At 37.0% G+C, this 60948-nt stretch overlaps 4 protein-coding genes, 1 non-coding gene and 2 pseudogenes across 6 annotated transcripts; 3 read left to right on the top strand and 4 right to left on the bottom strand.

Moving 5' to 3' along the window:
* Nucleotides 1-778: 778 nt before the first annotated feature.
* LOC130957865 (uncharacterized) lies at nt 779-1873 on the bottom strand (annotated as a pseudogene).
* An 11072-nt stretch (nt 1874-12945) lies between these two features.
* On the bottom strand, nt 12946-13053 carry LOC130958993 (small nucleolar RNA R71). The gene has a single exon (XR_009078091.1). It is a non-coding gene; the product is annotated as a small nucleolar RNA R71 (small nucleolar RNA).
* Nucleotides 13054-21106: 8053 nt separating this feature from the next.
* On the bottom strand, nt 21107-22827 carry LOC130957864 (sugar transport protein 10-like; annotated as a pseudogene).
* Nucleotides 22828-28278: 5451 nt separating this feature from the next.
* On the bottom strand, nt 28279-31499 carry LOC130958146 (MADS-box protein FBP24-like). The gene is made up of 3 exons (XM_057885077.1): nt 31009-31499; nt 30826-30901; nt 28279-30722 (listed from the first exon to the last, which is right to left on the bottom strand). The coding sequence occupies exons 1-3, from the start codon at nt 31194-31196 to the stop codon at nt 30507-30509; spliced, it is 480 nt and encodes a 159-aa protein (XP_057741060.1). The 5' UTR covers nt 31197-31499; the 3' UTR covers nt 28279-30506.
* An 8441-nt stretch (nt 31500-39940) lies between these two features.
* On the top strand, nt 39941-41721 carry LOC130954572 (chaperone protein dnaJ C76, chloroplastic). The gene is made up of 3 exons (XM_057881332.1): nt 39941-40623; nt 40711-40891; nt 40966-41721. Exons 1-3 carry the CDS (start codon nt 40019-40021, stop codon nt 41536-41538), a joined length of 1359 nt encoding a protein of 452 aa, XP_057737315.1. The 5' UTR covers nt 39941-40018; the 3' UTR covers nt 41539-41721.
* A 769-nt stretch (nt 41722-42490) lies between these two features.
* Nucleotides 42491-50488, top strand: LOC130954399 (peptidyl-prolyl cis-trans isomerase CYP59). 2 transcript variants are annotated; one of them, XM_057881135.1, is made up of 15 exons: nt 42491-42649; nt 43171-43337; nt 43432-43536; nt 44271-44388; nt 44538-44588; nt 46589-46680; nt 46761-46860; nt 47763-47885; nt 47975-48052; nt 48171-48217; nt 48306-48334; nt 48732-48772; nt 48995-49094; nt 49231-49360; nt 49445-50488. In XM_057881135.1, exons 2-15 carry the CDS (start codon nt 43240-43242, stop codon nt 50106-50108), a joined length of 1776 nt encoding a protein of 591 aa, XP_057737118.1. In that variant the 5' UTR covers nt 42491-42649; nt 43171-43239; the 3' UTR covers nt 50109-50488. The 2 variants fall into 2 exon arrangements, with proteins under 2 accessions (XP_057737118.1, XP_057737117.1); XM_057881134.1 differs by having other exon boundaries at nt 48306-48361; nt 49445-50486.
* A 921-nt stretch (nt 50489-51409) lies between these two features.
* LOC130955001 (pentatricopeptide repeat-containing protein At3g24000, mitochondrial) lies at nt 51410-55143 on the top strand. The gene has a single exon (XM_057881783.1). The coding sequence runs from the start codon at nt 51896-51898 to the stop codon at nt 54977-54979; it is 3084 nt and encodes a 1027-aa protein (XP_057737766.1). The 5' UTR covers nt 51410-51895; the 3' UTR covers nt 54980-55143.
* The last annotated feature ends 5805 nt before the right edge of the window (nt 55144-60948 follow it).

Raw genomic sequence — 60948 nt, 5'->3', positions numbered from 1 at the left:
TATTATTAATTTTTTAGCATGCAATTAGTAGGATATGTTTGATACTCAAAAAAGTTGATGGGAATATGGGATAGTGGGAAGAGAATGGAAACGATTATCTCTCACGTTATCTCGTACTAGAGATAACTGTTTCAATTCTCTCCCCATAATTATTCTATCAATGTCTTCTAACAATTGACAAACAATTATTTTTATTTTTTAAATTTAAATCAATCCAATTGAATCATAATTTAATTATTTTTAAAATTAAATTAAACTTAATTATAACTTACTTTGTTATATAAACTAGTGTTAAACCCGTGCGATGCACGGGCTTATATTTAAATTTGATAAGTTAAATTAAAAATAATATTTTATACCTATATATTTTTTAAAGTTAGTATAACACTATTATCGTCGTTATATAATAAACGTGTTAAATATGTTGTTTTATCTTTATTCAAAGTAAAATATAAATAGAAGAGTTTGAAGTTTGTAATATTCTTGAACCATAAGGAGGGAGACATGAAAAAAATAAAAACATATATAATTGTAATAATAGCATGTTAATTTTACACTAAATTTTTTTTATCAAAAAGCTAATAAAAATTTATCGACAACCTAGTATCTTACTAACTTTATTAGAGAAGCAATTGGCATAGGATGTTGCTCCTTGTTACACATTTCATTTCAAATCTGAAAAATGAGTTATAGATAAATTATTAATATCTATAGTAAATATTTGTACAAAAGTATAAATCATAACATGCTATTAAAGTGAAAATAATATTATTCTTACCTAAATATTATTAAAAACCTCTTTGAACACGACATTTGTTGTTGATAACTTTGGATTACCGTCTTCGTCTAGAATTAAAACCCTGAGGCCACTGCGACTCTTAACTCTTGACAAAGCAACATAGAGTTGTCTATGGGTGAACACTGATTTTGGCAAATAAAGTCCTACATGTGATAATGATTGACCCTGACTCTTGTTAATGGTCATTGCAAAGCATACTGTTAATGAAAATTGTCTCTGTTGGAACTTAAATGGCAATCCTGAATATGAAGGGATCAAGTTCATTATTGGAATGTACACTTTATCTCCAATATTTATATCGGTCACTATCGTCGCTCCAATTACGTTGCTGCCAAGTTCGTTAACTATTAATCTTGTCCCGTTGCATAAACCCGAAGTCTGGTCTATGTTTCAGAGTAGCATTACAGCGACTCCTGGCTTCAAAGTCAACTTGTGATTGAGTAGTCCCGAACATTTGATGTCATTTAGGAACTCTGGTGTGAACCACTCTTGTTGTACATCTTCATTCTCATCAGCTTGACATATTGTGTTAGAGCTCAAATACTCATTTTCTATCCCTGGAAAGATTGTCAAGACAAAATCGTTTACCTTCTCGACACTCTCAAGCGTGGGTGCAAGAATTGCCCTACTCTGAAAATACCTGTAATCTGACATATTTTGTAACAAATTTGGATATGCAAAGTCTACCAAATGGTCATCAGTAGTTGTAATTAATAGATCATCTGGAATTTCAACTTCTGATTCATCACCAACAACAGAGCCAATATTTACATTTCCAACATCAAGTATCCAATTAGCAAATCTCTTCATTTCACCTTCATCTTGATCCGAAGAAGACATTAGAAGCCTCATATTCGTATGCAGTTTCAGAACCTTACAAAATGACCAGAGATGGGATGAGTTAATAGCAGATGCCAATATATCGTGTCTACTTCCTTTCGGAATCACCGGAAGTATCTGTCTGAAATCACCTCCTAGAATAACAACATTACCACCAAATGGTTTATGTGTCTTATGTTGATCGGTAACTGACATAAGATCCCTGAGCGTCCGATCAAGTGCTTCAAAGCACATTTTATTGAGAATTGGAGCTTCATCCCAAATTATTAAGCTACTTTGGATGAGCAGCTCAGCCTTCAAACTGCCATGCTTGATGTTGCAAGTAGATTCATCAGTAATTCTAATGGGTATTGAAAATCTAGAATGAGTCGTTCTGCCACCAGGTAGGAGTAAAGAAGCAATTCTACTGGATGCGACATTTAAAACAATCTTTCTTCTAGACCGAATAGTAGAAGAAAGTCCATTCCAAATAAATATCTTACCACACCCACCATGCCCATAAAGAAGTAAAAATCACCAGAGTCTGTAATAACAGCATTGAGTATCTCATCAAATACTAACCTTTGCTCATGAGTCATCTTTTGTTTAGGTTAACATACATAAATTTTTATTTTGAGCATATAACTTTGTTTGTTTAATACATACATTTCAATTTTGAGTATATATATATATTCCAGCAAATGTAATAATGTAAGAAAAAAAGTTTTATAATAGAAAAGAATAAGAGAGATTTTGACAAGAATTAAAGGTGAGAGATAATTTTTTTGAAAAAATTTTTAAGAAGAAAAGATACAATTACTAATTTTTTGATTGTCAATTACATTTCTATTAAAATTAGTAGTATCAAAAAATATTTTAAATTTAATATTATCAAGAAAAAATAAAAAAATTATATAAGGACTAATTTGATTAATTTTTAAAATTTTAGGGATGAAAATAACTTACGTCTGAACTTTCAAGGACTATTTTGATTATAAATAACTTTTTTACATGTCAAGTGCCATGTGGCATGCCACGTGTCACTGACCTGACACGTGGCATACCAGGTATCACTAATCTGACATGTCAACCAATCATCTTGTGACACGTGGCATTAGCCCTCCACGTCATCATATGCCACGTGGCACTTAACGTGACACATCATCATCCAACTAACGGAAAGACTAACGTGACCAATCTTGTATCTTTCGGGGACGATTTTGATTATCTTTATCTTTCGAGAACCAAAATGGAGATCGGGTATCTTTCAGGGATGATTTTGGCTATTTACTCGAATTTAATTTATAAATAACTTATTAAAAATTACACTAAAAGATAACAAGTCTTTTGATATTTTAAAATTACCCCATATAAAATTTGAGAACTAAACCCTGGTCACAGCTGCTTGCTGTTGGAAGACCTTCGTGACCCTAGTGCTTCTTCCTTTACGCTCTTCCGCACCTGGTACCTTCCAGTTTCAACCCAATTTCTTGATTTCATCCAAATTCTCCCGATTCTCGATGCTTTTTTCTTCTGATTCAACCGAATTTCTTTGAATTCGTTTCAGACGCAATGCCTCTTCAGTTCTTCCGAGATTCTTCTCCGCGCCATGGCTCTCCCTGCTCATCTACTCTCCACTAGCTCAGATCGAATTTTCAGATTTTAATGAGATAAAATTATTCAAATATTGTATGCATTTATGTGGTTGTTTAATATTTTTGTTATTAGTTTATAACGATTTTGTTTTTTAGATTGTGGCTCCAGTAACTCTGGCTGATGAAGAGATTGACCCTGAACAAGGTGCAAGTCAGTTGGATCGCATGTCATTATGTTCTATGCAGAACCCTGACATCCTAAGTGTTAATCAACTTTTAGAATCGGTAAAAATTTATACACTTTTATATTTCGGGCTAGCTGATTGGCTATTTGATTATTTTCTCTACTGTTAAAGATATGCTAAGAGAATTATGGTATGGGCAGGTTTTGGAAACTGTACGGCAAGTGGCAAGTCTCCCCATTTCTTCAGCTCTAGTACCTTATGACCAAATGAAGAACCAATGTAAGGCACTTGTTACAGGAAAACAACAAAAGATGTCAGTTCTTCGAAGTTTCAAACACCAGCAAGAGACTAGAGTGTTTGTTCTTTCAATTGATTATGAAATAAAAGTTCTCCCTCTGACAACTAAGGATAGGATGTTTTTACCATAATACAATGCGAAAGAACAAAGTTTTCTTTAGGATCTGTTGCTGAATGTTCTCATTAGTGTTTTAGTAGCTTTAGACTATGTGCTTCATTATCAGGATTCACACCCAATGAGAAAACTTTCTATCTATTTAGATGATGCTCTTAACTTAGTATTATTTAAAGTTTCAACTGATCCAGTTAATTAAGAGATGATTTATACAAAGTTAATTGAGGTATATGTAGAGGTCATGAATATTCTATAGACATGATTCACAATAGGATAATATGGTGTCATGTGATGGCTTTAGCCGTATCTACTTAGTGGGAAGGTTTTGGTTTTATTGTTGTATAGGTGCAGTAGCCAATAGGCAAGGCATGTAGTTAATTTATTTATCTATCGCTGTTATGTGTTGTGTTTCTAATATCAAAATAATTGTGTGTATATATTTAATTTGTAGGGCAACAATCAAACCATTGATCTTTCATTTTTAGTATTCTTTTCATTATATATGTGGTTTTTCGGATCAAATATTGAAATTTGAGAATTTATTCTGCAGAATGATTAGATTTACCATAGATAAATTTCTGCTGTATACTTAATCTATTGAAACCAATTTTTAAACAACAATGCTTGTCTTGGGGAAGCATTTCTGAAAAGAGCCACTATTCTATGTTTTCAACTTACGAGTATGACTCCATCAAAGTGTATTATGAGATTTCTCCAATGCTTAACTGACAGAATTGCTCAAACTCAAAGTATGATTCCCTATTATTGATTCTGGTACTACAAATCATATAACTTCAAATCTTTTAAATTTTGTTTCTTATACAAAAATTAAACCTATTATTGTTCATATAACTGATTTTGGTACTTGGATAATTGATTCTGGTGCTACAGATCATATAACTTCAAATCTTTCAAATTTTGTGTCTTATGCAAAAATTAAACCTATTATTTTTTATATGCCAAATGGTTCGCAAGTCATTGCACAATATAAAGGTGTTGTTAAATTTTTAACATCTTTATTTTTGAATGATTTCTTGTATTTGCCAATGTTTCACTTCAATTTAATTTTTGTTTCAAAAATTACCTCTATGCTTCATTGTGATCTTACTTTTTCTCAATATTCTTGTCTTCTATAGGAATGGAACATATTGAGGACGATTGGTTTGGGTAAATTAAGAGAAGCATTGTGCATCCTTAAAACAGCCTTTGACACTACTAATAACACCACCATACCATTACATTCAATAAATTTCACGCACCATCAACACACAACATCTTCTAAGTTATGGCATCTCTGTTTAGGACATCTTTCTAGACAAAGACTCAATTTCTTACATAGGTAATATCCTTTTATTTCATCTCATCAAAATGAAATTTGCGATGTATGTCACCTTTCTAAGCAAAGAAAACTTTCTTTTTCACTAAGTTTGAGTCATGCAAATTCTAATTTTGAATTATTGCACTCTGATATTTGGGGACCATTTAGAACTACTTCTATTCATTATCGTAAATATTTTTTAATCATTATAGATGAGTTTAGCTGATTCACTTGGGTTGTTTTATTAAAGTCTAAAAGTGAGGTCTCACAACACATTTTAAAATTTTATTGCTTTAGTAGAAACTCAACTTGATTCAAAAGTTAAAATTGTTCGTTCTAATAATGGTCCTGAATTTTTACTTACTGAACTTTATTCATCAAAAGGGATCATTCATCAATGAAGTTGTATTGAAACACCTCAACAAAATGGTAGAGTAGACAAAAATATCAAAATATTTTAAATGTTGCAAAAGCTCTCATGTTTCAATCCAATTTACCTCTTAATTTTTGGTCTTATGCTATCAATCATGCAGTTTATTTAATAAATCGGGTTCCATCATCCGTTTTAAAATTTAAAACCCTTTTGAAGTTTTATATAATAAATCACCTAATTACAATTATTTAAAGGTTTTTGGATGCTTATATTTTGTTTCTACTCTTACCAACATTCATTCAACATTTGATCCGCGGGCATACAAACCCCTTTTTCATGAATTAACTTTTCTTTTAGTCACCAAAAGCCCAAAACCTCTTCAGCCTACTACACCTATTCTTAACCCAAATTCTCTCTCCTTACCTACTGGACAACACACACCAATCCATTACTATTGATCCCCCTACCCAATATGCTACTTCCCATCATCTTCACCCTAATACCATTTTTCCAAAAAACCCTACTTCAATTCCATCTTCATCAATGTATTCAACCCCTTCTCCCTCTCTTCCCGCTTCTTTCCCGTCCTGTCATATTGAACCTCACACCACAACAACTCACTCACATACATCTTCTCCACCTACCCCCAACTCCTTTATACTAACTCCTCCTGACCAAGAATCCCTCCTTTCCTCCACTGATTTGACCGTTTCCTCTCCTTCACCTCCAACGCCACCTCGCCGGAGCCAACGACCGACTAAGCCGCCCACTTATCTTTCCGATTACTTAAGCAATACTTCTCTTACTCCACAAACTTCTTCATCCTCAATGTCAAGATATCCAATTTCTTATGTTTTCTCCCTCTCCTCTCTGTCTCTTTCTCACAGATCATATATCTCATCCTTGCATTCTGAGCATGAACCAAAGACGTTTCGGGAAGCCAATGGAGTTTTTCATTGGCGTCTAGCCATGTAGAAAGAACTTGCTACATTAAAATCAAATCAGACCTGGCTCATTGTAGATTGTCCTCAGCAAGTAAAACCAATTGGTTGTCGTTGGGTATACAAAATCAAACGCCAATCAGATGGATCAATCGAGCGTTACAAAGCCTGTTTAGTTGCCAAGGGTTTCACCCAAACAGAGGGTGTGGATTTTTTCGAAATATTCTCCCCGGTTGTCAAACCTGCGATTATCCGGATTGTTCTCGCTCTAGCTTCCATTCGACGATGGCCTATACAGCAGCTAGACGTAAACAATGCCTTTTTACATGGTGATTTGTCTGAAGTTGTATATATGGAACTCCCTCCTAGTCTCTCTGGTCAGTCCAAACAATGTTGCCGGCTTCTCAAGTCTCTGTATGGTCTACGACAATCAAGCCGTATGTGGTATGAGAAGCTTTCTGTTCTACTTATTTCTTGTGGGTATCAACAATCCATTTTTTATTATAGCTTGTTTATGAAGTTAAAGGCAGCAAAGTTTGTATCTTGTTGATTTATGTGGAAAACATTGTACTTACTGGTAATTCAGTTTCTGAAATGGCAGCAATAAAAAAAATTTTGAATGATCATTTTAAAATTAAGGATTTGGGAACTTTGAAGTATTTTTTGGGTATTGAAGTTGTTCATTCCAATTCAGGAATTTCCTTATCCCAGCATAAATATTGTTTAGACTTGTTATCTAATTGTGGTCTTTTGGGAGCCAAACCTGCTGGGGTTCCAATGGATACTACTACTAAGCTTTCACAAGATGATAGTTCCTTGCTGCAAGATCCTTTTATTTATCAACGGTTGGTTGGCCGACTCATCTATTTAACCACCACTCGGCCAGATATTACTTATGCTACCCAACAATTGAGTCAGTTCATGGCCACCCCAACTTAGAACCACTATAACGCAGTCTTGCATGTTCTTCAATATCTCAAGAACAGCCCAGGGAGAGGGCTTTTCTTTCCCAGGAGTTAATCCCTTCAGATTTTTTGTTTTAGTGATTCTGATTGGGCCGGGTGTCCAGATATGTATCGATCTTTGACTGGCTACTACTTTTTTCTAGGAGAGTCCCTTATTTCCTAGAAAACAAAGAAACAGGCCACTATTGCATGCTCATTAACTGAAGCAGAGTATTGTGCTCTTGCTAATACCACCTGTGAACTCTTATGGATATTGAATTTGTTGGGTTTCCTTCATGTTTCTTGTGATAGACCACCTGTTTTATTCTACGATAATCAGAGTGCTCTTCATATAGCTGTCAAACCCATTTTTCACGAGCGTACCAAGTATTTGGAAGTTGATTGTCATCTGGTACCTCAAAAGGCATAGGCTGGGGTAATAAAGTTGCTGCCAGTCCCTTTCTCTGGTCAACTTGCAGATATTTTTACTAAGCCTTTCTACACCAACTTATCCAAGAAGGGGATTCTTGACGTAAACCATCCTCCATCTTGCGGGGGCATATTAAACAAATCTCCATCAACCTAACATATTAACAACACAAAAGATATTTAACAAGTAGTAGAGAGTTAGTAGTTAGTAGATGAATATTTATGAAGTTAGTTGGTAATATCATTATAAATAGCATGACTCTTGTATCATGTAAAACATAACTTCAATACATATTTATCATTTTCTTTAATACTATTCTCTACTTTTTTTCTTGTTCTTTTTATCTTATTTACTGAATTGTTGGATTTGGCTTTTATTTGGTGATTAGTTGTTTGTGAGTTGTGAGGATGTGGTATGAGATATTTAGAAGTGAATGATTGTATGAGAAGGTGATACGAGCTTGGTGATTGAGAACGATGAATTGATGAATTGTTGATTGATCGTTTATGATTTATAAATTTATGAATGTATAAACTAATGAAATTTAGGCCGGAGACCGTGAATTTCGAGCTTGAGGCCGAGAAAGGTGAATTTGGTAAGTGTGATGAATTGAATTGATGAGATTTTGATGTGGTTGTGTTTGGGTTAGTATTGGTTGAAATCGATTATTGATAAGATGAGAGTTGATAAATTATGAATGAAGATTGTTAATTTGAATAGATAGAAAGGTAGAGGATGAAGAAAATGTATGTTGAGATTAATTTGGGGTGAATTGGTATGGTTTTGAATTGGTTTGGATTGTGAACCTCTTGGAAATGAGTAATTTTGGTTTTTGGGTAGAAACTCATTTTTCGCCAATTTTAGCGGGGCGTAACTCGGTTCTCAGAGTTGGAAATTCAATGAAAATAGATTCTTATAAAAATTGGTTTAATAATCTTTCCAATGGTTTAAGAATGGTTGAAAAATGAATTTCGAGTAAAAAGTTATAAATGTTTAAAGTTTGGGTGAAAAAACTGAATTCTACAGCATATCAGCTTTTTGAAAACCTGGTATGCATGCATATGCGAAAACATGCATGTGTACGCGAGCATTTGATTCGGCCAATTGCATTTGCGTACGTGAGATGGGTGATGAGCGGATAATTTGTATACTTTTTGGCATTGTTTTTAGTATGTTTTTGATATGATATAGTTAGTTTTTAGTATATTTTTATTAGTTTTTAATTAAAATTCACTTTTCTGGACTTTACTATGAGTTTGTGTGTTTTTCTGTGATTTCAGGTATTTTCTGGCAGAAATTGAGGGACCTAAGCAAAAATCTGATTCTGAGACCAAAAAGGACTGCAGATGCTGTTGGATTCTGACCTCCCTGCATTCGAAGTGGATTTTCTGGAGCTACAGAAGCCCAATTGGCGCGCTCTCAACGGCGTTGGAAAGTAGACATCCTGGGCTTTCCAGCAATATATAATAGTCCATACTTTGCCCAAGATTTGATGGCCCAAACCGGCGTTCAAAGTCACCTCAAGGAATTCCAGCGTTAAACGCTGGAACTGGCACCCAAATGGGAGTTAAACGCCCAAACTGGCACCAAAGCTGGCGTTTAACTCCAAGAAGAGTCTCTACACGAAATTTCTTCATTGCTCAGCCCAAGCACACACCAAGTGGGCCCGGAAGAGGATTTTTATGTCATTTACTCATTTCTGTACACCCTAGGCTACTAGTTTCTTATAAGTAGGACCTTTTACTATTGTATAGAAATCTTTGGATCACTTTTAGATCTCTAGATCATCTTTGGACATTTTAGTTCTTAGATCATTGGGAGGCTGGCCATTCGGCCATGCCTAGACCTTATGCTTATGTATTTTCAACGGTGGAGTTTCTACACACCATAGATTAAGGTGTGGAGCTCTGCTGTACCTCGAGTATTAATGCAATTACTATTGTTCTTTCATTCAAATTCCGCTTGTTCTTTATCCAAGATATCACTTGTTCTTCAACATGATGAAGGTGATGATTGACGCCCATCACCATTCTCACTCATGAACAAAGTGACTGACAACCACTCTTGTTCTACAAGCATTTGAGGCTTGGTGAATATCTCTTGGATTCCTGATTGCACGATGCATGGTTGATCGCCTGACAACCGAGTGCTCGCCTGACAAACGAGCCAACCATTTCGTGAGATTAGAGTCTTCGTGGTATAGGCAAGAACTGATGGCAGCATTCAAGAGAATCCGGAAGGTCTAACCTTGTCTGTGGTATTCTGAGTAGGATTCAATGATTGAATGACTGTGACGTGCTTCAAACCTGTAACCTACTGGGCGTTAGTGACAGACGCAAAAGAGTTATTCTATTCCGGTAGGGGAGGGAACCACACCGGTGATTGGCAGCACTGTGACAGAGTGTGTGCATTAGCTTTCACTGCGAGGATGGGAGGTAGCTGCTGACAACAGTGAGACCCTATACGAGCTTGCCATGGAAAGGAGTAAGAAGGGATGGATGAAGACAGTAGGAAAGCAGAGAGACGGAAGGGAAGGCATCTTCATGCGCTTATCTGAAGTTCCTACCAATGAATTACATAAGTATCACTATCTTTATCTTTTATGTTATTTTCGTTCATCACCATATATATCTGAGTTTGCCTGACTAAGATTTACAAGATGACCATAGCTTGCTTCAATACTAACAATCTCCGTGGGATCGACCCTTACTCACGTAAGGTTTATTACTTGGACGACCCAGTGCACTTGCTGGTTAGTTGTGCGAAGTTGTGTAATGCCATGGTATTGGGCTACCACGTTTTTGGAGCTATTACCAGGGATTATGAGAGTTGTGAAAAAGTATAGTTCACAATTTCACGCACCAAGTTTTTGGCGCCGTTGCCGGGGATTGTTCTAGTTTTGAGCAAGCCTTTGGTAACATCAGTGCCAAGATCCGGCAACAACATCAATTTTTTTTTGGTGTTATTGCCCGGGATTGTTCAGGCTGGACAACTGACGGTTCATCTTGTTGCTTAGATTAGGTATTTTTTTTTTCGAAATTCTTGAAGATGAATTCTAGAGTTTCATGATGATTTGTTGAAATCTGGCTGGCTGAGAAGCCATGTCTAATCTGATTGGACCGAGGTTTCAACTTATCACCACAAGAGCTTGTTGATTTCGTATCAATCTTGCTTTTGGAGCAGTGATTTGCTAAGGCTTGGCTGACCTTTGGTCATGTCTAGTGTTTTGGACCGAAGCTTTCTTTGAAAGCTTGGCTGGCTGTGAAGCCATGTCTAATTCCTGGACCGGAGTCTTAGACTAGCATTGCACTGATTCCTGGAATTCTCATTAAGGATTTTGATACCTTTTCCCACTTAATTTTCGAAAAAATACAAAAAAAAATTTTACAAAATAATAAAATTCAAAAATATTTCTTGTTTGAGTCTAGTGTCTCATCCTAAGTTTGGTGTCAATTGCATGCATTCATATGTCTTAGTGATCTTCAAGATGTTCTTGATGATTCACTTGCTCTGATCTTTGAATTCTATTGACTTGAGTATTTTGTGTGTCTCATATGCATTTTCAGTTCATTAGTGTCAGTAGTATACAAACTGCTAAGTTTGGTGTCTTGCATGCATTGTTATTTGATTCTTGTTGCATTTTAATTATTAAAAATCCAAAAATATTTTTAATTTGTGTCTTTTCAAGTCAATGATACAAGGGATTGAAGATTCAGAACACACTGCAGAGGAATTATACAGAAAAAGCTGAGCATTCAAAAATGCCCAGTGAAGAAGGCAGACTGGCGTTTAAACGCCAGCCAGGGCACCTGGTTGGGCGTTTAACGCCCAAAGAGGTAGCATTTTGGGCGTTAAACGCCAGAATGTATACCATTCTGGGCGTTTAACGCCAGGATGGTGCTAGGGGGAAGATTTTGTTTTCAAATCAATTTTTTTTTCAAGTTTTCAAAGTTTTTCAAAATCAAATCTTTTTCAAATCATATCTTTTCAATCAAATGTTTTCAAAATCAATTTCTTTCCTTTTTCAAAGATACTTACTAACAATTAATGATTTGATTGAACATTTTTTTTTTGCCTTTTCTGTTGAGGAAGGTTTTATGTTTGAATCATATCTTTTCTTGTTAGGCAAGTCATTAATTTTTAAAATCATATCTTTTCAAATTGTTTTCAAATCATATCTTCTCAATCACATCTTTTTAAAACCATAACTTTTCAATTAAATCTTTTTAACTACATCTTTTTCAAAATAGTTTTCAATCAAATCTTTTTAATTTCTAATTTCAAAATCTTTTTCAAAAATCACTTGATTTCTTTTTCACTTTGAATTTTCGAAAATTATCAATCAAATTTTCAAAATGTTTTCAAAATCTTTTAAATGAATTTTCGAAAATTCTCTTCCCTCCTTCCCACATCCTTCTGTTTATGAAGTACCACTCCTTCTAAATGCACAATTCGAACCTTATCTAATTAAAGTTCGAATTCTTCTTCTCCTTCTTCTTTCTATTTCTCTTTTCCTCTGACATTTCAAGGAATCTCTATACTGTGACATAGAGGATTCCACATTTTCTTTTTCTCTTCTCTTTCATATGAGCAGGAGCAGAGACAAAGGCATTCTTGTTGAAGCTGATCCTGAACCCGAAAGGACCTTGAAGAGAAAGCTAAGAGAAGCCAAAGCACAACTCTCTTTAGAGGACCTGACCGAATTCTTCAAAGAAGAAGAACCCATGGCAGCCGAAAACAACAACAATGCCAACAATGCAAGGAAGGTGCTGGGTGACTTTACTGCACCTACTCCCGACTTCTATGGGAGAAGCATCTCTATCCCTGCCATTGGAGCAAACAACTTTGAGCTTAAGCCTCAATTAGTTTCTCTAATGCAACAGAATTGCAAGTTCCATGGACTTCCAATGGAAGATCCTCATCAGTTTTTAGCTGAATTCTTGCAAATCTGTGACACAGTCAAGACTAATGGGGTTAACCCTGAGGTCTATAGACTGATGCTATTCCCTTTTGCTGTAAGAGACAGAGCTAGAATATGGTTGGATTCTCAACCTAAAGAAAGCCTGGACTCTTGGGAAAAGCTAGTCAATGCCTTCTTGGCAAAGTTCTTTCCACCACAAAGATGGAGTAAGCTTAGAGTGGAAGTCCAAACCTTCAGACAGAAGGATGGAGAATCCCTCTATGAAGCTTGGGAAAGATACAAACAATTAATCAGAAGATGTCCTTCAGACATGCTTTCTGAATGGAGCATCATAGGTATTTTCTATGATGGTCTCTCTGAACTATCTAAGATGTCCTTGGATAGCACTGCTGGAGGATCTCTTCATCTGAAGAAGACGCCTGCAGAAGCTCAAGAATTGATTGAAATGGTGGCAAATAACCAATTCATGTACACTTCTGAAAGGAATCCTGTGAACAATGGGACTAGTCAGAAGAAAGGAGTTCTTGAGATTGACACTCTGAATGCCATATTGGCTCAGAACAAGATATTGACTCAACAAGTCAATTTGATTTCTCAAAGTCTGTCTGGAATGCAAAATGCACCAAACAGTACTAAGGATGCTTCATCTGAGGAAGAAGCTTATGATCCTGAGAACCCTTCCATGGAAGAGGTGAATTACCTAGGAGAACCCTATGGAAATACCTACAATTCTTCATGGAGAAATCACCCAAATCTCTCATGGAAGAATCAAGAGAGACCTCAACAAGGTTTCAATAACAATAATGGTGGAAGAAACAGGTTTAGCAATGGCAAGCCTTTTCCATCATCTTCTCAGCAACAGACAGAGAGTTCTAAGCAGAATACTTCTGACTTAGCAACAATGGTCTCTGATCTAATAAAGACCACTCAAAGTTTCATGAATGAAACAAGGTCCTCCATCAGAAATTTGGAAGGACAAGTGGGTCAGCTGAGCAAGAAAGTTACTGAACTCCCTCCTAGTACTCTCCCAAGTAATACAGAAGAAAATCCAAAAGGAGAGTGCAAGGCCATCAACATGGCCGAATATGGAGAGGAAAGAGAGGAAGAAGACGCCACTGAGAAAGACCTCAGTGGGCGTGCACCACTCTCCTCTGAGTTCCTCAATGAGGAACCTTGGGAATCTGAGGCTCAAAATGAGACCATAGAGATTCCATTGGACTTACTTCTGCCATTCATGAGCTCTGATGAGTATTCTTCCTCTGAAGAGGATGAGTATGTTACTAAAGAGCAAGTTGCTAAATACCTTGGAGCAATCATGAAACTAAATGACAAGTTATTTGGAAATGAGACTTGGGAGGATGAACCTCCCTTGCTCACCAAAGAACTGGATGACTTGTCTAGGCAGAAACTGCCTCAAAAGAGGCAGGATCCTGGGAAGTTTTCTATACCTTGTACCATAGGCACCATGACCTTCAAGAAGGCCTTGTGTGACTTAGGGTCAAGTGTAAACCTCATGCCCCTCTCTGTAATGGAGAAATTAGGGATCTTTGAGGTGCAAGCTGCAAGAATCTCATTAGAGATGGCAGACAATTCAAGAAAACAAGCTCATGGACTTGTAGAGGATGTTCTGGTTAAAGTTGAAGACCAGTACATTCCTACTGATTTCATAGTCCTAGAGACTGGGAAGTGCATGGATGAATCCATCATCCTTGGCAGACCCTTCCTAGCCACAGCAAAGGCTGTGATTGATGTTGACAGAGGAGAGTTAATCATTCAAGTGAATGAAAAATCCTTGGTGTTTAAGGCCCAAGGATATCCCTCTGTCATCATGGAGAGGAAGCATGAAGAGCTCCTCTCAAAACAGAGCCAAACAGAGCCCCCACAGTCAAACTCTAAGTTTGGTGTTGGGAGGCTACAACCAAACTCTAAGTTTGGTGTTGAAACCCCACATTCAAACTCTAAGTTTGGTGTTGGGAGGTTTCAACACGGTTCTGAGCATTTCTGAGGCTCCATGAGAGCCCTATGTCAAGCTAATGACATTAAAGAAGCGCTTGTTGGGAGGCAACCCAATGTTTTATAATTAATTATTTTCTTTTGTTATTTTATCTTTTTTTGTAGGTTGATGATCATAAGAAGTCACAAAAACAATGAAAAAAGCAAAAACAGAATGAAAAACAGGAAGAAAAACAGCACACCCTGGAGGAGAAGAAACTGGCGTTCAAACGCCAGTAATGCTAGCTGTTGGGCGTTTAATGCCCAGTCTGGCACCATTCTGGGCGTTTAACGCCAGAAAGGGGCACCAGACTGGCGTTAAACGCCAGTAAAGGGCAAGAACCTGGCGTTAAACGCCAGGAATGGGCACCAGCCCAGCGTTTAACGCCAGAAATGGCTCAAAACGTGATTTTGAGCAACATTTGGTGCAGGGATGACTTTTCCTTGACACTACAGGATCTGTGGACCCCACAGGACCCTACCATCACTCTCTCTCTTCTTCCCCCATTCACCAATCACTTCAACACCTCTTCCCCAAAAACCCCTCACCTATCAAATCCCATCTTTCTCTTCACCACTCACATCCATCCTTCATAAAACCCCACCAACCTCACCCTTCAAATGCAAACCACTTTCCCTCCCAAACCCACCCATAATGGCCGCACCATTCACCCCCTTCTCTCCTATAAATACCCTTCTTCAACTCTTCATTTTCACACAACCTAAACACCCTTTCTTCTCCCTCTTTGGCCGAATACACCACCATCTCCCTCTTCTTCATTTCTTCTTATTCTACTCTCTTCTTTCTTCTTTTTCTCGAGGACGAGCAAACATTTTAAGTTTGGTGTGGTAAAAGCGTTGCTTTTTCATAACCATTTATGGCATCCAAGGCCGGAGAACCCTCTAAAAAGAGGAAAGGGAAGGCAAAAGCTTCCACCTCCGAGTCATGGGAGATGGATAGATTCCTCTCAAGGGTGCATCAAGACCACTTCTATGAAGTTGTGGCCTTGAAGAAGGTGATCTCCGAGGTCCCCTTTTCACTCAAAAAGGGTGAATATCCGGAGATCCGCCATGAGATCCGAAGAAGAGGTTGGGAAGTACTCACCAACCCCATTCAACAAGTCGGAATCTTGATGGTTCAAGAGTTCTATGCCAATGCATGGATCACCAAGAACCATGACCAAAGTGTGAACCCGAATCCAAAGAATTATCTCACTATGGTTCGGGGGAAATACTTGGATTTTAGTCCGGAGAGTGTGAGGGTGGCGTTCAACTTGCCTATGATGCAAGGAGATGAGCATCCTTACACTAGAAGGGTCAACTTTGATCAAAGGTTGGACCAAGTCCTCACAGTCATATGTGAAGAGGGCGCACAATGGAAGCAAGATTCAAGAGGAAAACCGGTCCAATTGAGAAGGCATGACCTCAAGCCCATGGCTAGAGGATGGTTAGAGTTCATACAACGCTCAATCATCCCCACTAGCAACCGGTCCGAAGTTACCATAGATCGGGCCATCATGATCCATAGTATCATGATTGGAGAAGAAATAGAGGTTCATGAGGTTATAGCCCAAGAACTCTATAAGGTGGCGGACAAGACCTCCACCTTGGCAAGGTTAGCCTTTCCTCATCTCATTTGTCACCTCTGTTATTCAGTTGGAGTTGACATAGAGGGAGACATTCCCATTGATGAGGACAAGCCCATCACCAAGAAAAGGATGGAGTACACAAGAGATCTCATTCATCATGAGATCCCTGAGATTCCTCAAGGGATGAATTTTCCTCCACAAAACTATTGGGAGCAACTAAACACCTCCCTAGGAGAACTAAGTTCCAATATGGGACAACTAAGGGTGGAGCATCAAGAACACTCCATCATCCTTCATGAAATTAGAGAAGACCAAAGAATCATGAGGGAGGAGCAACAAAGACAAGGAAGAGACATTGAGGAGCTCAAGCACTCCATAGGATCTTCAAGAGCAAGAAAGAGCCGCCATCACTAAGGTGGACCCGTTCTTTGATTTCCTTGTTATTGTTCTTCTGTTTTTCGAATTTTAATGCTTATGTTTATCCATGTTTGTGTCTTGTGATCATTAGTGTCTTAGTGTCTATGCCTTAAAGTTATGAATGTCCTATGAATCCATCACCTTTCTTCAATAAAAACGTGCCTAATTGATAAAAGAAAGAATTGCATGAATTTTGAATTTTATAATAGTTTAATTATTTTGATGTGGTGGCAATATTTTTGTTCTCTGAATGTATGCTTAAACAGTGCATATGTCTTTTGAATTTGTGGTTCATGAATGTTGGCTCTTGAAAGAATGATGAAAAAGGAGACATGTTACTGAGGATCTGAAAAATCAATAAAATGATTCTTGAAGCAAGAAAAAGCATTTCAAAAAAAAAAAAAACCGAAAAAAAAAAACGAAAAAAAGAGAGGAATAAGAGTTGTGATCCAAGGCAATAAGAGTGTGCTTAAGAACCCTGGACACCTCTAATTGGGGACTTTAGCAAAGCTGAGTCACAATCTGAAAAGGTTCACCCAATTATGTGTCTGTGGCATGTATGTATCCGGTGGTAATACTGGAAGACAGAGTGCTTTGGGCCACAGCCAAGACTCAATAAATAGCTATGTTCAAGAATCATCATACTTTACTAAGAGAATCATTAACACTATCTGGATTCTAAGTTCCTAAAGAAGCCAACCATTCTGGATTTCAAAGGATAGAGTGAGATGCCAAAACTGTTCGGAGGCAAAAAGTTAAAAGCCCCGCTCATCTGATTAATACTGATCTTCACAGATGTTTTTGGAATTCATTGCATATTCTCTTCTTTTTATCTTATTTGATTTTCAGTTGCTTGAGGACAAGCAACAAATTAAGTTTGGTGTTGTGATGAGCGGATAATTTGTATACTTTTTGGCATTGTTTTTAGTATGTTTTTGATATGATATAGTTAGTTTTTAGTATATTTTTATTAGTTTTTAATTAAAATTCACTTTTCTGGACTTTACTATGAGTTTGTGTGTTTTTCTGTGATTTCAGGTATTTTCTGGCTGAAATTGAGGGACCTGAGCAAAAATCTGATTCTGAGACCAAAAAGGACTGCAGATGCTGTTGGATTCTGACCTCCCTGCATTCGAAGTGGATTTTCTGGAGCTACAGAAGCCCAATTGGCACGCTCTCAACGGCGTTGGAAAGTAGACATCCTGGGCTTTCCAGCAATATATAATAGTCCATACTTTGCCCAAGATTTGATGGCCCAAACCGGCGTTCAAAGTCACCTCAAGGAATTCCAGCGTTAAACGCTGGAACTGGCACCCAAATGGGAGTTAAACGCCCAAACTGGCACCAAAGCTGGCGTTTAACTCCAAGAAGAGTCTCTACACGAAATTTCTTCATTGCTCAGCCCAAGCACACACCAAGTGGGCCCGGAAGAGGATTTTTATGTCATTTACTCATTTCTGTACACCCTAGGCTACTAGTTTCTTATAAGTAGGACCTTTTACTATTGTATAGAAATCTTTGGATCACTTTTAGATCTCTAGATCATCTTTGGACATTTTAGTTCTTAGATCATTGGGAGGCTGGCCATTCGGCCATGCCTAGACCTTATGCTTATGTATTTTCAACGGTGGAGTTTCTACACACCATAGATTAAGGTGTGGAGCTCTGCTGTACCTCGAGTATTAATGCAATTACTATTGTTCTTTCATTCAAATTCCGCTTGTTCTTTATCCAAGATATCACTTGTTCTTCAACATGATGAAGGTGATGATTGACGCCCATCACCATTCTCACTCATGAACAAAGTGACTGACAACCACTCTTGTTCTACAAGCATTTGAGGCTTGGTGAATATCTCTTGGATTCCTGATTGCACGATGCATGGTTGATCGCCTGACAACCGAGTGCTCGCCTGACAAACGAGCCAACCATTCCGTGAGATCAGAGTCTTCGTGGTATAGGCAAGAACTGATGGCAGCATTCAAGAGAATCCGGAAGGTCTAACCTTGTCTGTGGTATTCTGAGTAGGATTCAATGATTGAATGACTGTGACGTGCTTCAAACCTGTAACCTACTGGGCGTTAGTGACAGACGCAAAAGAGTTATTCTATTCCGGTAGGGGAGGGAACCACACCGGTGATTGGCAGCACTGTGACAGAGTGTGTGCATTAGCTTTCACTGCGAGGATGGGAGGTAGCTGCTGACAACAGTGAGACCCTATACGAGCTTGCCATGGAAAGGAGTAAGAAGGGATGGATGAAGACAGTAGGAAAGCAGAGAGACGGAAGGGAAGGCATCTTCATGCGCTTATCTGAAGTTCCTACCAATGAATTACATAAGTATCACTATCTTTATCTTTTATGTTATTTTCGTTCATCACCATATATATCTGAGTTTGCCTGACTAAGATTTACAAGATGACCATAGCTTGCTTCAATACTAACAATCTCCGTGGGATCGACCCTTACTCACGTAAGGTTTATTACTTGGACGACCCAGTGCACTTGCTGGTTAGTTGTGCGAAGTTGTGTAATGCCATGGTATTGGGCTACCACGTTTTTGGAGCCATTACCAGGGATTATGAGAGTTGTAAAAAAGTATAGTTCACAATTTCGCGCACCAATGGGGCATGCGTACGCGACTTTGTAAAATTTCAGCCATGTGTACGCGAGAGGTGGCATGCATACACATGACCACCAGTTTTGCAGAAAAATATATCTTTGAGTTTTTAACCATTTTTCGAGCCTTCTAAACATCTGTAAATCGAGATGTCTATATGCTAATTTCTTTACCTAAATCTACTTGTGTATTATTTGTTTGTCTTGCATGTATTTGAACAATCGAGAGGTCGCTCATGCTGGTGTCGGTTGACGCTGAGGGTTGTCTTTGATAACATGAAATGATAAAATGATTGAATAATAAAGATGAATATTGAATGAGATGATTTGAGCTCTATGTGTAGATGCAGGAGTGATTCCACTTACTTCGGGTGGAGGTTTGATGTGTTGATATAGAATTACTAAGTTCGAACTATCTAAGGGTTGTTCTGGTTGAAGTTTGGAAAGTTGTAGAGATAACGATAAAAGAGAATTAGAGTAGAATCCCCTTTAACCTTGGCTCTCACCCACTAGAAAAGGTTTAAGCAGTTTCTCTGTGTTGTCCTAAAAGAGACTACTCCTATATTGGTTGATTGTTACCTTGAATTACATTTTCAACATTAGATAATGAATTCACAATGTGTAGCATTATGGGTTGAAATCCAACTTGATGATTGTTTGGTTCCTATAAATGATTGCTTTTGTAATAGTTGTTCTTTAGTTTCCATCGTGAAAAAGTTACGTGAACATGACTTGCTTTTCATTTTTTTTTCTTGGTGGTGATCATAGCTATGAGGATAAGCATAGACATTTCTTTGTAATGTGCAAATTCTAGCCTTTTTATGTTAATTATTTATGTTGAGTGCATGTCTAACTATTTTTCCTTATATATTTGTGTCCATTCAACAGCCTACAAAAGCAATGCCAACATTTCAAATTCCTTCTTTGTTGAAAAAGTTTAGGCATTGAAAATTATATCAAACAATGCAACAAACTTTAAGAGATGTGGTCGAGCAGCATTCAAAAAAGCAATTTCCGCCAACCCGGATCAATAGGGTAATTAAGCCATGCATCCTTCTCAACAAAGGGGTTTCTATGCAGACTAAATAGTGGCACTCAACAAGCATTTTTACTGCTTCACCGACTCAGATGGCCAGATCAAAAAGCATTGTACCTTCTTCAACTGATTCATCAACTACTATAGCGCTCCCTTTCAAACACATCAACAGTTTCTTCCATTCTTTAGTTAAACTAAATTCCAGGATACAAAATATTAATGTGACAACATTCAGGTCAACATGTCTTGTAGAGATAATAACTAACTAAACGGTTTAATATAATACATATTATCTTTTTAGCTATCACTTTGCCATGGAGATATTTTACCGAATAATTAATTTGCTCCATAAATCTTCACCCAAGAGAATTTACTTTTTTTTTCCCTCACCAAGAGAATCTAACGATCATATAAAATGTGCTAGCTATAATAAAAGAAAGAGGGGGGGGGGAATGAATGATATTAAAAGGTAAAAGTGAAAGAGAATAAAACACATTTCTACTCAATAATTTGATATGTTGGGAAGTTACATGAAGAAGTCCCTTAAGCCAAAGAATATCTTTGCATATAAGCTTGATCTGATAAGTCTTTTTCTTAAATCCATTTGTTTTTGTGAAAGTAGCAAGAATAAAAACCATATTGATCCCTATCTGAGAACAAAATGGGAGCAGTGTTGTGCATACATTTGGAGATTGTTTAATGATTTGCTAATTAATTTCAAGGAGCAGCATTGGAATTATTGTAAGCCCCAACAACGACATCATCAGGTATGTACTTGTTCCAAAACCAGTGGGACTTCCAAACATGGTTCATTTCTTCAACAGGGACGTTCTTAGTCTCAGGCAACAAAACGGCAATGAAAATGGTCATGACGAGCACCCAAGCAGCAAAGAAGAAAAAGAGACCAAACTTCAAGGGGCAAAGCATGCTAAGAAAGATTTGAGCGATGCCAAAGGTAAAGACCATGTTGACTGCAACATTAATAGCTTGGCCTGCAGGGCGAATTTCAAGAGAACATATTTCGTTTGGTACCAACTAACCTAGTGGCCCCCATGACCATGCAAATGCTGCAACATATAAACATATAAACACCAACAGGATGTCTGCTTCTCCTTTGTTAAATGATCCTTGACCATTCAATCCAAACTTCATGCCGATCATGATTCCAACCACAATCTACAATCCATGCAATAATAGTCTTGCTTAGTCACGTCATACATACATACATATACACATTTTTATATAAATTTATTTTTACCTGACAAACAAGCATTTGAATTCCACCTTCAAGAAACAAAATCCTTCTTCAAAATTTGTCTACACAGAAAATAGAGACAAGTGTAGCAAGAACATTAACACCTCCTGTAATAATTGCAGACATGAGCGAGGCATTACTGCCAAAGCCCGGAATGGTAAAAAGTACTGGAGCATAAAACATGATGACATTAATTTCGGTGAGTTGTTGGAAGAATAGAATGAAAAAGCAGAAAGTGAGTTGTGGCCTATATCTGTGTCATGTAATGTTCTTCCATGGGTTTTCCACCTTCCTAGCCGCCTCACATGCATCAACAAGATCTTGATATTCCTCATCAACATTGTTAGTGCCACGGATTTTCTGCAATATTGTCTTGGCTTTTACGTGTTGTCCTCTTTCAATCAAAGAGTTTGGTGTTTCCTCTAAGCAAAGTGACCCTACACACAGCAAAATTGCTGGCACAGCTCCAACTCCCAAAGATACTCTCCACCTATTTTTATGCTTCGAAGTTGCAAAGTTGAGAAGGTTTGCACCTAGGATTCCGATTGTGATCATCATTTGAAACCCAATGTTGAGTGCTCCTCTAATTTTAGCCGGAGCCATCTCAGACAAGTAAATCGGCACAGACTATTTTCACAAGAGCAAATAAAAAATAATTATCAGTCTTAAAGAACTAAGTATTAATGGGTGTGGATTAGAAAACTTATATATTAATAATGTCATTTCTCACCTGATTGCAATATCCAACACCAAAACCCAGAAATATTCGACCGATGATAAGCATTCCAAGGTTAATTGCGAAGCCATTCAACAGTGCTCCAATAAGGAAAAACAAGCCACCCAAAAATATGGATGGCTTGCGTCCGAACCATCTTGAGGTTGCGGCAACAAAGAAAGAAGCCATTAATGCCGCAAGATATAGAGGGGAGGTGAGCAACATGAGTAGTTGGTTGTCAAATTTACAGTATTGATTAGTAGTGAAATCATCCATCATTTGTTTATACACAGCCAGAAAGAATTGAACTAAGAATGGTTCCATAGACGTGACTCCTCCCGTGATACCAAGATCGTATCCAAAGAGAAGGCCTCCCATGGCAGCAACGACACATGTAATTAACACGAACGTGGTCACCTCTCCCTAATGTTGCCGTCCACCAGTTTGGATATAGGCACCTCCTGCCATCTTTCAAAATCAGGCATCAGAGATGTTCTACTTAGTGATGATAATAATGGTTCGATAACATGTTTAATTTATAGGATATTACACTGGCAGCAACCCACTTTGGATCTCCAAAAATGTTGACAACTGACACTAAAATGAGTTCACTAGTTTCTCTGTTTTGGCGATAAGCATCGACACATAGAAGGGTGAATCGCTGGTGCCTTTTAAATCCTACCGAATTTTCCAAAAAGTGGTTAGTGGGTGCCAGTATCAGTTCTTTTCTTTGAATAATTGAATTGGACCCATTGGACAGGGATGATACTGTGACTATGGAGAATGTGCTAGCACACACCCTGATATCTCTGAAATGAGAAGATCAACTAGCCAACCACTAGTCATCTTGTCCACCCAAGCAAATTGCAGAATTAATCAGAAAGGAGAAGTTGGGCTTACTTTCTCTTCTTCAAAGCCGTCGCATTGAAGCTGCTCAGATTTAGCCATTTCTTCTTCAGGGCTTCAGCGTGGTGCTCGTCTAAGCGTGCTCCTCCAGCATCGAGGTTGCCTTCTTATGCTGCCCATGGTTTCAAGAAATTTCAATTCAGACATAGTGAAGAGAAAATATATTCACTTGGGGGTTAGAGTAGATATGCGGGTTCGTTGTTTCTGGGCCTGGGTTTGGTTCCGACCCCGTCCAAAAAATAATAGTAATTAATTAATTAATTTTTTAATAAATAATAGTAATAACAATAATAATATGTATAATAATTATTTTCATTTGTATAAAAATTATCATACTTTATTATATCAATAATAATTTCTATAATATCTTATATATTGTCAAAATATTATAAAAATAAAATAAAATAAAATGAATATTTAAATTGGACATTCTTTCAATCAATGATGAATAAGTATTTTCACAAAAACTGCTACTCTAATTTTCGCATTAAACTATTAAAGTCATTCTTGCACGGCTAATTATTAGTTTATTAGTGTCTTGATGGAAAACTCAACTATACTTTTATATTAAACCATTGTTATATCGTTAATATTAATCAATTAGTGAATTGTAATAACTAGCATCCCAGATACTATTATTTTAACTTTTAGGTGATATAATTTATTAACATACACGTTAATATTTATTTTTTTAAATTTTAGGTGTTAATATAATTTATTAAATCAAAATATTAGGATTATCAATAATATTGAATGAACAAGTATTTTTAATAACTAAGTTCAAATATATACTATTATACATAATTGAGCATACTTAAGTGTTTCCTTTCTTCAAAGATTTGTACAGTTCAAATACTTTTTTAACAATTTTTTTTATTTTACCTTTTTAAGAACAAGAAAAACAAGGGGAAAAAAAGACATTCTTATCATGCGAATTAGTTGTGTTTATTAGCATTTTGATTGAGGTGAATTATTTGGTGTAGAAAGGAAGTTATGTTCCACACGTATAGAAATATGGTGGCAAAATAATTCAGTGATACCTGTCTACTTCATGAGACCAATTCTGAAAAAGCTGGTGGTAGTGTGCAGAGAAGACTGTAAAACCATGAATGTTGAGACATGTGAGTTTAGAAGATTACGAGATGAAGTATATTAATTAAGTTATATTAAGAGATCCGTTATGATAGCTAATAATAGGCCTATCTGAAGTGGATTTTTTTTTGTTGTAAAGTATTTGTAAATGGAGTAGAAAAAATGGCTTTGGTGGTGGCTTCAGGTTTCTTCGCTGGAAATAGAAAGAGGGTAACCCAAGAGATGAACTTAACGGAGGGGAAATAAAAACTCTAGATAGAGAGAAGAACTTGCTCCTCCTCAGACGGCGCTAGAGGGAGGCTGGGTTTCCCTGGGTGGTGGCTCCACACGTGTTGGGGGAGATTGGTCGGCTTCACTAGAGAGTGCCCTGTGCTACGGGTGGGACGGTGTCGATGCGCAAAAAACGGAGCACCGAAGCTGGGCAAGACTGCCATCGATTGCAATCTGCCGGTGGAGGTATGCATTGTATATTTTTCAGATGAAACTATTATGCCATAAGGTTTTTTTATCTCTAAAATGTGGGTATGCTCATGTTTGGGTGAAGACGTGATGTGCTTCCTAAGAAATGTTAGAGTTTTGATTCTATATATCTTTGTAGAACTGTGTTCATAATTTTTTATCCCAACAAATTTGTCCCTAAAGTTTGCAATTGTAATAACAGAAGTTAGTTTAAACAGCATTCCATTTCAATTTCAATGGTAACTTAATTTAAATAGTTTACACAATTTTAGCAAGCAAGGGTGTTATTAATTACTAATTTGCAATGTTAATATGCCAAAGTAGTTTGATTACATGTATAGTCTCCTGCTAAATTCTTTGAAATAGATTTTGAGAATGAGTTTATCTGCGTTTGCAAAATGTTTTTATGGAAGTTGTTCATCCGTAAGATGATCGTGCTGGACATGTAGTTGATTAAGAACCCCAAATCCGAAAGAAAAAGGACAAATTTTAATTGCTACAACCAATATGGTTCCCTTTTGCTTATTTTTTGTTATAGATTTAACATTATCTATATATATGATCTTTGACTTTCTATTGCCTTGTAGATGTGCAAGGAAATTGACGAGGTTGGTTAATTTTCTATATAGCCCAGATCGTTGTTTTGTTCTTCACGCCACCTTCTTGGGTCATCCTTGACTGCTTCTATCACAGAATCTGTCATATCTGCATTCCTCAGAGCCATATATGTTGCAACCTTAATTTCTGTAATTGCTTTCATGTTAGCTTCTATTTTTTTGTCCACCTCTATTTTCGTTTCTTTGACTGCTTCCACCTGAGCGTGGGCAGCAGCTTGTGTATTCTAAAAGTATGTTGAACAAGTAGTTCTATAATCACATTCAAGGCCACTATAGTCAGTGTAAGAAACATGTTAATTCTTTTCACAACCAAATGGTAAAATGATTTCTTTTAAAGGAAAAAAGGGAAAAAAAAGATGACATCTGCCAGAAAAAATAATAATCTGTATTTGTCAAGCGTTTTGTTTGTATTTCCTTATTTTACTAAAATGTCTTATCTTAATTTTTTTTATATTTCCATATCGCCCGCTTGGTCTTGGCGAAGACGCGATAGAAACGATGCAAAGCGGGAATGTGAGGTCGAAACCTCTAGTGGACCCTGCCGACGTAACTAGGGAGGTAATCACGACTTCCAAACTGTACTATCGTGTGTTCGGCATGTTTTGTCAGTCATTAATTAGGGTGTAGTGCAAAAATTAGATTAATTTAGTTTTGTCTCTATGTAAGTCATGGAACTGCTTCGCAACCTCAGCTAGCATTTTGTTGAATATGTTTTTGAAAATATGTTGTCTGGGAATAGTATATAGTCACTTTGCATGAATATCGTATTTGTAAAGGGAAGTCAAATGTTTTAAGATGACACTTTGCATGTATCTATACCTGGATGATAGGGGGATTAACGGTTTACTATTGTGAATGAGTGTTATGCTGTGCTGTTTTTTATTTCAATCAGGTTGAATAGTTCCTTCTTGATATGCAGTAGGAGTGTGTTTTTTACGTAGGCTGGACTGAGAATTAACGGCCTTGAGGCCCATTAACTCTATGGGTGAGATGTTATTGGATTGAGGACTGAAAATGTCACTGTGGTTGATGAAACATAGCAACAAGGGGAATGAATTTCTTGTGCTAACAAATTATAGGTCGTATGACTTCCATCCCAACTGCATCATCATCCTATTAACACTAGAATGTTGTGAGCATGAGTAAATTAGTTAACCCAACGTGCATGCATATAGATGGTAGAATATAAGAATGGTCTAATTATAATTCGTACGGCATGGTTCTACATTGGCAACCCTCCCATTTGTTATGTTTTTTTATTTAGATACTAAAAAGTGGAATGTCTCAGTGAAATGATTGTAAATCAACGTCCTGGGTGTTGGGAAATGACCTAGGAATAAACCTGTTAAATTTAAGTGTTGAGTAATTATTGTCTCTCATTACGTTTCTTCTAGCCACATCATACCGTGACTTGGTTTAATTCAGAATTTTTATTTTTTTTTGGCATGATGCTCTCGTTACGTTCCTTCTAGCAACTTTCTCAATAATGGCGTTAGATAACCAAACAGCCTGTGTTGAGAGATAGGTAGAGCGATACGGGGGAAGCGAGAGAGACACGAGAAGAGATGGAAGAAAGGGGAGTCAGGAAGAGTGCGATAGATATAACATAGAGATTAAGTACTTATAATAATTAAGATTATTTTAGTTACTATTTCTTTTACAACAATATTATTTAAATTTATGAATTTAAAAATAATTTACTATTAAAAAATATTAGTATTAAAAAAGTTATAATATAGTTAGCATTTTTAAATTTGTAATGACTAATTTTATAATGTGGTTAGCATTTTTAAATTTTATAGATAAAAATAAATAACCTAACCAAAAATTATTTTTAAATGTGTAAAAATTAAATTTATTTTTTTTACCTAAACAAATTTATCTAATTATAATTTAGCATAACAATATACATAATATTTAATAACGATTTAATATAATTAATTATAATTATCATAACAATATACATAATATTTTTTTGGACATAAGACAAGTCCATGTTAGGTATCTGGTGCACAAAATTGTGATCTCTAAAATGGCACCAAAAACTTGGTACGCACGATTGTAATCTCAACTCTTTTTCACAACTCCGCACAACTAACCAGCAAGTGCACTGGGTCGTCCAAGTAATAAACCTTACGTGAGTAAGAGTCGATCCCACGAAGATTGTCGGCTTGAAGCAAGCTATGGTCATCTTGCAAATCTCAGTCAGACAGATTCAAATGGTTATGGAATTTTGATAATTAAAACAGAAAATAAGATAGAAATACTTATGTAATTCATTGGTAGGATTTCAGATAAGCGTATGAAGATGCTTTGTTCCTTTGAACCTCTGCTTTCCTATTGTCTTCATCAAATCATTCATACTCCTTTCCATGGCAAGCTGTATATTGGGGGATCACCGTTGTCAATGGCTATTGTCCGTCCTCTTAGTGAAAATGGTCCAAATGCGCTGTCACCGCATGGCTAATCATCTGTCGGTTCTCACTCATGTTGGAATAAGATTAATTGATCCTTTTGCGTCTGTCACTACACCCAACACTCGCGAGTTTGAAGCTCGTCACAGTCATCCCATCCCAAATCCTACTCGGAATACCACAGACAAGGTTTAGACTTTCCGGATCTCAAGAATGGCTGCCAATCATTCTAGCCTATACTACGAAGACTCTGATCGTAAATCAGGAGGCTAAGAGATACACATTCAAGCTTGTTTTCATGTAGAACGGAAGTGTTTGTCAGGCACGCGTTTATAAGTGAGAATGGTGATGAGTGTCACATAATCATCACATTCATCATGTTCTTGGGTGCGAATGAATATCTTAGAATAAAAATATGCTTGAATTGAATAGAAAAACAATAGTACTTTGCATTAATTCATGTGGAACAGCAGAGCTCCACACCTTAATCTATGGGGTGTAGAAACTCCACTGTTGAAAATACATAAGTGAAAATAGTCTCAGCATGGCCGAATGGCCAGCCTCTCAGGGTCTAAAGAAAACGTCCAAAGATATAAAATAAATCACTAAAAGTAGTTTTTATACTAAACTAGTAGCTAGGGTTACAGAAAATAAGTAATTGATGCAGAAATCCACTTCCGGGCCCACTTGGTGTGTGCTTGGGCTGAGCATTGAAGCTTTCATGTGTAGAGACTCTTCTTGGAGTTAAACGCCAGGTTGCAGCCTGTTTGTGGCGTTTAGCTCTGGTTTGTAACTTGTTTCTGGCGTTTAACTTCAGAATAGGGCAGGAAGTTGGCGTTTGAACGCCAGTTTGCGTCATCAAAACTCGGGCAAAGTATATACTATTATATATTGTTGGAAAGCCCTAGATGTCTACTTTCCAACACAATTGAGAGCGCACCAATTGGGTTTCTGTAGCTCCAAAAAGAAATGGCTAAATCTAAGCAGCTTCAATGCGACGGCTTTGAAGAAGAGAAGGTAAGCCCAGCTTCTCCTTTCTGATTAATTCTGCAATTTCCTTGGGTGGACAAGATGACTAGTGGTTGGCTAGTTGATCTTGTCATTTTAGAGATGTCAGGGTGTGTGCTAACACATTCCCCATAGTCACAGTGTCATCCCTGTCCAACGGGCCGAATTCAATTTTTCAAAGAAAAGAACTGATACTGGGCACCCACTAACCACTTGTCGAAAAATTCGGTAGGATTTAAAAGGCACCAGCGATTCACCCTTCTCGGTGACGATGGTTATCGCCAAAACAGAAAAACCAGTGACAGTAATTGAAAGCCATTTTAGTGTCAGTTGTCAATATTTTTAGAAATCCAAAGTGGGTTGCTGCCAATGTAATATACTATAAATTAAACATGTTATCGAACGATTATCATCATCACTAAGTAGAATATCTCTGGTGCCTGAGTTTAAAAGATGGCAGGAGGTACATATCTTCAAACTAGTGGACGGCAACATCAGGGAGAGGTGACCGCGTTCGTGTTAATTACATGTGTCGTTGCTGCCATGGGAGGCCTTCTCTTTGGATACGATCTTGGTACCACGGGAGGAGTCACGTCTATAGAACCATTCTTGGTTCAATTCTTTTCGACTGTGTATAAACAAATGATGGACGATTCCGCTACCAATCAATACTGTAAATTTGACAAACAATTACTCACGTTGTTCACCTCCTCTCTATATCTTCTGGTTGAATTCCATTAATGCCGCAAGATATAAAGAGGAGGTGAACAACGTGAGTAGTTGGTTGTCAAATTTACAGTATTGATTGGTAACGGAATCATCCATCATTTGTTTATACACAGCCGAAAAGAATTGAACCAAGAATGGTTCCATAGACGTAACTCCTCCCGTCATACCAAGATCGTATCCAAAGAGAAGAGAAGGCCTCCCATGGCAACAACGACACATGTAATTAACACGAACGCGGTCACCTCTCCCTAATGTTGCCGTCCACCAGTTTGAACATAGACACCTCCTGTCATCTTTCAAATTCAGGCACCGGAGATGTTCTACTTAATGATGATGATAATGGTTCGATAACATGTTTAATTCATAGGATATTACACTGGCAGCAACTCACTTTGGATTTTCAAAAATGTTGACAACTGACACTAAAATGGCTTTCAATTACTGTCACTGGTTTCTCTGTTTTGGCGATAAACATCGACACCGAGAAGGGTAAATCGTTGGTACCTTTTAAATCCCACTGAATTTTTCGAAGAGTGGTTAGTGAGTACCAGTATTAATTCTTTTCTTTAAAAAATTAAATTGGGCCCATTGGACATGGATGACACTGTGACTATGGAGAATGTGCTAGCACACACCTGGCATCTCTGAAATGACAAGATCAACTAGTCAACCACTAGTCATCTTGTCCACCCAAGCAAATTGCATAATTAATCAGAAAGGAGAAGCTGGGCTTACCTTCTCTTCTTCAAAGCCGTCGCATTGAAGCTGCTTAGATTTAGCCATTTCTTTTTCAAGACTTCAGCGTCGTACTCGTCTAAATGTGCTAGTGTCGCCGTGCTCCTCCAGCATCGAGGTCGCCTACTTATGCTACCCATGATTTCAAGGAATTTCAATTCAGACACAGGGAGGAAAAATAGTACATTCAATTGGGGGTTAGAGTAGGTATGCGGGTTCGTTGTTTCTGGGCCTGTTTGGTTCCGGTTCGAACCCTTGCAACAGAGCTTTGAACTTCATCTTCAAGCTGAGTCAATTCTTCATATTGGAGACAAGCTATGCCCTCTCCAAGGTAGCGCTGAATCCCCATCTCAAGGCTCAGATTTTGATGCCTCAACATTGCCATCTCAGTCAATAAATCTTCCTACAAAATTGATGATATTATTAAAACTATAACTTTTATGCAAATCATTCATTATACTATATGATTAGAAAGAAAATTGAGCACCTTAGTCTCATATAAGTACCTGATGGTGGGAATGTCCATGGGGCGTTATGCGAGTCCCTGTAGATCGTTGGTACTTTTCAATTATTTGATCCATCCTGGCCAAAATCTTAATTTCACGTTCATATATATATATATATGATAGGATAAGTAGATAGAATTGAGGAAAGTCCTAAGGAATATAAAAAGGTTATACGCCTTATACCTGTAGGGGTGAGAGAAGTAGCGAAAGAGCTTGCCAGTGTTGGAGAAGACGATGAGTCCGATCTGGGCGTCACAGAGGACAGAGAGCTCATTGGTCTTCTTCAGGAGTCCGTTCCTTCTCTTTGAGAACGTCACTTGCCTCGTCGTCGTGTTTTCTATCCTCTTTATCTCTATCTTTCTCCTTCCCATGTTTTCTTCCACAGCTGAAAGAAATAAGAAGGAGCCAGGAAGAGAGTAGATCCGAGTCAACACCTCACCTAACCAGATCTCCCACGATTTCCTTCTTTGCTAAGCTACTTAGGAAGCAATGCGTGAAATCAGGAAGAAACTTATGAGATTTGAACTTGTGAGAGTGAGTGTGTGTGTGTGTGGGATATCAATTTAATGACACGGAAAATAAATGCTTCAAGGGTAGATATGTCATTTCTTGCAAGTCATGATTATGCAATAGCAGAAACCCATATGGCCTAGCCTGATGCCGTTGCCACGCAGGTCCGAGGGGCGAAGATGATATCATATAATTCACAAATGGCAATGCATCGCATATCATCGCTTCTCAGTTCTCACTCTTCCGGGCTGGGGTCGCCTCTTCTTCCTATAAGAGTTTTTTTTTTAATTATATACTCTTAATTGTCATCATAAATAAAATCAAACTGCCTTTTTTCGGTTATATATATATGTGTGTTTAAAAGTGTTTTTGTTGTTCTTAATTTAAGAGTTATCTGTTCTCTCAACAAATTTATAAAAAGTAATTGAAAATATGATATCATTATCATCTTCTTATTTTTTGAGTTTTTAATATTTTGAATTCGTCATTTTTAATTGTGGAGGTATATTTTTAAGGATTTTGATGTTCAAGTTATTATGAGTCATGAGAAAAATTAAAATAAAAATTATATCTAAGTAAATATATTGTAAGATTATAATATTATAAAATTATATCTTATGAGAATTGTTTTTTCACGCATAAATTATTTTTTTCTGTAAGATATTCTTTTTCTCCTTCATGATATATATTATTCATAATTTAGATTTATATATAATTAATATTATATATTTATTTTAATAGTAAAATGATAATTATAATATAATAATTAAATTCGTAAAATTAAATTATTAGATATTAAAATAAATGATAAAGAGTTAATAATATTCTTTCTATAACATCTTTTGTAAAATTTTAAAAAACTCTTAATCATGAAATCGATTATTAAAATTTATTGTTTTAAACTTATAGAAATGGTCCAAAACACCGTCATTCTTATATATATCACATTCATTCATTACCATGGACATTAATTAGTCCGCTCAAAAACAAAATACTGACATATTTTAACTACTATACATTTATTTGCACGGATATAACAAGTTCGTCTAACACTATCAGTTTCTCGTGTTTTGTACTAGTGTATCGTGCTGTATTCTTAAATTAATTTACACAAGAGGTAGGGTAGGGCTGTCAAAATTTTTCGAAGCGCGAAAATTTCTATGGGGACAGTCCCGAACGAAAATTTGAAGGTGAAAATTTTTTTTCGTGGAGATGGAAATGGGGACTAAAATTCCTCTTAGATAGGTACGGGATTCGAGCGGAAATTCTCGTCCCATTTTCGATAATTTTTTTCGAATTTTTGAATTTATTTAAATATCTTTAATTTATTTTTAATATAGGAACTTTTTAGTAATTTCACCTATCGAAAATTCTAATCGTACCTTATTGAACGTCTTCCACTTTCTCCTACTACTCCACTTAGCGCCGTTTCAAAGTCCCAACTCTCCAGACAAGTTCAAAACTCCAAATCCGCCACCGGCCACACTTCTTGTTCAGTGCTTATCCCCTTATGGATTATGATTTATTATGTTGTATTTTTGAACTTATAATCTTGGATAAGATATGTTTGTAATAATGTTTTGTAGTTTGTTTTTTTTTTTTATTTTTCACTATAATTATCATATAAATATTTAACATAGAAAGATGGGGAATAGGGTCCCACAAAAAACATGAGAAACGTGAGAAATGAAGATGGAGACAATTATCTCCCATAACGAGAATCGAAGCAAAGATAGGGATCAATTCTAAGAGCAAAGACGGAAGTAAAGAGGCATTCCTAGGGGAGTGGATCCTCTCCAGTGGAGAAAAAACTGGATGGTATCCAGTGGAAGATCTCACCTTTTATTGCATTCTCTCTCTCATTTATTTTTGGTCCCACTTGTAGAATTAAAGGTGAGAGATTACACTTTATTCTCTCCAGTGACCAAAAAAATGGAGAGGATCCATTTCCCATTCCTAGTCCCCGCCCAGCCTTATTAACATCTCTAAGTTAGGGACTTCTGGTAACTAGTGTAGTAGTAATAATAATAACATATAAAAATCCATTAACACTAGTATAAAGTATAATTAAATTAAACCAAATCTGAGGTTTCACGTACAGAGAATATTTATGGTTAAATTTTACTTAAAATAATAATACTTATATATATATATATATATATATATATATATATATATTCTGTCTCTTTAATATTAATTACCCATTACTCATTACTTTACATCCCTCAATAATAAAACCAATAATTCCTAAGTTTGAGACTCTTGTGTTTGTATTATTTTTTTTAAGTATTATATATAATTTTTTTTATATTAAAAATTTTAATATTTTCTTTTAATTTATCTCTTTCTGTATTACATAAATAGTTTTCATTTATTCTCTTGAAAATAATATATTTATTTTTGTTTAAGAAGAATTTTTTGTACTTACAAAATTTTTGTCTAATTTATTTAAAATAGAGATAAAATGTAAAGTGGAACTCACTTCTTTATTTTAAAATTTTATAAGGAAATATTAATAAGCACCATAAAAAAACACCTTTGTTTGGTCCATGTTAATTTATCGATTGATTAATATTATTAATTAATTCTACGTCAAGTGCAAACTTGGTTTAATTTCCTATGTGAAAATTCTCAAAGTGGCCAGACATGGAAAAAATCAATTTGGTAGATAAATACCAAATAAAGGAGTACTTGTCATATTTTAGAAAACAAAAGAGAGAAATCACGATGCTTTGAAGAAGGAAATTAAATAAAAAGTGTCTTCAAAATGTATATAAAGTTATTATATTCTACTTACAAAAGTCACCAAAAAAATATTCTACTTACAAAAATTACTAGTTCTAAATAAAACTCAAAAAAAATAACTTCTATATGTTATGTTAAATATAAAAATTAGTGCATATTTCAATATATTTATAAATTTATTTTTAGTTAAATTCGCAGGTAACATGTATTTTATAATTTTTATTATTGAAAACAGTTGAATGAGGAGAGATTTCATATGAAACATGTTCTTGCTGAGTTTGGCTGGTGTATAGCTCATCCGTCGATGAATGTCTTCAAATTTCTCGTCGGGATGAGTTATACGTCGGCAAGGAGAGAACAAGGGGGTGGGTACCTGCAAAAGACACTCCGACGCTCAAGTCAGTAAGTGTTTAAGAGGTATATAATAATTCTATGAATATAGAATGTAAGACATGAAATGAAAGTTATCATGTGTTATGTTGTGTTTATAATAATTCTATGAATATAGAATGTATTATTGAGATTAGATATAGAATGTTCTTTTTATAGGCATAAAATTGATGAATAGAATTGACGTTATGACCGTTTGGTCATTAAGATAGAAATGATGGTCATTAAGTCGGTAATGAAGGTGTCAGTTACAAGCAAAAGAATGGATGATAGTTAACGCCGAGTTATAACTCATAATGCATAATAAAGACTGAGTTATAAGGTGACGGATCACAGCCCCCAAGCTTTGTCCGCCGATCATATGATCCAGGCTAAGCTTAGAAAATAAAATGAGTTATAACTCGGTTAAAAGATGAGTGAATAATGATATGGTGAGCCCCCAAGCTTAGCCGGGTTATTATGTCGGCACTTATTCAAAAAATAATTGAGTGATAAGAGTCATTCAATCAAGATAGTTGTGTGGGGGATACTTTTCCGCTTAAAAACAATTTTAGCATTTGATTGTATATGAACTGAAAAGTTCAGAGATAGATATCCATTGACGGAATCGATTGTATGATCCGAGGAAATAATGGTTAATTGTCTTGGGAATTTTCCAGCCCACAACAACTTATTGATAAATTTCTCGCTCAAAGCAATTAGTTATTGAATATTTACAATTTATAGTGAAGGTTTGACATGAATAAGAGAAATTGAGAAAATGAATAGGTATAAAGTCGCAAATATATTGAATAATATATATTGTAAAAGTAAAATAGTTCAAAGTAAAATATATATATATATATATATATATACCTTGAAAGTTGATAATTGTAGAGAAGAAGACGACATATATGAATGTCATACATGCCAAATGTGAATATCTGAATTTTATTTTGTAGGACATGTTTAAATTTGATAATAAAGCAATAAGATAACAGTTATTGAATTATACATTTAGTATAATGTTTCTAGCAGTTACAGTATGACGAGGGATATTCTTCGTGCAATAATAATAAATTGCCTGTTTAATTTTTTACATTAAACAAATAGTAACATAAAATTTAATAGCATAAAGTGAATAGTGTAACAGTTATATACAATTGATATATAATTAATTTTTGATAGAATCGAATTTTAAGATTTAAACTCATCATTATTGTCATTTAATTGTATAAATGAAATCATTAAGCAATAAGAATATAATACATAATGAAATAAAAATGCAATTGACATAGTTGTTATATATCATTATTGTATAGAACATATATTGAGGTTTGAATATAACTAATAAATCAGTAAGTATTAGTTATTCAAAATATAAATGTAAAAGTATGTTGAATAAAATATATAATTTTACTTGTGTAAATAGAGAACTTTGAAAAAAATAAGCAAATTTGATAAGTGAATTTGTGCTCGGATTGATTGAAAACCGAGCTTTTTTTTTCCGGATTGATTGAAAGCCGAGTTTATTCTGAGATTGGTTCATTAATCGATTATGAGATGTGGAATATTATGATACGTAAAAATGAAGCAATTTGAATGTATAAAGTATATACTTTATAAAAAGTTACGATAGATTAAAATTTGATAAGAGGTATTAAAAATCTTAAACAAGATCGTTGAGATTGGTTCAAAAATTTGAATGTAAATCAAGTTTTATGAACCTAAGGGGAGTGGGAATTATTTTACTCATCCCCACAGACGGCACCAATTGTTCTTGCTGAGTTTGGCCGGTGTATAGCTCGTCCGTCGATGAATATCTTCAAGCTTCTCGTCGGGATGAGTTATACGTCGGCAAGGAGAGAACAAGGGGGTGGGTACCTGCAAAAGACACTCCGACGCTCAAGTCAGTAAGTGTTTAAGAGGTATATAATAATTCTATGAATATAGAATGTAAGACATGAAATGAAAGTTATCATGTGTTATGTTGTGTTTATAATAATTCTATGAATATAGAATGTATTATTGAGATTAGATATAGAATGTTCTTTTTATAGGCATAAAATTGATTAATAGAATTGACGTTATGACCGTTTGGTCATTAAGATAGAAATGATGGTCATTAAGTCGGTAATGAAGGTGTCAGTTACAAGTAAAAGAATGGATAATAGTTAACGCCGAGTTATAACTCATAATGCATAATAAAGACTGAGTTATAAGGTGACGGATCAAAACATATTTTTTCAATAGTAACTACAATCATGTTAAATGATTATGCGTTGGTTTAACATTATGATAATTATATGCCAGCAGTAGGTTGTTACAAAAACAAAATAAAATTAAAGTCGTTTGTTCAAATTAAAAAAAAAAATGGACTTTATCAATATTAATAAAAGACAAAAGTATTGAAATTTATCATTGTTACTATCCCAAATTCATATTGAGATAGATGATGATGACAAAAAATTATTAGAGATTTTATTAAAATAATCATGTCCCATGTTAGTTACATGTTACCATTATTACGAGAATTCTAATCTATAGACTAAGAGTCATGGTCGTGTTGATGAAGTCCTGCATTTATACATGGCCATGGGAATTACGAAGTCATCCTTCATTGCTAACAATCCTATTTCCATTGCTCATACGACATCTTCGAACTTTGCAATTTACTTTATCAATGGACTTTGGATTATATTTTGGTTTCTTTTATATTACTACTACTGCCACTATTGTTTGTTATTGTTAAACAAAAAGATTTTTAGTTCTGTTTCAACTAAATATATCATCAATAGTCAATAAAGAGATATACAAGGATCGAAAAATATTTATAGACATCCTTTAAAACTAATAATGAACTGAACTTAATTAATTTTAACAATTTTTTATATACAACTTTAAAGTTAATGAAAGTAGAATGATGTTATATTATTAAAGAAGTAATGAAAAGTATTGGTCCTGACATTTTCTTTATTAAAGAATATGTAAAATTTTAAAATACTACTAGGCATTTGCTTCAAGGTGAAATTGCCTTTAGGGTTCATTAATAATTTTCATAATAAAACTAAGATATGAAAAAAGTTTTTATCTTTGACTCTTCAAAGAAATCTGTCAATGATAGGTAAAACGCATATTTACAAGATGGGAAAAAAATTATTATTGTTGATCAGTTTAATTTTGAACATAATAACTTTTAAAAGAAATAAACAATTTTTTTAATTTTAAAGATTAATCCTATTCCTAGAGATAAGTAATTCGTGTATTTGATTCTTTTTAAATATTATTCTCTAAATTCCTTTCTTATATTTTTTATTTAAAATTAAATTTGATATTTTGATATTTTTATAAGACAATAGAAAAGCTTCGTGATGGTTTTGATTGGTGTACAGGCAAGATGTCTCAATCCTTTTGGTATCATGCTTGGCGACCATATAGAACGCTAGCTCCTTTGGTTCCTTTTGTGCACATTTCTGATTCTCACTTGAAGTTAGAAGATGCCTGGCACCATGGGCATTGGCGGTGGGATATTCTTTGCATAATGATTCCGGAAAAAGTTAAACTTGATTTGATGCTCTTTGATCCTATCAAGTAGGCAGGAGATAAAACATGTTGGTTTTGGACAAATTCAAATGCTCTCACCTACTCGACTAAAAGCGGGTATGAATGGCTATTGAAGAAGAAATTTGGCTGGAATGATAACGAAAATTGGCTTTGGCTTTGGCGCTTGAGAATTCCGGAGAAGATAAAGTGTCTACTCTGGCTTTGCCTCAACAACGGAGTTCCCACAGCTAGTTAACGGTTTCAAAGAGGTATTTCTACTTCTGATTTTTGTCAGAGATGTTATCTTACTCTAGAGGATATTAACCACTACTTTAGGACTTGCCAAAAAGCTCGTCAGATTTGGATTAGCTTAAATTTGGGAATGACCGCTGAGGACTCTAGTTTGGATTTTGTGTCTTGGATTCGTTCTAACCTCAACAAAAATGAGTTTCTCTTTGCAGCAGCCTTTTGGTGGATTTGAAGGGATAGGAACAATAACATCTTCCACCAAGATGATCCATGGAATAAGGAGAAAATTGTTCATTTAGTTAAACATGCTACTCGAGATTTCTCTAATGTTGTTATCAACCAAAGACATATTATTCCTTCTTCTTTGAAATATAACTGGGAACCACCTCCAATGAATGTCTGTAAAGTGAACTGCGATGCAAGCGTTTTTGAAAATGAGCAATTAGCTGGCTTTGGATGTATTATTAGAGACAGCATGGGAATTTGGATAAAAGGTTGTTCTGCCAGTATACCTCCTTCTAGTGTTCTCTGTTGTGAGCTTCATGCTATTTGGAGAGGGCTTGTTATGGCTTGGGATTGTGAGTGCAAAGAGGTCATATGTGAAACTGATAATCTTGATGCGTTTCTTCTTGTTTCGCGAGGCACAACCAGCATGATTAGGAATGACTCTGATCTGCTTGACAAAATCAAAGAGATGTTCCAGCGCAATTGGACAGCTACTTTAGTGCTCATCCAGCGAACAGCAAACAGAGCGGCTGATTTAATGGCTAAGACTGCTGTTTTAAATATGCAGGTGTATCTAGAGTGGTTACTGCCTCCTAATAATTTAGACATTATTATTAGAGAAGAGTACTACTCTTTTTCTTAGGTCTTTTTTCTTTGTGTTATGTTCAATCACCAAAAAAATATTCTCATGTTTAGTGGAACATCTATTGTAAAATTTAGAATGTTAATTGTTTTGACTCAGTCCAACAAAGACTGAGAGTCTACCATACGGACTGTCAACCCAATGAGTTGTCGACCCGCATGTCGCCTCACACTTTGATGGAGACTTGGATAGCAAGCAGAAACTTCTAGATGAATGGACCTAGGACAAAGGGTTCACCCGAAGTACGAGGTATAAATGGGAAGGGACCTACTCCTTCCCAAAGATACGTCATACTTACCCTAATCAATCGCTTCATTGTACGGACGCTCACTTTAACATCGGAGTGTCCTTGCAAGTGGTCCTACCCGCAGACCCACCGACGCTCAGAACAACGCCTCTCCATAAAGATCGTTGCTCTCAACCCGCTAACCATCCGATCTACCTTTCTAGCGGGCAACTGAATATTAATTCATATATTTTATTGTTTAAGGACAAAAATACACTGGACACAATTATAAAATGGGTTATGTTATGTGTATACTAAAATCAGCCACTAAAGTTAGCCACAGTATAAAAAAATACACATTGAAAATAAATTAAATCACATATATAATTATACACAAATACATTGGTAGCTAATTTTAGTATACAAATAGTATTTTCGTTATTTTCCTTATAAAATAGGGCGGATAATTAAGTAAAATTTCGAGTATATTACAATTGGACATCAACGGTGGATATAGCCATCTATACAGAAAATTAGTGAATAATAAGTATCTTCCATCGTTGTCAAAAAAGAAAAAAAAAGATGTAGAAAGCAAAGCAAAATATCTTGCACAGCCATAATAATGAGACAGTGTGGCATAGGAGGGGCTTATCCTGTTGAGTAGCCGAAATTAAAGGACGAAGATGGCTATGAGTGCTGCTGCATCCACATGGCTGATTCCATGTATGGCAAGAACACATGGAGAGCAATTGAAGCTGCACAACAAGTATAGTAGTAGTAGTAGTAGTAGACATAGCAGAATAAGATGCAACTGCAAGGCATCATCATGGATGACGTCAGAGTTGGATCTGTACGATCTTCTTGGGATTGATAACACATCGGGTCAGTCAGAGGTGAAGACGGCCTACCGCTCTCTCCAGAAGCGGTGCCACCCGGACATCGCGGGCCCTGCCGGCCATGACATGTCCATCATCCTCAATCAAGCTTATGCCATTCTCTCCGACCCCAATGCTCGCCTCTCATATGACAGGGAGCAAGCCAAGATATCAGAATTCAAAGGCTTCACCGGCAGACCCCTGTACTCGGTATGGCGGGGCTCCCAGACCGAGCAGCGGGCCATCTTTGTCGACGAAATCAAGTGCGTTGGCTGTCTCAAGTGCGCTCTCTTAGCTAACAACACCTTTGCTATTGAATCTGTTTATGGCAGAGCAAGGGTTGTTGCTCAGTGGGCTGATTCTCACCACAAAATCCAAGACGCCATTGATTCCTGCCCTGTCAACTGCATTTCGTAAGTATATCTCCTCTGACCTCTATGCTATTTCTATTCCCACTTTTTGAATGTTCAGAGAATTGCTGAGTTATGATTCATTCATAGGCTAGTTGAGAGGTCCAACCTTGCAGCTCTGGAGTTCTTGATGTCCAAGCAACCGCGTGGCAACGTAAGAGTAGGCGCAGGTAACGCAGCTGGCGTTCGTGTCTCCAACATATTCGTGGATGTGGACAAGTTTCAAAAAAGGTTCCAGGAAACGATGGATAAAGCTTCCAAGTGTTCAAAGGTTAGTACTTTGACATGTAATCAGGGCTGGGCTTCATAGTAACAACATGTTTTGATTTAAATGCTTGTATTCAGGAAACAGACCTCCAAAGAGAATCAAGAATGTCAGCAATTCAGGCAATAAGATCAATTTCCAATTGGTTATACTGGCAATCACCCAGCGCATGTGGAAGCTCTGAAAAAAACATGACAAGAGTCACATATCAATTACCAGAACCGGATATCGGGAAGCTTAGAGATGCGGCTGCAAGGAAGAAACTGAGGGATCAAATTCCACAAGCTTGCCACCGTCCTGAAGAGTATTGGGCCCCATCAACATATGCTCTTCCGTCTTCAACTACAAAAACTGCTACTCCTCCAAGGCCAGCTGAGAAGCCTTCAGCTATCAAGGGAAAGAATGAATATGAGAACCAAAATAGCCCAATCAGATGGGGATTTCCAATTGTTACTGCATTGATCGCGGTAGCTACGGTTCGATTACATGAAGCAGAGTCAGTTCCTGAGCTGAAACAACACATAGGTGGTAATCTGGCTTTGGAAATTGTTAACAGTCCCTGGATGCAGTATATACTGGCAGCAGCTACATGGTATATGATGGGAATGGCAATTATAGAACTTGTTGCCATTATTGGCAATAAAGAAAGATAGATAGATACAAAGTCCATAATAAATAGCCAAGATTGATTAGAACTATATACATGTAAGTAGCAAGCAGTAAGGTATCTGAAGAAACACGTGAACATGATCATAGCAGATGATGTATTAAAACTTTCAAGTTCTCTTTTAAGAATATCATACTTCAACAATTATTTGACTCAGCTTCTTCTGAAACTTAATTACTTTGCTGCAGCTTCCCCCATTTTGATATTAAGGACACTGAAAATAATTTGTTATCAGAACTAATTGAAGTGTTAAATGTCATGAAGTGGTGCCTCTGAATCTGAAGCTCAAAGGAAACTGACTTCAACTTGCATCTCTAAAACAAAAAAAAGGCGGAAGTTGTATTGAGATTCTGTGCATTATGCATTACGAATTGTATTTCTCTTGGGGAATTGTGATTCATCTTACTACCATTCTCAGCCAAGAAAGGTTGCCTTTATTTGTTATTTAGATTTGTTCACGCTAACCTGCCATGTATACGGAAAACAAAGTTTGAGGTTGATATGATTGATTATCAATTCAATTCAAGTAAAAATGTGGGCAACACTCACACACAAGAAAGAGTACTTATTTTTCACTCTTTTTTTTAATTAGATAGTTTGGACTGTCCTCAATCTTAAGCATTACAAACTCATCCACACTTCCACACACAATATTAAGGATTTTATCTACTACCTGGCCAAATTTTAAACCCAAGTGTACTCCTTGCAAAATATAAAAGATCACGACTAGACCAAGATCTTGGGTGTCCTATTTTTCACTCCTTAAATCCTCTATTTGTACCAAATCTCAGATATGTGTTTATAGGTTTGCAATTACATGTTGACATTTTCTGGTAGGATAATTAGTAATTACAACTTATTTTTGTACAATGGGTAATTACATGTGTTTTTTTGTTGACATGGATGAAGGAAGCCTCAAAATTGGGCCGACAATTAACCAAACCTCAAAATTGGGCCTTGAGTTGGGCCCAACTCCAAACTCTACTATCTAGATGCGGCCTAGGTTCTTCTCGCTCGCATCTCCCTCCACCGTCGCACACCGCACGTCCTCAGTGAACTCGCCGTGAAGTCGTTAGCCACCGTGGCTTCAGTTCAAGGTCTGTGTCCGTCTTATTTTCGTTTTTTCTTCCCCCCTCCCCTCCGCTTTTGTTTCGTCGTGATTCTTCTATTTTCCCAACTTATTCATTTTCTGGTGAGATCAGATTGCTTGAAAATAGATATGACTTGATTTTATCTTTTTAGTATTCCAACTATTTAATCATTTGCTTGTTGTTGATTTGAGCTAAAATAGTCAATAGATTACTGAAGTTCGACTGCTAAGTAATGGCAGGAAGATTGAATAAAGTATATTGTAATTTAGGCTAACAAATTATTTGCAACACTAAACACTATAAGTTGGCCATAGCCTCTGTTGTTGATATTGAAATTGAAATCCCAGTGTTTTTATTTTTCTTTTTCTTTTGGTTATCCTTGACCGTCCCATTTGGGAAACTGTTGCTGCTTTCTTCTGTTCTCTGATGATTCCCACCTCTATTTAAGGCCTAAACAACTCATAAAGCTTGCTTCTCTGAGAATTGGGTTTCTTCTCATTCTGATTACTCTGAGGTTGGTATTTCAGGTGTTTAATCATAATATAATACTTGTTCAGTTAGTTGCATTAAGCACTGAGTGCATAATAGTAAGTAAGATGTCAGTGCTGATCGTGACAAGCTTAGGGGACATTGTCGTTGATTTACATACCGACAAGTGCCCCCTCACCTGCAAGAACTTCCTCAAGCTCTGCAAGTCAGTCCCACGTCTCTGTAACTTCTAGAACTCTATACTCGATAGTTTACTAGTTTTTAGTACCTTACAGTTGTTGTTTATTTTGTTGTTACAGGATTAAGTACTATAATGGCTGTCTATTTCACACTGTTCAGAAGGATTTCACTGCTCAGACTGGCGATCCCACAGGAACAGGCACTGGTGGTGATTCCATCTACAAGTATGAAACCTAACTTGCTTACTTTTACATGTATTACTCGCTGCTCGCATTTACATACACTTCAGCTGTAGCGTTTGAAAGTTAGGATTAGGGCAGCACCTATTCTTAGAAGAGAAAGGAGTTTCCTTTTTATTATTAATGTTGTTTTGATTGTTGTTTTTTGGGGGGGGGGGGGGGGGGGGTTGTAGTAGAACCAAATTTTTGTTGAAGGTCTGATAAGGCAATTGATCAAACAAAAGGTAGTCCAACAGCTAGAGATAATGGCTCAGGTTTTAATGACTTAATTCATATAGTGAAGGCATTTGGTTGCTTTCATTGTTTAGATACACATACTCTTCTTTTTACCTTTTTAAAATTATGAAGCTTCTGACATTGAATTATTAAGTCCCACATTGTCTAAAATTAAGCCCGATAGTTCTTTTAAGTGTGAGGCAAGCCTTACCTCTTGAGCTAGCTTTTGCTGGAAGTTAGGTCCACTTAATTTCTTATATGGTATCAAAGCAAAAAGTTTAAAAAAAAAATTTGTTATTGGGCCACCCTCACACCACAACAAATTCAAGTCATTCTCAAATTTCACGCTGAGCATGAGAGGGGTATTAAGTCTCACATTGTCTAAAATTAAAAGCTTGATATTCCTTATAAGTGTGAGGTAATCCTTACCTCTTGAGCTAGCTTTTGGTGTAAGTAAGGCCCACTTAATTTCTTATATGAATTGCAATGGCATCCTCTCTCAGGTTTCTTTATGGTGATCAAGCTCGATTTTTTGGCGATGAAATTCGGGTTGATCTGAAGCATTCCAAGACTGGAACAGTTGCCATGGCAAGTGCAGGAGAGAATCTGAATGCTTCACAGGTATGTGTATGAATAACATTCTTCCCATCATGGCTGGTTGATAATTGCCTTCCAGTTAAATGGATTAAAGAAAGTGTGTTTGCAACTTTTGATTGTTAAATTGAAAATGATTGTTAAGTAACGGTTCTTTATTTTGTTAATGTTTCCAGTTTTATATCACTCTGCGTGATGACCTCGATTACCTTGATGGGAAACACACAGTAAGTCTTCTGGGTTCCATTTCTTTTGCTGTTTCACTGGATATCGATGCGTCATCCTTGCTTTGATAGTTTTACCATGCTAAAATTGTTTTGATTTTTCTGGATTTGGGTATAATCATAGTAAAGGGACAGGAGTTGAAATACAGGATGGCATGACTATTTTATTATTAAATAAGTTTAAATTAGGTTTAATTACCCGGTTAGTCCTAATAGTTTTACCAAATTTGTAATTAGATCCCTATACTTTTTTTTCTTTTTAATTAAGTCTCTACATTGCTTTTAATTTTGTAACTAGGTCCTTTCATATAAAAAACGTTCAAATTAACGGAATATTTTTTCCAAAAAAATCATGTGGTCAAAGATTTAATTAGGTTCTTAATTGTGATACCTTCAATTTGTAGACAAATAATCAGTTAACTCTAATATTTTTTACACTAGAAAGAACCTAATTACAAAATTAAAAGCAGTGTAGGGACCCAATTAAAAGAAAAAAATTATAGGGACTTAATCACAAATTTGGTGAAACTATAGGGACCAACGGAGGAATTAAACCTTTAAATTATTCTGTCAGTCCCTATAGTTTTACCAAATTTGTAATTGAGTCCCTACACTTTAAAAGTTTTTAATTCGGTCCCTACACCCGTTTTAAACTTTTAATCACATTCTTGCCGTTCCAAAAACGTTTAACTTAACAGAATATGCCTCTATTCACTGTTAAAAAGGATCTAATTACATATTTAAAATTGGTATAGGGAGTCAATTAAAATCTTTTAAATTGTAGGGATTCAATTACACATTTGGTGAAACTATTGGGACTAGCCGAATAATTTAACCATTAAATAATGATGATATTCGATTAGTACATCTAAGCAATTTGTGCTTTAGTTTTAGGGAATATATACGGGATAAGTATGTGGATCAGGTCTTGCTTTGTAGTCCTTATGTGATATCTCACATGCACAAAGGGAGGCATTGCCAAGGCTTTTGAGTTTGGTATGGGTGTTTTACTTTTTTTTAATCTCAAATTGGTATCTTTATAAATAAGTAGTTCGTCAATACACTGGACAAGATAGGATTAGGAATATGACCGAATGAGCGCAGCAGAGAGAGTTGGGTTATTGCCATTGCAACGAAGATAGTGGAATCTCACTTTGAGGAGTGGGTAGATGGAGGATAATCAAATAAGTAGAGCTGGAGGAGGATCTAGAATATATATATATATGTCGTTTGTGACAGGACACTATGGCTCGCCGAATTTATGTAGCTAATCTCACCAAGTAGGAAAAGGCTCAGTAGCAGTTAATTTATAAATAGCTTGTTCCTTAGCAGGATAGCATTTCACTATATACCGCTATCTTGAGTATTTGGCTAGAGAACAATTCACGCACCTTTAATGTGGGTTTCCAGATAAACAAGTTTTATCAGATGGAATTAGGCGTTTGGCCTTTATATGGTTTAAGGCTCACGATCTCTTTTAGTGGACTTTCCCTCATAAATGTTGAGAGATTGGAAAGCTATGCTTCAGTAATCTTTTGTTTTCATTTTTTGTTGCGTGATATCTGTTCCTCCGCTTCCATGTATCATTCTTTCCCTATCTTAATAATAATGATGATGATGATGATGATTATGATGATGATGATGATCAACAGTAGCAGTAGCAGCACGGTTTATGCATAGAGATAGCAGAATGTAGGCAGAGTAACTGCTAGTCTGCTAGAGTATTTTATATGTCATCAAGAATGACGTGTTAGCATTTAGCACAGATTGAAAGGGGTTGGCATATGTTGTTGCATGGTTTATCCTCTTAAGATTCAGCTTCATTTCTGGTTTCTTTGTGACTAGTCTTCTTTTCCTTTTTTAGGAAAAAAAGTAAAAGGAAAATAAAAGAAAGAAAGAAAGGGGGGAAAATTTTTCTTCCCAAAAGGAAGGGCATAGACTAGCAAGTGCTACTTTTATTATCTTGATCTCGTTTGACCCTGATCTTCCCAAAATTTTTTCAGGTTTTTGGTGAGGTAGCTGAAGGATTTGAGGCTTTGACCAGAATAAATGAGGCTTATGTGGATGAAAAGAGCAGACCATATAAAAATATACGGTTTGTAAATGCTATTTTCTTATTTAACTTTTCACTGTTGAAGAAGAAAGTAGTGTAATCTTCTTGAACTACTTGAACAGAATCAAGCACACATACATCCTAGAGGATCCTTATGATGATCCTCCTCAGCTAGCTGAGTTCATTCCTGAAGCTTCTCCAGAAGGAAAACCTAAAGATGAGGTAATGGTTTACTGAAGCACTGTATTTCATAGCTTGAAAGCAAGTAAAATTTTGAATAGGTTACTTGTCAGCTTTGTGATGGGCCTTTGTGATATAAATTATAAATCCATTTATTGTCAAAATGGTTTCAGTTGACAGAAAAATGGTTCTTGGACAGTTTTTAAATGAGTAAGTTTGATGTTGCATTAATTCTTACAGAATCAAAAACTTGATTTTGAATCTTTTCCCCCTTGAGTTACTTTACTAATAAGAAAAATAAAGAAAAAATGCTCATTGTTTCATCAATAAAATACTTGGTATAACAGTTGTCTGCTTGTTCATTATGATGCAACTTGCTAATTGTTTTCTAAAGCAAGCATTACTCGAAACAGATGTTTAAAAGCATACAGTTGTACTTTTGGTCTCACATGCTTTTTTAGAGTGTTTTCCTTCCAGATATGCAGATGATAGGAGAGGTTTTTTTTAAACTTATTTTGCATTGATGTATTTATTCTATTTAATATTTTATTTTTTATTTTTTTTCTTGTTTGGGAGTATATCTTATTCTCCATTTTTTCTTGAGACGATTCTTCTCAAATGACTTCATATAAGAACCAGGATTTCTGTGCTACTCTTGAAGTTATTACGACAAGACAAGAACTTACTATCTATTTGAATTTTGGTGACATTAAAAGAAAAAAAAAGGTTTTGTAATCAATGTTGACTAGTTTGGAGATGAATGATGATGCTATAGATGGATAGGTGAACTGGGTTTTACTCCTTAAATATGTAAGAACTGTTTATATGTATTCAAAATCATTACTTAATGCTGAAGACTGATGTGATAATGTAATATAAATCCAATTTTAGAGGCTGAAGTAACGATATCTGTTCAGAGTCATGACTTAATGCAATTTGACTAGGTTGATGATGAGGTGCGACTTGAAGATGATTGGGTTCCCATGGATGAACAATTAAATCCAGCAGAGCTTGAGGAGGTTATTAGAGAGAAGGAAGCACGTTCTAGGGCAGTCGTACTTGAGAGTGTAAGTATAAAAGACTGACACACATAAGTTTTGGTACTTCATGTGTGACTATGATCCTACATACAATTTACTTTTCATCTTTGTTTCAGATTGGTGATATTCCTGATGCTGAGATTAAACCTCCGGATAATGTGCTATTTGTTTGTAAATTGAACCCAGTTACTGAGGTGAGTGACCTTTTTCTTATATGTATTATGCATCTGAATCATGATTGTATTCGGGGTATTTCTACTGAGTTATTATTCAGTACATTCAGTTTCAGTAATTTTCTCCTTTAAAATATAGGATGAGGACTTGCATACGATATTTTCACGATTTGGAACTGTATCATCGTGAGTAATACTGGACACTTGTGAACATATTTAGTAATAGTATCATACATTTCATTCTTAAGTTCTCACACAAAATATTTGGTGATAGGGCTGAAATCATCCGGGACCACAAGACTGGTGACAGTTTATGCTATGCTTTCATTGGTCAGTATCTATTTTCAGTTTTTTCTATTGTGTTAAAAATTTATTCAACTTTACTTGCATGCAGAAACTGTAGTAGCTGGTTGGCTCTATTTTGATATCTCTTTCATTCCCTATGTGTAATTCCACTTTGCCAAATTAGTTAAATTAGCATCTAGTTTATATACCTTGCACACATGCATCACGATGAATAGCCTACTAAGACTTATTAAGAGTTATTATGTTATGTAGAATTTGTAGTTGCAGATAATGTGATGAATTTTTCTTTTTAATTTTGTAGTGTATAACCCTACTATGTAAATTGGAAGTTGGTGGTTACCTCTGGTTGTTTATGCAATTGAATCAAGTATCTAACATTCACCTGTTGTGACAGAGTTTGAGGACAAAATGTCATGTGAACAGGCATATTTTAAGGTATGCAGAAAATTTTGAACGATCTGTTTCCTAATCAAAACAGTTTCTTTCTTTTCCTTGACAATAAATGATCCTAGTCCTAGTTTACTTCTTGCACATTGGATGCTTTAATAGTTATGCATTTAAACTTTAATATCAACTATATATACTTCAAAAACACACTTTGGGATGAATAGAAAACTATTTCCCCTAATCCTTTCACTTTTACTGCCCCCCAAATAGATGGATAATGCTTTGATCGATGATCGAAGAATACACGTGGATTTTAGTCAAAGTGTGGCAAAATTGTGGTCACAATATAGGCGGAATCAGAAGGGCAAAGGTAAATGATAAACATGTCACAACCTGTAAGAATATGTTTTATATAGTTCTGTTTTTTGGTAGCATTATGGCAGTGTTCAGTTGCAATGCCTGCAGCTTCTCCTTTGTAATCTCAATGTCATAATTTATGACTGTAGGTGGAGGTTGCTTCAAATGTGGTTCTGCAGATCATATTGCCAAGGATTGCACTGCCGATGATTCAATGAAACAACCTGCAAAATTCGTCTTGAAGGATAATAATACCCAACACGGTGGAGATAACACCAGGTCTGTACTGATGATTGCATGTTTCTATCTCATTTTTGTCTGTGATTATGTTTACCCAAATAAGTGACAAACTTCATGGTGTAGATATGAGATGGTTTTTGATGGAGATAACTCACAAAATCCAAAGAGAGATGATAGAAAAAGCCAACGGCGTGACAGAGATGACATAGTTGAGAACAGTATGAAGGACAATTTTAAAGATCATATTCGTAGAGGGCGTAAGGATGAGATGGTAGGCTCCAACAACAGAAATAGGTACAGTGATAGACACAGGGAACGTGGGGGAGATGGAGATGATAAAGCACGAGCTGAAAAAGAATCAAGAGATTCAGATTATCATTCAGACAGGAAAGACAGAGAAAAGCGTAAGGAAATAAATAGAGACGATGACTACAGGCGGAAAGATGAGGTAGACCCAAGAAAAAGACACTTGGATGATAGATACACAGAAAGACGTGCTAGTGGAGATCACAGGAGAGAATCGGATGGTAACCGTCTAGAGAAAAGGGATGACAGAGATTATAGGAAGAGACCTGAAGACAGCAGAAGGCATGACAGGAAGATCGATAACAGACCAAGAAAAAGAAGTCCTGATGAAGATTACAAACATAAAAGGGAGGATGAAGATTACAAACGCAGAAGGGAGGATGAGGATTATAGACATGGAAGGGAAGAACGCGGACATAGAAGACTAGATACTGAGCCTCGTGACTATTCCGATAGGAGGCATCATGGTGACAGGAGATGATCATTTTTGTATCATTATTGTTGTCAATGTTGCAGAACATTTGTCAATGCAACTAGGACCATGAGGTAACGGATGTACATTTTATTTTTCTGGTAGTAATTGTTGACATATCCACTTTCCGTGAAGTAAAAAATGCACACGAACCATTCTGCTTCTAATTTTAACATTTTTTGGTCACAGCTTAGGGCTTTTGTTAACTGTTACATTAATATTATGGCAGAAATGCTTTTCTTAGTTTCTGGTTTTAATTTAAAAATTGGTTCCATTTTTAAGTTCCATTATTTCAAAGTTCCAAAGATCACTCTGTCGGAACAGTGTGTAGTTGAGATTTTATTTACTTGTGGGTTGTAGTATTAGAGATATAAGATTGAAAGGGTTTGTTGTTGTATAGAAGTGTGCGTTCATTGGACAACATATATGTACCTACTGGGTATTATTGTTACGTTGATTGTCTTATTTTTGTAATTTCTTTCTTGATTGATGGGGTCAATGCGAATTGGTGGTGTTGTGTCTCCAATATAGATTTTGTTTTTCATTTTTTTGCCCTCATAAAGAGCATTCTTCTATGGTACTCATTACATTAGCTATTTTATTATTTAGTGGTGGAGAATTCCTTATAAAGTCATATATATGATGAGGAATTGAGGATGAAGATAAGGATCCATGCAGTTTATCATTACTGCACGTCAGCGCCTGAAAATAATTATTTTCATGATAACGTAAAATATTTAAACGATATTAGAAAATCTGCCGTGCTTATAAATGCCAATGGAGTGAAACATTTGAAAAAACAAAAGATAAAAAAAAGCGAGAATATGAAATAGGCTAAAACAACAAAATAGAGTGAATTTTAAGGCTAAAAATTTTTATTATGAAAGAGAAACGTGTGCAATTCAATTTTATTAGTGGTACATGTGTTTTTATTTTGGTATGAAAATAGTAATCGGTTCTATTGATTATTTTGTAAGTTGATCTTTTAAAATTTTTTAATATCAAATTGAAGGGTCTTATTTGTTTATTGTGATTTTTTTTAAAATTCATAAATTAAAGGGTTCGATTTTTGTTTTTAATAAATCAGATTGTCTAATTTTTATTGCTAAAAAAATTAAATTGTCTGATTTTAATATTTTAAATAAAAAAATTTTACATTTGAGAATTATACCTTTATAATTTATAATCCTAAAATATACTATTTTTCGCTCCAACATAAAAAAAAAAAAATTAATTCGGGTTGAGGTTAAACCAGGATTCGCGAAATATCTATAAGAATTGAGACTTAACTAAATGTTGACGGAGACGGATTTATAGGTATTTATCCTATCAAAATCTGTTAAATTTTTGTAAATGTAAAATTACTTACTCACCGAATGGATTCTGACAAGTGACAACAATGAATCTCAGACCTTTATTTGTGTGTGTAAGTACAGGAAGAGCCTATCCTGCGAGCTTTGAATGCGGCTAGGTGTTGAACATATATGCTATGCATGTGATGTATGAGGAAAATTTGAATGTCAAGATGGGAGATGTACATACATGCATGTAAAAATTGGTAACATCCCTCCTTGAGTGACACTTGGCTCACTCTCCATCCAACTCTTCAATCTTTATATATAGAAAGAAAATGATAATTATGAATAATATCCAAAAAGAATCATAAAACTCGCAGCGGCGGCGGCAGCAGCTTGTTATATATGGGGGGTGTGTGAGTGTGAAGAGGAAGCGTGGAGAAGAACGGGACGGTTCCCTGGAAACTCCTCTTTCTCAGAAACAGAAACATCAAAGCTCAAATGGTGCCGCCGTCGTCCGAGATGGCTGCGGCTGCGTCCACCGCCAGTTGCAGCGGCAGTAGTCCAGCACCACGTGTCTTATCTTCCACTTCCACTCCCTCTAATCTCCTTCATTCCCCACCTCCCTTGCTGACAAAGCACCCTCACCCCCAAGTTTCATGCTTCCCCCAAAAGGGCTTCTCGAACATCACTCACGCCTTTCTCGGCAAAGCCTTGCATGGACTTTGCATTAAGGGCCTTCTTCACCTTGGCACATTCTATACCAATACCTTGATCAACATGTACTGCAAGTTTCACAACATTGAATATGCGCGCCACGTGTTCGATAGAATGCCCGATAGAAACCAAGCTTCTTGGAACAACTTGATGTCTGGCTTTGTTAGAGTTGGTTGCTACGGGGAAGCAATGCACCTCTTTCGTCACATGTGTGAAGTTGGTGCCACACCAAGCAGTTATGCACTTGCTAGTTTAGTGACTGCCTGTGACAGGTCAGGATGCATGCCTGAAGGAGCACTTCAGATTCATGCTTATGCTGTTAAATGCGGTTTGCTGTCTGATGTGTTTGCTGGCACTTCTCTGCTGCACTTTTATGGTGCACACGCTCATGTTTCCGAGGCTACCAAAATATTCGAGGAGATTGATCAACCAAATATAGTCTCTTGGACTTCTTTAATGGTTGCCTATGCAGATAATGGGTACACAAAGGAGGTTCTAAATATTTACCAGAACTTGAGACGCCAAGAGGTACCTTGTAATCAAAACACAATGGCTATTGTTATTCGATCTTGTGGAATGCTCGATGATAGAACCCTGGGATACCAAATCCTTGGAGATGTGATCAAATCTGGATTAGACACTAATATCTCTGTTGCAAACTCACTCATATCTATGTTCGGTAATTTTGAGTGTGTTGAGGAGGCATCTTGTGTGTTTGATAACATGTTGGAACGTGACACTATTTCATGGAATTCAATGATCACTGCAAGTGCGCATAATGGTCGTTGTGAAGAGTCTCTAGGGCACCTTGTTCGGATGCGTCATGATCAGATGGAAATAAATTATATTACTATTTCGTCCTTATTATCTGTTTGTGGCTCGGCTCAAAATTTGAGATGGGGACGAGGACTTCATGGTCTATTAGTGAAATCTGGACTTGAATCGAATGTTTGTGTGTGCAATAGTCTTATTAGTATGTATTTGCAGGCTGGAAATTTTGAGGATTCAGAGTTTGTATTTCATACCATGCCAGAGAGGGATTTGATCTCATGGAATTCCATGATGGCATGCCATGTTGAGGATGCAAAGTATTCACGTGCCATGCAACTTTTGATTGAGATGCTCCATACGAGGAAGTCAATGAACTATGTGACTTTCACAACTGCATTATCTGCCTGTAATAATATAGAAAAACTAAAGATTGTTCATGGCCTTGTGAATCTTTTCGGTGTCCAGCACAATCTGATCGTTGGTAATGCACTGGTTACCATATACGGTAAGTTTGGTTTGATGGATGAAGCACAAAAGGTGCACAAACTAATGCCTGAAAGAGATGAAGTAACTTGGAATGCACTTATAGGTGGCCATGCTGACAATAAAGAACCAAATGCGGCAATTAAAGCTTTCAATTTATTGAGAGAAGAAGGTGTATCTGTAAATTACATTACTGTTGTTAATCTTCTCAGTGCTTGTTTGGCTTCTGATGATCTCTTGGAGCATGGAATGCCCATCCATGCATATATAATCAGGGCAGGCTTTGAATTGGATACGTATGTCCAGAGTTCCCTAATTACAATGTATGCTCAGTGTGGTGATCTTGATACAAGTAACTACATTTTTTATGCATTAGCTAATAAAAATTCGAGTACTTGGAATGCCATTCTTTCTGCAAATGCCCATTATGGACCTGGTGAGGAGGCACTCAAACTTTTTGTAAATATGAGGAATGGAGGGGTTCTTCTAGATCAGTTTAGCTTCTCTGTAGCCCTTGCCATCATTGGGAACTTAACTGTACTGGATGAAGGTCAGCAGCTTCATAGCCTGATTATTAAACTTGGGTTTGACTCAAATGATTATGTACTAAATGCTACGATGGATATGTATGGAAAATGTGGGGAAATTGATGACGTGTTTAAAATCCTTCCCCAACCAAGAAACAGGTCACGGAGGTCTTGGAACATTTTAATATCAGCACTAGCCAGACATGGGTTCTTCCAACAGGCTAGGGAAGTCTTTCATGAGATGGTTGACATGGGACTGAGACCAGACCATGTGACTTTTGTTTCACTTTTGTCTGCATGCAGCCATGGGGGTTTGGTGGATGAGGGTCTTGCATACTTCTCTTCAATGACTGATGAATATGGCGTCGCCACAGGAATCGAACATTGTACATGTATAATTGATCTTCTTGGGCGAGCAGGGAGGCTTGCTGAGGCTGAGGCGTTTATTGATAAGATGCCAGTTGCACCAAATGACCTTGTGTGGCGTAGCTTGTTGGCTGCTTGTAAGATACATGGTAATTTGGAGCTTGGAAGGAGAGCTGCGGATCGTCTTTTTGAATTGGATTCATTGGATGATTCAGCTTATGTTCTTTATTCAAATGTGTGCGCTTCCAGTAGAAGATGGGGAGATGTAGAGAATGTGAGGAGGCAAATGGAATCAAATAAAGTAAAGAAAAAACCTGCATGTAGTTGGGTGAAGCTGAAAAATAAGGTTACTTTTTTTGGAATGGGAGAGCAGTTTCATCCACAAACGACACAAATCAATAGGAAGTTGGATGAGTTGAGAAAGATTATTAAAGAGGCAGGGTATGTGGCTGACACAAGCTATTCATTGCAAGACACGGATGAAGAACAAAAGGAGCATAATCTTTGGAACCATAGTGAGAGAATTGCCCTTGCTTTCGGATTGGTCAACAGCCCAGAAAGTTCACCACTTAGAATATTTAAGAACCTTCGTGTTTGTGGTGATTGCCACTCTGTTTTTAAGCTGGTTAGTAAAATCCTTGACAGGAAAATCATATTAAGAGATGCATACCGCTTTCACCATTTCAGTGGTGGCAAGTGTTCTTGTTCTGATTACTGGTAGTGGTAGCAGTGGATTACACCCGTTTTAGTGATGTTTGGTAATTCATACGGGTGATTTTCTTTTTATTATTTTTAAGTATTTAAGTAGACTCAACAAAGGTTAATCTATTAAGATTATGACATATGTATTCATTACCTGTTAAAGGAGGAGTAAATCCACGTAATAGTCCCTGAGATTCGTGTGAATATTCAATGTAGTCTTCAAAATTCCAATTTTTCTATAGTAGTTTTCTAGATAGAGTTTCGAGTACTCATAGTGGTCTCTAGACATATTTCTAATGATGAGCCATCACCGAAGTGCTTATGTGGCATTGTTTCGCCACACTGGATGGCTCTAAAACGTTGTCGTTTTGGTTTGGCACTCTGGTGTGTAAAAAACGACGTCATTTAGATGATATGTGTTACGGTAGGTAACCGGAGATTAATACGACGGATGGCGTTTGGCGGCCCAAGTGTGTGATGGAGGAAAACTCCGGGTAGGTCCGCAACTCGGGAGGCTCCGTCCGACTTGTGCTCGCGTGAGAATGGGGGGTGGTACCTGCAAAGACACTTCGATGCCTAAGTTAGCAAGAGTGTAACCAGGTCTTAGAGAGTATTGGACTTAGAGATACCTGAGGGGTGTCAGTGTATTTATAATGGTGAGCCAATAACCACCGTTGGTGTAGTGCCGTATCTTTAGGGTGGTAACCGTCCCCATTATCTTGGGGAGGTTAAGATATGGCTTTATGAGGCGGTTAGAGAGATTTTAGGGGCGGTTACTCATTTGAATGAGTATTTATCTGCCAGCTAATCTCACATCCGACCTCTTCAGACCAAGTCGTGGTTGATACCGACTTCTTATGTGAAAGTCGGTATTTTGTAAGGCTTATCCTATTGGATTAGGCCTTTCGGTTGGACCTGGGCCCTTATCATTGGGCCAGGGTATGAACAGTGCCTCTACTTGAGCCCAAATTTTCTTTAAAGTTTGGGTTCAAGTATTCAACTCGGGTTCGTAGTCGACTTGTTTGAGAGAATACGGATCTTGGAAACCGACGTGATTTTCGCGACCTTTGATTTCTGACAGTTACGTCAATTCAAGCGTCGTGTCCGTTGAGGGATCATTTAGGGATTGAGGGCTTTGGTAACGGTGCAGTCTCATTAATGACTGCCTCGCTTTTTACCATTATGCCCCTTAGCCTTTTTTATAAATACTTTCCCTCTCTTTTCATTTTCCGTTTCTGCAATCTTTCAAACTTTCTCCTTATCTTGTTCGTACTGCATCCTTGCGTTCGAAGACTTCTGTTCTTCTCCAACCTCCATTTTCGGATAAAGGTTAGTTTTGCTTTTTTCATGCCATGCTTTATGTTTGCATGTTTTGTTTTGCGAGTAGATAGGTTGACCTGTAGATTCTAGTTTCGAATCTCTCTTCTTTAGTTGCCGTATTTTTTTATTTTCTTTTTCTTTTTCCTTTTTGTAGGTTTTCTGCCACTTTCTTCTTTATATAAAAAATGGCTTCTGTAGACATTCTTTCTCAGTGGGTTGATGATACGGTCCTTGGGGAGGAACCGTTGGTTGACGCTGAGTTTATCACCCACCTTCGTACTCATCATAGGCTCTGTACTTCGGACGAGGACGAGCCCAAATATGAACTGATAATCCCGGGTCCTGAAGACCGGGTCTGTTTTGGGAGAGCTAATGAGGCGGCCCCTCATTTTTTCTTCATGTATGAATGTATGATCACCCGTTTGGGTGTTTTTCTTCCTTTCTCTGATTTCGAGATATCCGTTTTGCACCACTGTAAGGTTGCCCCTACTCAACTCCACCCCAATTCATGGGGTTTTTTGAAGATTTACCAGTTTATAAGCCACGCTCTGGACTTTCCGACTTCCTTGAGAATCTTCTTTTATCTTTTCCATATGACTAAGCCCTTTAGTGGGCTAAACAACAGACAACAATGGGTATCCTTCCGAGCCATTCAAGGTCGGAGGATTTTCATCCTTTTTGACGAATCTTTCCACGACTTCAAAAATTTCTTCTTCAAGGTTCAAGCCGTAGAGGGTCACCACCCCTTTTTTCTGGACGAGCATTCCTCCCCTCGCTTTCCCCTTTATTGGCTGCCGGCCACCCCTTGTGAAAAGATTGGTCTAGATGACCTAGACGAGGTGGAGGCGGCTATTGTGGGGTTTTTCCGAGAAGCATGGGGGAGGGCCCCATACTTGGATACGAGGAAAATCCTCCAGGGGACGTCGGTCTTTGTTCAATCTTGCATAGGTAGTGCATGCATTTTTTGTTTCCGAGTTGCATTTTGCCGACTTGTATTTTACCGACTTGTAACTTGGTTGTTCCTTTTGTAGATATGGCAAAGAAAAATGCTCAAGAGTCCTACCAGCGGGTGCAGGAAGCCAAGGCAAAGTCCCGGGCCAGGTCCGGGGGTTCCAAGGCGGTCGTCTCTCCTCCTCCTCCTCCTCCTCCTAGAAATGTGGGTACTCCCTCTCAACCTCTTATCATCTCTTCCTCCTCAAGTTTGGCTCGACCACTCCCTTCTGCCCCACTACTTTCCGAGCCAGAGAAGAAGAAGCGCAAGACTTCAGAGTCTGGCCCTTCTTGGGAAGGTGGGGTTAAGGCGGATGCTTTTGCATTCGTCCGAAAGAACATCTATCCTCTCATAAATATGGATGATGTTTCTGTTCGGAAACACCTTGCCACTCTGGCCGAAGAAAGTTTTAGGGCGGCGGGAGTTTGTGGCAAACTTTTGGACATGTTTGAGAAGACTCCTCTCAGCTCCTTGGGGACTTCCTCAAAGGTTGAGGAGCTAGAGGAGAGGCTTCTTTTATTTGAAAAACATCAAAAGGAGTTGAAGGAGGAGAGAGATAAGTTGAGGAAGGAGAGAGATGACCTCCGGGAGAAGGAGAGCCAGCTGCGAGCCCAATGTACTATGGAGGTAAATCTAAGGAAGGCAGCCCAGGAGAGTTACCAAAGCCTATTTAAAGATATGGTGGAGGTGAAGAAGGATTTGTTGAACTCTCGGAATGCCTATGCTGACTTGGAGGACTCTATCGCCGATGCCGCCGAGGAGTCTTGGAGAATTTTCCTGGAGCAGGTCAGGGTTATAGCCCCCGACTTGGATCTTTCTCCATTACATCCTGACAAAGTGGTGATTGATGGCGCCATTGTTGATCCTCCTGCTCCCGAGGTCCTTTCTGAGTCAGACCTAAAGACTCGGGGGCAGAGGATTATAGAGTCTCCTCCTTATTCCGCAGATCCACCGAGTTCTTCAACCCTTGCTCCGACTTCCTCTTTGGCTCCTCCCCCCGGTCCTGGTGGTGTTCCTCCTGGTGGTGGTGATTCCTCTACTCCGTCCAAGAAATGACTTTTTTATTTTTGTGGCTATATGGGGGCCCGGCCTGTGGGTCCCCCCTTTTTTAAACTTCTATTTATTTGCTGGTGGTTGTGAACAATTTGCTTCTGGCCTTTCAAGGCCGTAAACAAAATATTCTGTTTGTTGCCCTTTTTTGGATAAGGGTTTTAAACAAAATAAATGCCCTTTTTGGATAAGGGTTTTCTAATCGAAGTAGGTGCCCTTTTTTGGATAAGGGTTTAAGTTACTTTGCGCGTGCACATGCTTTTCTATTTTGAAATATGTTTGATCTTTTCGAAAAAACTTTTTGCTAGCTTGTATTATTTTCTCAAGCCTTTTTCGTGGAAAGGCTTGTATGCAAGCTTTAAACTTTTCAGGTTGTCATATCTCTTTTGTTATCCTTTATACTCGACTTTGCTTTAGTGAGTTTTTATGACTTAGGTTATTTTTGCGATGCGTTTTTCTTCTACTCGGTGTTATACTCCGATCTGTGGATCAAAGTTTTCCAAGTTTCCCTACTTGGGATCACTTTCTGACTTATGAGTCGGGTTGGTTCCCGAGTTTTTTACGATCGACTTATATAACCTCTTTACACCGACTTGTACCTCGTCGTTTTATCCTGACGACCATCTAGGTCGGTTCATGGGATTTTCACGCTTTGTCGAGCTTAAGTCGGCGCGTTTCGTAGAAAGACTTAGAAAAATAAAGGAGGATATTATAAGAGATATTATGAATGAAAAAAGATCTTTATTAATCGGGAAGGTACCTTTTTGCTACTAAGGGTCTTGACAGTATATTTTCCCTTAGCCTCTACTATGATGCCTCGTTAAAAACCCCTCTCCAGAAAAAACCCTTTTTTTGGGAAAAAATCATGAAGCTGGGAAAAGAGTACATCAGGGAGTAGGGTTCGCTTCTAACTGTAGTACCTTTTCATATTACAAGCATGTCACGACCTTGGTAACTCAGTGCCATCCAGGTCGGTTACTTTATAATAACCTTTCCCTAACACTTCCTTGATTTTGTATGGCCCTTTCCAATTTGCGGCGAGCTTTCCATCTCCTGATTTGTTGACCCCAATGTCGTTTCTAATTAGGACCAGGTCATCTACGGCGAATGTTCTTCGAATGACTTTCTTGTTGTATCTGGTAGTCATCCTTTGCTTTAATGCCGCTTCTCTTATCTGGGCGTTCTCTCGGACTTCGGGGAGCAAGTCGAGCTCCTCTTTGTGCCCCTGTACATTTTCGACCTCATCATGGAGAATTACCCTTGGGCTTTGCTCACTGATTTCTATAGGAATCATGGCTTCTACGCCGTAGACTAGTCGGAAGGGTGTTTCTCCTGTGGCGGATTGGGAGGTCGTCCTATAAGCCCATAGCACTGGGGGGAGCTCGTCAGCCCAAGCTCCCTTTGCTTCCTGTAATCTCTTCTTCAGTCCTGCCAGTATGACTTTGTTAGCTGCCTCGGCTTGCCCATTGGCTTGTGGGTGTTCTACCGAGGTGAATTGATGTTTGATTTTCATACTGGCTACAAAACTTCTGAAGGAAGCGTCGGTGAACTGAGTCCCATTATCTGTGGTGATGGAATAAGGTATTCCATACCTTGTGATAATGTTTTTGTAGAGGAACCTGCGACTTCTTTGAGCGGTGATAGTAGCTAGTGGTTCTGCTTCTATCCACTTTGTGAAGTAATCTATTCCCACGATCAAGTATTTGACTTGCCCTGGTGCTTGGGGAAAAGGACCTAACAAATCCATTCCCCATTTTGCAAAAGGCTAGGGGGAAGTTATACTGATGAGCTCTTCTGGTGGAGCCACGTGGAAATTTGCATGCATCTGACATGGCTGGCATTTTTTCACAAAGTCTGTTGCATCTTTCTGCAAGGTCGGCCAATAGAATCCTGCTCGGATCACTTTTCTGGCCAGCGACCTCGCTCCGAGATGGTTTCCGCAGATCCCACTATGTACTTCCTCCAACACCTCGGTGGTTCTTGAGGTCGGTACGCACTTTAGTAATGGCGTTGATATCCCTCTTCTGTAAAGGACATTTCTCACCAAAGTATAATGTTGTGCTTCCCTTCGGATCTTTTTAGCCTCTTTCTCCTCTTTGGGGAGGATGTCGAACTTCAGGTATTCGACTAAGGGGTTCATCCATCCGAGGTTTAGGCCGACTACCTCAAGTACCTTTTGTTGATCCTCTGTTTTTGATACCGAGGGCTCTTGGAGGGTTTCCTGGATCAGGCTTCTATTGTTCCCTCCGGGTTTGGTACTTGCTAACTTGGATAGGGCGTCAGCTCTGCTATTTAGATCCCGAGTTATGTGCTTAACCTCGGTTTCCGCAAAGCGCCCGAGGTGTTCCAAGGTTTTTTCCAAGTATTTCTTCATATTGGGGTCCTTTGCCTGATACTCTCCACTTATTTGGGAAGTCACCACTTGTGAGTCGCTGTAGATCATCACCTTTGTAGCGCCAACTTCTTCTGCTAACTTTAATCCGGCAATCAAGGCTTCATATTCTGCCTGATTGTTTGAAGCCGGAAATTCAAATTTTAAGGAGACCTCTATCTGGGTTCCTTTTCCATCTATCAATATTATGCCTGCGCCGCTCCCTGTCTTGTTGGAGGATCCGTCTACATAGAGT

This window comes from Arachis stenosperma, chromosome 10 (genome assembly GCF_014773155.1).
Source record: "Arachis stenosperma cultivar V10309 chromosome 10, arast.V10309.gnm1.PFL2, whole genome shotgun sequence".
NCBI classification, from domain to species: Eukaryota; Viridiplantae; Streptophyta; class Magnoliopsida; order Fabales; family Fabaceae; genus Arachis; species Arachis stenosperma.
This window is presented reverse-complemented; position numbering and strand designations above follow the sequence as displayed.

Excerpts from the sequence above, each read along its gene's own strand:
- LOC130954399 (XM_057881134.1), top strand. The coding sequence starts at position 43,240 with ATGTCAGTGCTGATCGTGACAAGCTTAGGGGACATTGTCGTTGATTTA. Across the intron at positions 47,886-47,974 it reads GGGCAGTCGTACTTGAGAGT|ATTGGTGATATTCCTGATGC; the intron begins GTAAGTATAAAA and ends TCTTTGTTTCAG. Across the intron at positions 49,095-49,230 it reads GCGGAATCAGAAGGGCAAAG|GTGGAGGTTGCTTCAAATGT; the intron begins GTAAATGATAAA and ends TTATGACTGTAG.
- LOC130954572 (XM_057881332.1), top strand. The coding sequence starts at position 40,019 with ATGGCTATGAGTGCTGCTGCATCCACATGGCTGATTCCATGTATGGCA. Across the intron at positions 40,624-40,710 it reads TGCCCTGTCAACTGCATTTC|GCTAGTTGAGAGGTCCAACC; the intron begins GTAAGTATATCT and ends ATTCATTCATAG. Across the intron at positions 40,892-40,965 it reads AAGCTTCCAAGTGTTCAAAG|GAAACAGACCTCCAAAGAGA; the intron begins GTTAGTACTTTG and ends GCTTGTATTCAG.
- LOC130958146 (XM_057885077.1), bottom strand. The coding sequence starts at position 31,196 with ATGGGAAGGAGAAAGATAGAGATAAAGAGGATAGAAAACACGACGACG. Across the intron at positions 30,902-31,008 it reads TACTTCTCTCACCCCTACAG|GATGGATCAAATAATTGAAA; the intron begins GTATAAGGCGTA and ends GATTTTGGCCAG. Across the intron at positions 30,723-30,825 it reads ATGGACATTCCCACCATCAG|GAAGATTTATTGACTGAGAT; the intron begins GTACTTATATGA and ends TCAATTTTGTAG.
- LOC130955001 (XM_057881783.1), top strand. The coding sequence starts at position 51,896 with ATGGTGCCGCCGTCGTCCGAGATGGCTGCGGCTGCGTCCACCGCCAGT.